General features: G+C 44.7%; 2 pseudogenes across 1 annotated transcript; one reads left to right on the top strand and one right to left on the bottom strand.

Moving 5' to 3' along the window:
* Positions 1–4,743: 4,743 nt before the first annotated feature.
* LOC143729389 (leukocyte elastase inhibitor-like) lies at positions 4,744–12,626 on the bottom strand (annotated as a pseudogene). The gene is made up of 4 exons (XR_013199992.1): positions 12,462–12,626; positions 12,183–12,219; positions 5,361–5,441; positions 4,744–5,178 (listed from the first exon to the last, which is right to left on the bottom strand). The product of XR_013199992.1 is annotated as a leukocyte elastase inhibitor-like (transcript).
* Positions 12,627–34,690: 22,064 nt separating this feature from the next.
* Positions 34,691–36,332, top strand: LOC143728998 (uncharacterized; annotated as a pseudogene).
* The last annotated feature ends 35,757 nt before the right edge of the window (positions 36,333–72,089 follow it).

Raw genomic sequence — 72,089 nt, forward strand, 5'->3', positions numbered from 1 at the left:
CAGTGAAACACTGCTATTATGAGGTATCACCATATGTCATCATTCTGTTTTCTTTAGATGATAAGATTATATGATATCAAGGGGAATGTCTATACTTAAAACGTGTGGGTGTTGTGACACTGTTTTTGCTTTTAGATCAACAAATAATAAACCCAAAATGATTGTCTTGTATGCAAAATACTTTTTTTCTCCTTCCTGGACTCTGTCTTGACTCGAACCTTTTTGGACTCTGTCTTGTCTTGGACTCGAACCTCTTTTGACTTGGTCTTGACTTGGACTTGACTAGTCCTGGTCTTGGACTCGACAAAGGTGGTCTTGACTACAGCCCTACCTCACCCCACCTCTGCTGGCTCCCTTCAGGCCCTCGGCTCCTCCTTTGGTGGTTCCGGCCAGCTCCTCGGATCCGCCTTGGGCTTTCCAGTCTCCAGCTCCACCTTGGTGTGTTGATTCCCTGGCTCCACCTCTGCCAGTCGACCAGTCAGCTCCTTGGTCCCTCTGCTCCACCTTGGACCGTCATCTGCCTCAGTCCTCCAGCACCTTGGCTCCACCACGGCTGCTCGTCACCATGGCTCTTTGTTTCCTTGCTTTTGCCTGGGTCTCATTTTTCCCGACACCATCTCTGTCGGTCGGGTTTCTGGCTCAATCCTGGTGGCCCTTTGCTGGGTTGCTCTCTGGCTCCTCCCTCGCTCCTCCTTCCATTGGCTCCACTTATGTGTTTCCCTCTGCCGGCTCCTCCAGGGTCGGTTCTGTCTCTGGTTCCTTGACCACCTCCATTGCCCCATCCATTCTCTGTTAGACATTTACGGAGCGAGGACACGTCTTTTGCGAGGGGTGAGTTGTGTAACTAAAAATAAGCTTCATGTTCTTTCTCCAAAATAAAAACACTTTTATTTGCTGTAAAATATAACCGTAACGTTCAGTTCTTTTTGGATTCTGTTTCAATTTCATGGACTTTTAGTTCATAACTCTTAGTTTCCTGTTTCCTTTTTGTTTCATTGGTTTGTGACTCGTTGATGATTTGATTCACCTGTTCTTTGTTTACCCCTTTAGTTACTCTATGTATTTATAGCCCTTAGTTTGAGCCATTCTTTGGCCATTCTCATCTATTTATTTTGCTGTTATTTTCCTGCGTCTATAACCTAGTCTTGTTCCTTACAGTTTTTCTGAGATTCACTTTTACTGTTTGCTTACACATAGTTATCTCTGCACATTAAACCTGTATCTTTGCACACTTTACCTGGTGATGTTACTGCATGTGTTGTTCACACCACAAGTTCAAATTTTGTTTGCTTACCTAGCAGACAGCTAATCTGGTGAAAAAACTAAAAATTGAAAATATTTTAAACAACATATAATGGCTAATATTTTATTGTACACGAACTATAGACTTAAAATGTAAAATTGACTCGTTCTTCCTTTTCTGCTTGACCTCACCTTGACATCAGCCGGTTAGTGTTGTCATTTTCTTGGATCTTCAGAGTGATTAGTCATATGACATTTACAGTTTAGGTGATTGGCTCAAATAAACGTATGTGTTAAATGAGTAAAAATGTCTGATCACATACTCCCAGAGCTGTTTGCGATAGCCAATTAAGTGCCTTTAAGATGAATGTGAATGGTAACAGACAGCTCTCTAGGTATCATTGACCTCATTAGTTCACATTGATTCACAAACTGTTAAACTATAAATTTCAATTCATCATATATTTAACTCCGGGAATATCTCTTAGCATGAAAAAATGATTGCGAGTCGTGTTTCTCCTATGGTAGAAAAGACACACAAATAGAATTGATCTTACTTAACACTTTGCTAAAGCAAATAGCAACAGATAAACATTTCAACCCATGCTATAACAGTATCATTCCGCTGTCCCGTTGTCTATTTTATCTCAGAATACCATAAGCACACCTGCATCAAAACAAGTCCCTTTCACATAAATACATTCACATCCACAGCCAGTCACAAGGTAAACAAATACAACCTGAGAAAACAAAAAAATTCTTACTGACCCCAAAACTTTGAACGATATACAGCCTACCAGTCAAAACTTTGGGATAATTACGATTCAATGTTTTTGAATTAAGTCTAAGTAACATTTTGAAATATTATTACAATTTAAAATGTGTTTTCTATTAGAATATATTGTAAAATTTATTCCTGTGATCAAAGCTGAATTTCAGCATCATTACTCCAGTCTTCAGTGTCACAGGATCCTTCATAAATCATAATACGCAGATTTAATGCTCAAGAAACATTTCTGATTATCAGTGTTGAAAACAGTTGTGCTGATTCATATTTTTGTTTAATCTGCAATACACTATAATATTAAAATAGATTTTATTAAAAGTGAAAAATCTATCTGTCTGTCTGTCTGAATAATTCAGGAAGCATTCTTAAGTATCTATCTATCTGAATAATTCAGGAAGTATTCTTAAGTATCTATCCATCTATCTTAATGAATAATTCAGGGAGTATTCTTAAGGATTTCCACTCATTTCCCATAAGCGAATCCAGCATTGCTACTCCCCATTCCCACTGTGTTTCCCAAAGGAATAAACGTCAAATTATTTCACATTACATAAAGTTTTACTTTAGCTCATTGTAACTCTAAACGGAAATGTATTAATCCACAGAGGCAGCGCGTGGGGGTGATGAAAGAGGAGTTCAACACTTCCTCCCCAGCGGCTCAGAGGAAATGAATGATTCAATGGCCTGTTTATCCTCTTACAGTTTTTCTCAGTCGCTTTGTTGCATTTCTCACATCACTATTTACATTTACACAACAGTTAGTTCAACCTCCACAACATTTAATCATTTGTGCACATCATAGTAGCAGTTTCCCATTCCTTCCAACAAATTGCAAATGCTTTTGTACATGCATCAATTGCTTTCATACAACTCTCTGCTGTTTTATAACATTATAGTTTGCTTATGTCATGTCAGTCAAAATGAACTATACTTGTGAATGCTGAATAGTCATTCCATATAAAATTATAGTCCTCATTTCATTGCTTGAGTCATCACTTACAAAAATGTTGAACTAGTTGTAAAAATCTGTCAAGCAAATTGTACAAATTTTTTTATCTTTTTTTTTTCCTGAAAATGTCTCCATTGTCTAAATTGAACAATTTCTCTCAGGTTAACCTATTTGGTCAGACAGAGAGGAATGTCTAGATGTGTATGAATGATTTACAGTACTATGTATGTTGTATGTTCAGTTCCAATATGTACTGCAATACAGTTGTGCACAGCTCTACACAAAGGGAGTTTATGTTTGTTGTAAATAAGGGTGTATTTTTTCCTTTGCTCAATGCTGTGAACGAATTAGAATTTCAAAGAGCATATGCAGTAAAAATGTGAAACATACATATTCAGTGTCTTGTATTCAGTTACCTCGCTAAATACAGTAATGTGTAACTTTACTGTAGTTTTCAAATGGCTGTGCAAATAGTATATAGTGCTCTCTTGAGCATTTTCAGGTAGTGTCACCAAGATCTGACTTTTTTGCATTGGAAAACATTTACAGAGTAAACTGTCATAATGAAAACATGACAAAGCTATTTGACTATCTTGTTCATAAACAATGGTGTCAGGACTTTTCCTCTTGATGACGCTGACACTTTCATTGACATGAATACTTGCTTTTGAGGAATGAGCTATCCATTGTGAGCAAGTGACACGCTTTTCCAGGTTATCAACTAGGTTTTGCAGTTTGTACTAATTGTTTTGAGAACTGCATTAACTGTTGTGCAAATATAAATAGTGATGTGAGAAATGCACCAAAGCGACTGTGAAAAACTGTAGTTCAGACTTTATTTGCTAACAGAGTCATCCTGAATGGATTTAGGTTCCCACTAGGTGGCAGACATGGCTAAGCAATGCTAGACATGGTTACCTTGAAGCATCCAGACTTGAAGAAGCCTCATATGGTAGGCTACCCTCATGTTGTTCCAAAGCTGTATGAGTTTCTTTCTTCTGTTGAACACACAATAGATACTTTAAAGACGGTGACCAGACAGGTGATCAGACGTCCCAGTTTAAAAGAAGCAGACTTAAAAGCTCATCTCCAAAACTGGACCAATCAGCTGTGTGCAAAATGACAAATGTAATAAAGCCACTCCCACTTAGTTATTCACTTGCATTGAAATAGTCAGATATTTTCTTTCAGCTGCCTTCTCAAAGTTTTGCTGCTGCAGCAGTGTTTATTCCTGCTCTAAAAATGCGCTTAAATTCATGACATTTTTCATTTCTCATCTTCAGAAGTGAAGTGATGCTCTGGATCACACCATGAGTTGACAGGGAACGTTTTGAGCAATGTGAGCCGGCTAAACCTGATCTAAACTAAACCAGGTTAGAGTTGTCAACTTTTTTTTGTCAACTCTAAACCTACCCTCTTCATTCTATAAACTGAATTTATACTTTGAGCTGCTGAGCTTAATTATTTAAATAGTTCATCCAGTCATAATTTACTCATCGTCACGTTATCCTCACGATTAAATTCAAATCATTCAAATATCAGTTCATTTCCAACCGTTAACTGACACTTTACACAACAAGTTATGTCTAAGAAAAAAAGGACACAAGATTCTGCCTGATTTCCTTTATTTATAGTGTTTTAGTTGAAGTACTCGACCATTTTGAGTATTCTGAGTTTTGTTTAAAGCCGACATTGCAAGCAAATACATTTTAAATGAAGATACATGCAATATTGTACCGCGTGTACTGTATTTTAATATGATAGCTCACACTGTTGTACAGTCTACAGGTATTGGGGAGATGAAGCGGCTCCAGAAGATAATGCTCTTGGTGGGGTCGTGTCGGATGAAGAAAAGGTAGGGGTGGTCTGCCACGAAACTCTCTTCCCTTTCGTTTTTCTGACAGAGAGAAAGACCCTGGACAACTGCACCAGTGCCTCCATCCGCCTCTGTGCCTTCCTCTTTCACCTCCACAGAAGACTTATGCACCACTTTGGACAGCTTCACCTTTACAGATGCCATGCCAAATAAGTCACACTTATCATTAAACAGATCAGTTATGCCCAGAGTCTTCAGGACATTCTTTAGGTTATAATTCTCCTGCAGCTTAAAGAAGGGTATTTTATAGGCCACATCTGTATACATCATATTGTCCGGCTCCGTCCACTCCTGAAGCTTCTCATAAGTGATCAAGTCTACCAACTTAGAGGAAGGGGAGAAAATAAGAGACAGACAGGGAGAGACTTTTAATTGTTTCCCATTCCATGTAACACCAAACCTACACAACAATCCAAATTTTTATGTATCCTTTATCTTAATTATGCAGTTCCAAGAGAAGTATGTGAGGGAGGTTCAGTTGCTGTTCATGTGACTGTCTGTTTTACCTGCGGTAGCCCATCGCTCTGGTTTTGGAGTAATGATCATGCTCAGTTCATTATTCACATCAGGGATCTCCAGAATCTGAGCTATAGGGGGAAGTTGGTTTTGTCTGTGTGGGATGTTACCAGGGGCGTCATGCAAGCCAAAATTCTGGGGGGGCACAATCTGAGGCAATTGTTTTCTGAAGGTTAGACTAGGCTAGCTATCGATAACGTTACACTGACACAACTGAAGTTAATGCTCTGAATTCGCAGCTAATAGAGCTGGTAAGTCCCGCCCATCCGTAAAACTCCAAGTGGACCTCTAGGTTGAAAAAGCGTCAATGCAAGTGATTGAGAGAAAATAAATATTTTCTGATCCCGTTTGAATTGTGCCATGAATGTGAACATATGTTGTCTGTGAATTTTTTATATAATTTCTCATGTAACGAGTTTGACAGTATATTGTATGATTCTTTGGCTAGCAGTTGTGGAATAGACATAACGAGAAAGACTACACGTCGCATATGTGACGTCACCGCATAACACATTTTCCCTCCACAAATCACGGTGCGATAATCTAAGGAATTAGATCGAGATGCCTGTGTGTTTCTCTCCCTGAAAGAAGGCGGTGAAGTGCACCAAAGACACAGGCATGTTTAGCGGGATCCGTGTGCTAGTGGTGGTGACGTATATCAAACGCGTCGAAAGCAGCGAAGAGTTGTAGTCCACAAAGTGCTCTCACACAAAGTCTAACCGTATGAAAATTCTACCCGCTAAATTGTAGCACTCTTTACACGAAAAATTATCTAAAAAATTCACAGACAACATATGTTCACATTCATTGCAAAATTCAAACGGGATTAGAAAATAATTATTTTCTCTCATTCACTTGCATTGACGATTTTTCAACCTAGAGGTCCAGCGGGGTTAGCGGAAGGGGCGGGACTTACCAGCTCTATATCCAATCCATAACTTTTTGATCAAGTTCAAATTTCCAGGTCAACCACAAATAATCCCACTACCTTTTAATATCATCCGATAACTAATTCAATGCCGATTTGTTGCTTTGCCCACTTACCACTTCAAGACCATCTGTAAAACATTGCCAGCTCAACGTGCAAGACGAGTGAGTTGTTTGAACATACACAGCAAAGATTCTAGAGCGCTGATTTGATATACACAGACACCATATTAGGAAAAAGGGGCTGGCTGATGCTGACCGATTTATTACACATCCAGAAGATTCAGGCATGTGATTGGCTAAGGACAAAAAAGCAGGAAAATATACCGAATTTGTTGTTTTATTAACATTAAATAGATAGTTCTCCCAAAAACTTTAATTGTCATCATTTACTCTCTCAAGTTGTTTTAAACCTGAATAAGTTTCTTTCTTCTGTTGAAGTTATTTGGAAGAATGTGGGTAACCAAACAGTTGATGTACCCCAGTGATTTCCATAGTATATTTTTCGCTATGGAAGTCAATGGGGACCAGCAACTGTCTGGTTACTCACGTTCTTCAAAATATCTTCTTTTGTGTTCAGCACAAGAAATAAATTAATATAGGTTTGGAACAACATTACAGTGAATAAATAATGACAGAATTTTTATTTTTGGGTGAACTATCCCTTTAAGGACAAGCGGCTGCATGTTTATTATTAGGACTACTGTCTCTTTAAAAGACCTGTACGCGACGCGTCTAATATACACGCATTTGACAAGCAGATTTCTCTCAATTTTCTCGGTTTGCTTTCAGTTTAGACATAACCAATTCATGTATTTTAATCCAATTAATCCGGAAAAATCACATCCCTGAGAATACATTTGAGTCTTTATAGGCTCTGGTAATTATGGAGCATAATAGGAATAAAGTTGTGACAAAAAAAATTAGCAGGGAGGAAAAATCTGAGGGGGCACGTGCCCCCTCACTTTGAATGGGCATGACGCCACTGGATGTTACCCAGAGGTAATTTGCCCGTCCGACTCATCATTGGCCAACTTTCTCCTTTGTCCTGACATTTAAAACACAGACAGATTGGACATTAGTGATGCTGATGTGTTATCTGTGCTGAAGTCTCACTTCCTTTACACAAAATAAGTGTACTTTAAGTTCATTTTTAAGTATACTTAAGTAAAGTTCAAGTATATTTTTAAGTATACTAATATCAATGTAATAGTAGTAAACTAGTAAGTGCACTATTTCAATACTACTTGGGATTAAAGTGGCTCTCTTTTTAGTGTATAAAAGTGTACTTTTAAGTACACTTTAATTGTAACAGTAGTAACTTAGGAACACAACTAGAGTACATCTAGGTTTTATGTTTGTACTGCAGTTATACTACAAGGAAACTTAGCTGTATTGTAGTTTACTAGTCAAATACTTGTAGCAATTTTTTTAGTTTATTAAAGCATAAAAGTATCCATAAACTAGTTTAGTAGTTTTATTCTACAAGTATATATGTATGTTTTCTTTAAATGAAGTTAACATCATACTAATAGTGTAGAAAAGGCTCCAAAGTTATGTTAGTGTTGCTATTATTTAGTATAGTTGACCATATTAGGCTTTATGTTTCACGTTTACTTCCATTTATTCAGTGCTTGTAACGGTAGCTAAAGCGCGCGCTGGTTTGTATACTATCTGACGTCACACAGTTAGTATGCAGTACGACAGAGATAGTCAGTCAGTCGGTCAGATTGTAGATGTGAGCTGCACCTTTCTTGAGAGTGTGCGTAAATGAGAAGAGTAAGTACATCTGTGATATTGTATTATTTGTCAAACTAGTTATTTCTGTTATTTGATGTGGATAATAGTTAGTAGTTTAAGGAGTCACTATGCAACCGTGGTGCTAATTATATCCGCGTTCGTACATTTCACGTTCGAGCTTCGGCTCATCTGATTCAGTACATCGGGTTAAAGATATGTAATATCGTGTTTAGATGTGTTTATACTTTCATATTTGTTGTTAGGATTGCTCAGTACTTTTGTAGTTGAGTAAAATAAGAAGCTATAAAGTGTATCATAGATGACAGTAAGTGCTGTCTATGTTAGTGGGGATTTAACTTATGATAGAAAATCTGAGGATCCTAAGTTTTGAATCTTTTCATTATCCTTACAGCATTAAAGTTTAAGAGATATCCTGTACAGTTATATTCTGACTTTTGTTTATTTTATGTTTAGTAATGTATATTAGTGCTTGGAGAGGAATGAGTGTATGCATACGTTTCATTTATTAATTTGTATTTGTTTCTCTCTTTATAGAAACCACACTCTCACATACTCTCACACACACAATCAGAACTACATAAGAAAGAGGAATAAACAAACAGCAGAAGAACTATCTCTCCGTTCTTTATTTCATACTCTGGAATGGCCTTAAGTGGTGTTCTGGCCGACACACCTGAGTGAACTTGGTGATAAACCCAGAACTAGCACATAGACTGAGCGTCTACCTATTATCTTCACTTCAAATAGTTTACTATTTATATATTATTTTTGCACTTTAAGTTTACTACTATGTTCCTATTTAGGTATTATTTTTGTATGCTTGAAATATAAAAATGCAAAACAGTTCTGCACTAAACTTTTATGCTGCCAACCAGCACCAGCATTTTTGATAATTTTCACAAAGCTTTCATGGCCCCAGAATATTCCAACTTAATGCTTTTTTTTTTTTTTTACCAACACTTGAATGTGGGAAAGTTTAATAAAAAAACAACAAAAAGCTGAGAAAAACGCGTTTTTGTCAAAGACTACGTCTGGATCGGATTCAGAACGATGATCAAAAAATAGATGGAGATCGAGTCCATCGACAGTTAAATTTTGAAGTACATTCCTATGTAGGCTACTTTTCACTACCAGTGGACTAACTTACATAAAAATTCACATGTTTTTTTCTTTACAAATCAATATTTTCTAACAATGTAAGTTTATAAGACACTGCCATACAAAAGTTTGGGATCGGTAAGACTTTTAAAAGTCTCTTGCTCACCAAGGAGGCATTTATTGTCAGGGTTCTTCCCTGGCAGCCTTCTCTGTTTTGTTTCAGTGTTTGTCTTGTGTTTGAGCACATGTGTTTGCCATGTGCTCCTCATGTCCCGCCTCCTTGTTTCCCGTTACCACGCCCCCTTGTTTAGTCCAGGTCTTGTCCTTGTTTCATTAATTGTGCTCACCTGATCCTCATGTGCTCTGGTCTCTTCATATTGTGCCTCTTTCCCTCATGTCTTTGCTGTTTCGTTGTGTGTATGCACATTGCAGTGTTTTCTGGTTTGAGATCTTGAAATTATCCTAGTGCTTATACTGGTTTGTTTCATTGTTACTATTTTGTTTTGCTTGAGCTTCAGCACTTGTGCTTGATAATCTAGTTAGAGTTCTCTTTTGTTTTAGAAATGTATTAGTTTGCTTTTTATATATTTATTTCGCTACTTTTTGTTTCTCTTGTCATTGGTCTTATCAGTTTAGTTTTTGCTTATCTTAATTGTTGCCTTATCTTGTATGTCTTGTGAGTCTTGTCTTGCAACATGACATCATGACTTTGCGTAAACATACACGCCACTTTCAAGTCAAGTGGCGTGTTATCTATACGCATTTTGAGCTATCCGCGTGTATGTCCACGCCGAAATCTTTTGCGTGTATGTCTATGCCATTAAATGTCCGAGTGATTCCGCGTGTATGTGTACGCCGTTAAATGTCCGAGCGAAACGAAGCAAAATCTATATCTACATCTGTGGAGCGATCTTTTTTTTCCCTAGGATGGTAGGAGAACACTCATAAATGGTATTAACCCCAGTGACGGGTAGGTTTAGGGACGGGGTTGGGGTAGGTCATATATCTATATATACATAATACAGTAATATAACGTTAAGTCAAAGGCGTTGATAAACACGCTGAAAAGCGATTATGCGTGTTGATAGCACGCCAAAAATGGAAATACGAATTGGCGTGTCATACATACGCCATTTCATGAGATCAGTCTGTGTCTTGAGTGTTTCTGTCCTGTATCCTGAGTTCCCTGGCCTCTGTCTCGAGCCTCTGTTTCTGTGAGCCTCTACCTGGTGGCATGACTGGAGCTACATCTGAGATCTACATTGAGCTGCATGTTCCTTGTGTTCCTGCCTGGTCTTTCCTTCAGAGCTGCCTCTATTGCATTCACGTCATCGCCATCTTACTGACGGTCTCAGCGGTCATCCATCCTGCCTGTCGTTGTCGTCTGCCTTGCCCTACTGGGATTCACGCTTCACTCCCTGCTGTCTTCAGTCCTTTAATAAAAACCTTGTCTGCTCATTTGCGTCTGGGTCCTATATCTTGCAGAGCCGTGACCTTTATTTAATTAAATAGAAAAAACAGCAATATTATTACAACCTAAAATAACTGTTTTCTGTTTGAATATATTTTAAAATATGATTTATTCTTGTGATGGTAAAGATGAATTTCACCATCATTACTCCAGTCTTCAGTGTCACATGATCCTCGAGGAATCATTCTTATATGATAATTTGATGCTCAATATACATTTATTATTATGAAAGTTGAAAACAGTTGTGGACATTTTTTTTTCAGGATTCTTTGATAAAATCGAAAGTTAAAAAGAACAGCATTTATCTAAAATGGAAAACTTTTGTAACATTGTACACTACCGTTAAGTTTGGGGTCAGTAAGAATTTTTTTGGGGGAAAAAAATTAATATTTTTATTTGGCAAGGATGCATTAAATTGATCGGAAGTAACAATATTTCACAATATTACGGTTTGTTTTGTATTTTTAATCAAATAAATGCAACCTTGGTAAGCATAAGAGATTTCTGTTAAAACATTAAAAAAAACGAACTGATCCCAAACTTTTAAAAGGGGCATTCGGCAACTATTTCAACTTAATAAAACCGTTTAGAAATCATTTGGATGGTTAAATAACCTGTTCTGGTGAGAATGGTGACTTTCCCCGCTCCCCCCAGCATTCCCAGGCGGAAAACCAACCTTGCAACATGGGGACTAACGTCCCAGTAAGTTGGAAATAGGAAGTCTCGTGAGAAGCGAGAACGAGCGAGAAACACAAACTGCTTTACGGCAATTCGACATAAACACACACGCCACCTTCAATGTGTATGATGTATTACCCACCTCGGTAGACATAGCTCCACACGATAAAGTTGTCCGGCTCCGATAACAACAAATGCACATGAGCAGCGGCAGAAAGGGGGAGGAGGGGCCGCAAGTGAGTTTTTTTGCGAGATTGTTGTGAAATATATGCCTCACAGCTGTGAGGGGAGCTCGTTGAGAAAACATGCGACAACAAAAGTGAAAATCAGCTGAAGAAATAGCTAGAGTTGCCGAATGCCCCTTTAAACAGCAGTGTATACTTTCTTATTTTTAGTTTAAAAGAAGTATACTAATAGCACATTTTTTGTAAGGGTTACAGGAGAGAGGCCAGATGAGCTGATAAAAACACCGGCACTAAAGCAACAGGCTTCTGTTGTTCCCTCCTTTGTAGAGCTCCTCATACAGATCGTGGTAGATAATTCTCTCATGGTTAAAGTGGAGGGCCTTAGGGGAAACATAACAGGATATTGTTTAATATCAAGTGAAATGTATTCAGAGAATTTGAGACTGTTAGAAGTGTTTGAAGAAAGCATCGTAAAAATTAACATTTCACAATGTAGATCCCAGCAATCAATGCATTAAAGGGGACCTATTATGCAAAATTCACTTTTGAACATAAATGTGTTCACAGTGTTACACAACCACCCAAAAAAGGATAAAAATCCCCCCAACCCTTAGTTATATTTCCCATGAAATCATAAACAGTCTCTCAAAGTAAGTCGTTGGCATTTTATACATTGTGACAATGTAGCAGACCCAGTTTACGACTGGTGACAGACTCTGCCGTTAGATCCTTGAGGAAACACAAGAATGTCTCAGCTATGTGATCAACAATCTTAATGTTCGTTTGTTGGCTGTATCAATAAACACAGTGTTTTTCCGATCCACTGTGCTGCTTTTACAACTATTAAAAAAAGTGTCTTGACAGCTGGCGTTTTCAACTGCCTATGCATTTTTAGAGCAACAGTAAAGCATTCATAAACAGAAGATGACAGTTTATACTATAAACTTTATAGTTTGGAGACTTGAGCTCACCGTATACATCTGTTCAGCAGTTTCACCACTGGCACCCAGAAGGACCAGACCAAATGCAGAGGAGATGCTCAGGGGTGAGAATAACACATTTCCTGGGTTGACCTCACAGAGCGCTTTTAACAGGTCAATGGAGAATTTTGAGTTTGCCACAATCAGAGGTTCCATCGTTTAAAGCCTAGAATGAAGGAAATTCACTTTTAGCCACTGTAGCAGAACAGAAAACCGTAGAAGTAGAAGAATGAAAAGATCAGAAAACAAAGTGTACATCCTGTTGAAGCCATGGTTCACCTGATGTCCTCTCCTAATGTGTGAAAAGTCAAATGTGGAATTTTTATATAAAATTAAAACAACAGAACAGCCCAAATCTCTTTAGCTTTAAAAAAGCACTGAAAGGAAACATCTTTCCCTCTTAATGAAAAGGGTTTTCAGATTTTATTCTGGTCTAATATTCATGTGCTTTTTATATCCAAACTCTTTAAAAGTTATAGTCACCTGATGGAAAAAATGCTGTACAGTGACAATGTTTTCAATAATACTGCCTTGAATAGTTTTTTTTTTAATCAGTTAACCTCAAACTTAGTGCAGTAACCAAAAAAAAGAAGAAGAATCAAATCAATATTTGTGGGTTCTAACACCCTTTGCCTTCAGAAAATGTCAGTGTACTATGTTTTTCTCAGTGTACAAAAATCTCACTGGGTTATTACACTGTTTGCAAAATGAATGTTAAAATGAATGAGGTGAATCTGAAATTAATATTTCTTACTAGCACAGTAAAGCAGAAGATATAAACTTAATATCTGAAGTCATATGTTGTTTTTTTGTGAAACATTTTGCACCGTATGTGTAGCCTATATTATGTTATTTCAACTGCTGTTGTAGTTAAAATACTATATACTATATAGAAAGCGATGATTTGATCTCTTCTTGATATGAGGTTCATCTTCAGAACTGTCACAAGTCTCATTGCTTCCAGTTATACACACACACACACACACACACACACACACACACACACACACACACACACACACACACACACACACACACACACACACACACACACACACACACACACACACACACACACACACACACACACACACACACACACACACACACACACACACACACACACACACACACACACACACACACACACACACACACACACACACACACACACACACACACACACACACGCCTCCAGAAGGCGCCTCCTGACCCTAACCCTACCCAGACCTAAACCTACCCATATTCTGTGCGTGTTATATTTACGCTAAAGGGTGCCATGTGCGTAGGATATGTACGCTTTGGCAAAAGCGTCGTATATGACGCATTGGGATGAGAACGCGTTGCAATACCTGTGTAACAATACATCACACTTTCCAGATAACCTGAAAGATAATCTTAAGCTGGCTTAGACTCAAGAACAAGATTTCAATTACATCTGTTCCTTTCAGTAAGCTTTTTTTTTTTACTTTGAGCTGTTCTGTTGTTTTGATTGTGTATAAAAATTCAGCATTTGTCTTTACACATATTAGGAGAGCACATTCATGTTGCTTTTCCGTGGCTGGAACAGGATGGGGTGTGTTTCCCGTACAAAACACACCTCACTGCACTGCTGGTCATTCTTGTATACTTTACTGTTTTCTGTGCTGGCCTGTTTTCTAGGCTGTAAACGATGAAACCTCTGATTGTGACAAACAAAATTCTCCATTGACCTGTTCAAAGTGCTCTATAAGGTCAACACAGGCAATGTGACCCTGATGAAAGCCTGCTTGAGCCGATACGTGTTGATGTTTTTTAATATGTAGATGTTGAACTTGATCTCTTATATGCAATAGGATCCACCTACAATTGTTTGCGTTTTGTTCATCATCTGAACTTTTTTTTAGTACAGCCAATGTGTTATTCTCACCCCTGAGCATCTTCTCTGCATTGGGCCTGCTCCTCCTGATTTTACATTGCAAAATGCATGTTTGTGTTTGCAATGCTTTCTTCAAAACACTTCACAATCTCAAAGAGAGAGAACAGAACCTGAAGCTGGGTAATTGCATGTTTGGATAAAGGACATGAGTTGTTTGAGAGAGCACAGCAAATTAACTTCAATTTAAACACAGTTAATTTACCTCCATGAAAAGGACAGTATATTGAAGCGTCATCTATGAAGAACACTCTTTTTCAATGTGCATGCTAATAATTGTAAAGACACCTCGTCGGCCCAACAATGGAATCCAACAGTGTGGGTGAAGGTAAAATGCGTGTATGTCTTTTCAGCGTTCTGTGAAGTTCACTTAATTTTTAGAATTTAGTTTCAATTTTACTTTAGCTCGGCGCTTAATCTGACTCCAATTTCAAATGATTAATATCAAATTAAGATTGTGTTTCTAGAAAATAATCATAAATATTGATTATGATTTAATTTAGATCTTTGATTGTTCTGGGTATCCCATACTTTCAATTATATTTCATTAAGGGATGCAGTGTCGCTTTGAGACTGCATGTCGCGAATCATGAGCTCACGGATACAAACTAGTCAGTTTTGACATTAGTACAAGACTCAGGAAGACTCTAGCCGCATCTCCATTAGCCTATCCTTCAAATTGTGCTGAAATTGCGAATTGAAAATACGCCCAATGGAAACACGTCAATTTCGTAAAAACTCCCAAATATAGCCAAAAAGTTTTTACGCTCTCATGAGGTGGTTTTTCAGTCAATTCGAAAAAGGAATATTTTGCGAAACTGAAATGGTGTTTGAGCATTTACAGGTAATCTGACAAAGATAGTGCCTTTGGACAGAAGACGAGACAGAGCTCTTTATTAAACTCATAAAAGACAAAAGTATTAGGCCTACGGGAATACTCCGTGTTGGGCAGTAGCGTCGCTACAAGCTACATTTCTCAGTAGTGTGGTGGTAGCGTCGCTGTTTTCTGAATCAAATAGCTTTTCAGTAGCGAAGCTCTTTTTTGATGAAGTAGTGCTGTAGCGTCCACACAAGCTAACGTTACATTTTCCCAAGCATTTCTAAAGCTCAAGCTCAAATTGGAAATACAACTGCTAAGTATCACTGATGCTGGATCAGTTAGTGACGGTGACTTCTTCTTCTTCTTGTTTTACGGTGGTTGGCAACCATAGGGCCATATGATTTCATTAAGTTACCGCAATACGGAAAACATGGACTGAATTGCGAGATCCATGCATAAAAACAAAATTTCACGGAATTTGTCAGATCTTGGATGCAAAGAAGGTAAGTAGCCTAAACTTAAATAAAATCGCGATATAGACTAGTGTCTGTGAATATTAAACCGCTTAAAGACTATATAAAAAGGAATCGTGCATGTTCTGCATGTCTCTGTGAATGAATGGCTCAGACGCGCGGATTCATTTACCACACACTGAAGCACCCATGACCCTTGCGATGTTTTCAGTAATGGATCGATGAACTTCATCTACACAGCCGCTCTGAGAGTCACTTTAGCAGCATTTTAGCTCGATTTGAGAAAAACTATCATCATATCAAAAAAACTGAACAAAACAGAGACTCAAAGGTCTAGCTACATGGCAACCTGTCAAAATAAAAGGTTGGTTTTAACCTTTGAAGAAAGTTTTGCTTAAATCATTAGGCCTACATTTTAAATAATTGGTCATTACAATTTAAACCATTAAAAAAATCTATTTTATAGAGCCCTTAAAATGTAATTTATTTAAAAATGTTAATAAATTATTGTTAAATTATATACGTTTCATGATTTCAATTAATTAGACGTTTTTGATTACTAAAATGTTATTTAACCATTAAAATGGGAGTCCAGAAAAATGAAAACAAAATAAAACTGAATTTGGAATGTGGGAAAAAAATAAAACGGATTTCATAGGGCCCTACAAACCAGCTTTTTGGTGCATTACCACCACCTTCTGCTCCGTATGGTGTGACATCACGTACCAATATCAATCCTTGGGCTGAGACGTGAGAAATGGAAAAAGATGCACACACTCTTGACACTTGGTTTTGTTATAGTTTTATATAGTTATATGGTTATGTTTTTTTTTTTTTTTTTTGCCAAATTGGTTTGGAACAGTTGTTGAATAAACAATGGAACTGACAAGTTATACCTGCCTATATGTTTGATTGACAATTTTATTGATCGCTGAGATAGCACTGACTTGGAATTAAGTTGGTTCAATATAAAAAATAAATTTGAAAAAGTAGCTTTAGATGTAGTAAACTACTTTTGCCATATTACTGTAGCTTAGCTTGCCACATTTCCCAGGGTGGTAGCTTCAGTGTAGTGAAGCTACATTTAATGTAGAGTAACTGCTAGCTTAGCTCACTACATTTTCTAAGTAGCTTGCCCAACACTGGGAATACTGGATTCTAAACTACAAAGAAATGCCACAATTTATCAAGACCTTGAAGCAGATAGTAGGGAGAAACTTCTTATACTGGCTGCCGCTGCTCCCAAGTGTAAGGGTCTTTCCTTGCCATTAATGCTAGGGTAACAAAAATCTCCTTCGATTCAGAATAATGGCTATATAGCCTATATAAACGTAAACCTACCAACATCCACTGCCATGATTTTTGAAATTACTTATCGCGAGGAAGTTTTTGTCGCATAACATCGGTTAACGAAAACGGTGTCATTTCACAACAGTTTTTTATCGATATTTAGAAAATATTTCTGCAAATCTGAAATGGAAACGTGGCTACTGACACAGAACTGCATGAGGTGTGATTACAGATTCCCAAAGACTGCTCTGCCACTTTCCCTTAAAGGTGCCCTAGAATTTTAAATTTAATTTATCTTGGCATAGTTAAATAACAAGAGTTCAGTACATTGAAATGACATACAGTGAGTCTCACACACCATTGTTTTCTCCTTCTTATTTAAATCAAGTTTTTGAAAAACACCCCTGAAAAATAGGCGACTCTCCACATAACACTGACTGTGACGCAACAGTCGAGATCATTAATATTTACGCCTCCAAAAATGTGCATATGCCAGCCCATGTTCAATGCCAGGCGGAACTGCGCAGACGAATCATCGGTAGTTCTGCAGGTGAAGAAACGTCTCGGTTACGTATGTAACCCTCGTTCCCTGAGTAGGGAACGGAGACGTTACGTCGGATGACGACGAATGGGGTTTCGCTTAGAACACCTATCGACTTCGAGTATTACAAAACGAGCCAATGGCAAGGAAATGCCATGGGTCTGCGGAATTTGCATGGCGTAACTCCGCCCCACCTCGTGGGTATAAAAGGAGGACGCCGGCAACAGGCAGATATGTTTCTTCGCTGAGGAGCCAAGACTGAGCTCAGGCGATCCCCGCGGTACAGCGGAAAGTGGCAGGCAGACGTAACGTCTCCGTTCCCTACTCAGGGAACGAGGGTTACATACGTAACCGAGACGTTCCCTTTCGTTGTCACTCCGAGTTACGTCGGATGACGACGAATGGGGTTACCAGTCTAATCACGCCACCTTCTCAGCTGTCTTCCAGTGCCCTGCGTAAATCTGAGATCCCTGTCGTGAGACTGGCATGGACGAAGGACTCCTATTTAGCACAGGAATACCAAGGTACACTGGGGAGCATATCCCAAGTTCAGGGAAAATATGCAATTACTGCCAACCCAGAGGGGGGGACTTAGAGAATACACATGTGACCCGAAGGAGACATGGAGAACACTGGGGTGTCCAGCCGCAGGTGGAATATTTCAACCCCAGGGGTGGCAAGGTGGCTTGCCAAGGGAAAGACACATGCTCGGGAGGCTTACAGTGGAAATACACATGTGGGGGTCGCTCAGAGGAGGGACCATGCACACGGGAGGCACCTGGCCGACGCACAGGCAATAGACACTGGCGCCAACGTCAGGAGTGCTGGAGGAACTCAGGGCTTTTCGGGGAAGCTCACCTGAGGAGAATATCGCACGTATCCAGTCCGTGGAGTGGAATGGCGAGCAAGCGAAGACACCTGAGCGGGTCCAGTACTAGCTGGTTGAAGCGAGTACATGAGAGGACACTGGCTCCACTCGGAGATTGTAGAATCTGGCGAATGTGTTAGGTGTCGCCCAGCCTGCAGCTCTGCAGATGTCTGTTAGCGAGGCGCCATGCGCTAGAGCCCAAGAGGATGCCACACTCCGGGTGGAGTGGGCAGTCACACCAAGGGGGCACGGTCGACCTTGCTGCTGGTATGCCAAGGCAATGGCGTCCACTATCCAGTGAGACAACCTTTGCTTGGAGAGAGCTTTTCCCTTCAGCTTCCCACCATAACAGACAAAGAGCTGGTCTGAGGTCCTGAGACACTGCGTCCTGTCTACATAGGCGCGGAGGGCGCGTACTGGACAGAGCAGTGCCAAGGCCGGGTCTGCCTCCTCCGGGGGCAGCGCTTGCAGGTTCACCACCTGGTCCCGGAAGGGAGTGGTAGGAACCTTGGGCACATATCCAGGCCGGGGTCTCAGGATCACGTGAGAGTAAGCCGGCCCAAATTCCAGGCACGCTTCGTCAACGGAGAATGGATGCAAGTCCCCCACCCTCTTGATGGAGGCCAATGCAACCAGGAGCGCTGTCTTCATAGACAGGAACTTAAGCTCCACTGATTGCAAAGGCTCAAAGGGAGCACTCCGCAGGGCAGTTAGAACCACTGAGAGGTCCCAAGAGGGAACGAGAGGAGGGCGAGGAGGATTCAGTCTCCTCGCTCCTCTCAGGAACCTGATGATCAGGTCGTGCCTTCCAACAGACTTACCTTCGACTGGGTCATGGTGTGCGGCAATAGCGGCAACATAGACTTTCAGGGTGGAGGGAGACAGCCTTCGCTCCAGCCTATCTTGAAGGAAGGAAAGCACGACACTAATCGAACATCTCCGGGGGTCTTCTGAAGAGAAGAGCACCAGTTGACGAAGAGGTTCCACTTCAACGCGTAGACGTGTCTCGTGGACGACGCTCTAGCGGAAGTGATGGTAGCCGCCACCGTAGGTGGAAGGGTACTCAAACCTGCTTCGTCCCGTCCAGGAGCCACACGTGGAGGTTCCAAAGATCGGGACGAGGGTGCCATAGGGTGCCCCGTCCCTGAGAAAGGAGGTCCTTCCTCAGGGGAATCGGCCAGGGAGGTGGTGTCGCGAGGAGTACTAGTTCGGAGAACCAGGTCCGGGCGGGCCAGTATGGCGCGTCCAGAATGACCTGCTCCTCGTCCTCCCTGACCTTGCGCAGGGTCTGCGCAAGAAGGCTCACTGGGGGAAACGCATATTTGCGGCCCCACGGCCAGCTGTGCGCCAGTGCATCCGTGCCGAGCGTGCCCTCGGTCAGGGAATAATACAGGGCGCAATGGGTCGAGTCGTGAGAGGCAAACAGATCTATCTGTGCGTCCCCGAACTGGTCCCAAATCAGCTGAACCGACTGGGGATGGAGTCGCCAATCTCCCGGGAGGGGCTGAAGCCGTGCGCTGCACAGTTCAGGGCTCCGGGGATGTAAATGGCATGAAGCGACCTCAGATGCTTCTGACTCCATATGAGGAGGTGGCGGGCGAGTTGCGACATACGGCGGGAGCGTAGACCACCTTGATGGTTGATGTACGCTACAGTGGCGGTATTGTCTGAACGGACTAGTACGTGTTGGTTCTTGAGCACGGCCCGGAAGCGGCGCAGAGCAAGACGTACGGCCAGCAACTCGAGGCAATTGATGTGCCAGAGGCGGCGGGGTCCTGTCCAGGAGCCCGCGGCAGCACGTCCATTGCACATGGCACCCCAGCCCGTGGAGGAGGCATCTGTCGTTACAACAACATGCCGCGAAGCTCGTTCCAGGGGCACTCCGGCCCGTAGAAAACTGAGGTTCGACCACGGGGTGAAGGTCTGACTGCAGGTCGGAGTAACTGTTACTCGGAGGGTGCCGTGTTGCCATGCCCACCTCGGGACTCGGTCGCGAAGCCAAAGCTGAAGCGGTCTCATATGAAGCAATCCGAGCGGCGTTGCCGCGGCTGCAGAAGCCATATGCCCAGGAGCCTCTGAAAAAGTTTCAGTGGAACCGCACTCTTGCCCTCGAACTGTCTCAGGCAAGTCAGCAGTGACTGCGCGCGCGCTAGCTCGTAAGCTGCGCGGACATGGCGACCGAGTCGATATCCATACCGAGAAAAGAGATCCTCTGCACGGGGCAAAGTTTGCTCTTCTCCCAGTTGACCCGAAGGCCCAGACGAGCTAGGTGCCGAAGCACTAGGTCCCTGTGTTCGCAACCTGAACTCGAGAGTGAGCTATGATCAGCCAGTCGTTGATATAACTCAGGATGCGAACCCCGTGTTCCCGAAGGGGAACAAGGGCAGCCTCGACGACCTTCGTGAAGATGCGAGGAGACAGGGCTAGCCCGAAAGGGAAAACCGCGTACTGGATGCCTGCCCCTGAAAGAAAACCGAAGGAATGGTCTGTGTCAAGGAGAATAGAGACATGAAGTAGGCGTCCTTCAGGTCGATCGCTGCAAACCAATCCTGGGCCGTATGCATTCGAAAACGCGTTTGAGCATCTTGAACGGCATCCTGTGAAGGGAGCGGTCCAGCACGCGCAAGTCCAGGATTGGCCGTAACCCACCGGTTTTATTGGGGACAATGAAGTAGGGGCTGAGAAGCCGGCTGGACCTCATCTCGGCTGGACGGACAGTCTCGATTGCGCCCTTCGCCAGCAGGGTGGCAATCTCTGCTCTCCTGATGGGGGCATAGCCACCGACAAAAGTGGAGCGGACTCCCCAAGTGGGGAGGAGACCGTGCGAACTGAATCGCATAGCCGAGCCTGATGGTCCGCGCGACCCAGCGGGCCAGACGGGGAAGCTCTAACCAGGCTCCCAGGAACTGAACCAGCGGGATCATGCGACCACAGGCGTCCCCCGGAGGGGCAGCGAAGCGGAGTAACTGGCCCAGACGTGGACGGCATAGCGGCCCGATGTGGGGGCACAGTTAGCAACCGCGCCCTGGCAGAGGGGCCAGGGGAGGACCAGGCTGGTCGTCCCGCGGGGGCCTGCTCTGCCAGGGGTCTGGCGACAGAGGGGGACAGGGGCGAAGCGGTCCGTGGACGGCACGCCATGTCAACCACCTCTGGGACAGAGGGGGACGAGGAGAGCACGGCTTGTGGGCGGCGCTCTGTGACGTCCGAGAACTCTGTGCTCAGAGACGGGAGAATCAGCTCTTTGGAGAATAAGGATTCTTCCCCGGCCCTCCCCGGGGAAAGGAGTGGTCCTGCTACCAACTCCTGGAAAGAACTGAGTCCCATCTCTGAGGAGCCCAACTCAAGAGCGCCGCTTAACCCGGCGTGTAGCGGGGTGCGGGGCTGGAGAGGACTGTGGCGTCCGACCGGGGGGGCGGGGGGGCGCCCTCGGCAGTGGGCAGACCGAGGGATCTGAGCGGACGGCGGGGCCGTCGGGACAGAATCAACCTCAGTCTGCTCCATTGCCGAGGTGCCCGTCTCACGAGCGCCGCTTAACCCGGCGTGTAGCGGGGGGCGGGGCTGGAGAGGGCTGTGGCGTCCGCCCGCGGCCCCCAGAGCCGGCCCGTGAACGGGCGGGGTGGGAGCCGCGGGAGGGCGCCTTCGGCGGTGGGCAGACGAGGGATCTGAGCGGACGGCGGGGCCGTCGGGACAGAATCAACCTCACTCTGCTCATGGGCGGCTGAGAGCTGTTGGGCAAGCCCTCAACCGCACCGCCGAAGAGGCCGACCTGGGATATGGGAATGTCGGACAGACGGGTCTGCGCGACATCCAGCACATCAGACAGGTTCAGCCACAGACTGGTGAGCATCACCTGACCCAGGGAGCGTACGGCCACTTTCGTCGCTCAGAGAGCAAGGTCAGTGGGGGCGCGCAGCTCAGTGAAGAGCCCTGGGTCAGTCCCGCCCTCGTGCAGGTCCATGAGCATCTGGGTCAGGTGGACCAGCAGAATGACCATGGCATGCAGTGAGGCGGCTGCCAGTCCCGTGGCGCTATAGGATCTCGCCACAAGCGTAGACGAAAAACTACAGGCCACGGGCGGGTGCTTAGGATTGCGCCGAGAAGAAGCACTCTGAGGACACATAGCATCGCAACAGAGCGTTCAGCCGGGGGAACCCCAGTGTACCCAAGGGCAGCGGCCCCATCGAGGGGAGGAAAGGCGGATGAGATCAGCGAGCGGTCCTGAGAAGACAAGGGGGTCTTCTAGGACTTCGAGATCTCATCATGCACGTCCGGGAAGAGAGGTATTGGGGTTTGCCACGGACGAGGGTCGGCGGCCTTACCCAAAACCAATCGTCCCAGGAAAGCATGGCCGTCATCTCCGGATCAGACTCAGGCACAGCCGTATGCACACCGGAAGGTGGCAGCTGTGACGAGCCCTCACTTCCAGAAGACTCAAGCCCACCTAGTGATGCTGCAACAGACATGGCATCTTCCTCTGTAGCTTCAACTGAAACACGCGGGCCACCAGAGGGTAGACTCGCGGGAATCAGCAGTTCACTAGCGGGCACCGTCATTGAAGAGGGGGGCTGGGGTCACGGACACATAGTCGGCGCCTTGTTCCAGACCGTAACCCTCAGGTCACCCTGGCCACCCGCCGAAGATCGGGGGGGTGGATGAGGGGACTCTCACTCTTGCGAGTTCACCGAGTCTCGACCTATTTATGACGCGATGATCACGTTCCCTTGCGAGAACATGAGTCACCCACGAGCGCTGTTCAAGCATGATCAAACACACTAGACAGCGCTCGTGCCCATCAGAGTCCGATACCAGTCCGCTGCAACCAGAAATGCACGGGCGAGCCGTCTTTAAAAAGACGTGCCGCGTGCAAGCTCTTTTATGAGAGGAGAGAAAAAAACTCTGCGATGTTGAAGCGCACAGGGAGACACACACACACTGGCAGATTACTGCACAGATCAGCAGGCACTGTGAGCTCGCTGCAGATCGCCGTCACACCAACACCGGAGAGAGAAGCTCGTCTCGTAGAGCGAAGTCAGAGATGACTGTGGAGTGAAGAAATGCTCTTGGCTCCGAAGCGAAAACATATCTGCCTGTTGCCGGCGTCCTCCTTTTATACCCACGAGGTGGGGCAGAGTTACGCCATGCGAGTTCCGCAGACCCATGGCATTTCCTTGCCATTGGCTCGTTTTGTAATACTCAAAGTCGATAGGTGTTCTAAGCGAAACCCCATTCGTCGTCATCCGACGTAACTCGGAGTGACAACGAAAGGGAACAAGCGAGGATCATAGGGAAAATGGCAGATCATGGAAATAAATTCTATGTTCCAGGCTGTGCAGGGTCTAAAAATTTCAATCGGTGTAAACCGAGCTTTGGCTATCTTTCTCTGCCTTTGATAAAATAAAAGTTCAAACGGACTGATCTCGAATCTTCCCCGCATGACATCATACGCCATAAATTAGCTACGAGAGTTTTTTCCTCGGGAGAAATCATGGCTTACAAACGAGCAAAGCATGGCAGTTGCCCAGTGTTTGGATGTACAAATTAACACAAAAGTATTTTTTTAGTTCTTTTATCCGAGCCTCTGAAGAACCAATGGGTTATGTGAATTTCTGATGTGTAATTGTTCAAGTTCAGACAGATTATCTTTCTCTCAAAATCGTTCAATACTGATTATGAATCAGTAAATCAAGCCAGTGACTAAAATGTCAACTTCACATCGTTTCTCTTAGTAGGATGAAAATAATCTTATTTAAACTGTGATTAAAATATATACAGAAAGTCTCAACAGAACAATCCCTTTCCAATCGCCCAAGCAGTCAATCGCACAACGCGAGTTTATCTGGATACTTGCCAAAACTCGTTATGAAATCAATGACGCTGTTACTCTGCACAACGAAGCTCTTACTGTATTTACATCATGTTTGCATTGGTCAAAGCATTAGTGAGAGTGCAGAAACTGCATTGTAATGACAAGATCTTTATTCACGCGATCATCAGTGTGTCATCTGCTCAATCATCACTGCAACCTTTTATGTGATGGGAATAGGTCTAAATACTTTAAAAACTTCTCACGATTCGTTAATCCCGATAGCTGTCCTAGTAAAAATGTATAGAGGGGTTTCACCAACGTCACATTCTGGGCGGTAACCCGGATGCGCGGCCATTATGGAGGGACTCGGATATAAACAACAGCATGGATTGCACTGTGTACTACTGAACACATTGTTACACTAATAAACCATGGAAAAACCTATGGGAAAAACACATGGAAGCTGTGAAATCATGTAGAGAATGACTTAGTATGCAGGAAAGAGCGCGAAATTGACAAACTAAAGTTAAAATGTGGTATCCGAACGAGCTAGCTTCTCTAGCCCTCACTGCAATTCTTCCTTCTATTTCTTAGGATACGTTCAGATTGTCAGTCCAAAAAAGCAAATTAAATCCGTTTCAAGCTACATCCATATGTGGTTTGAAATCCTATTCAAATCACATATCAGGACATCAGCTTAAGTCTGAAGGCTCTGATCGGATTTCGCGTGGTAGCCTTGTGACTTTCTCACGCCACGTAAAATGTAAACGTCAGACGTTGTTATAGGGAACATGCTGAAAGTCGCTGCCGAAACAAGGCTGTGTTGTTGCAAAGTGCCGGACGAGCAGAAAATTATTATTTTTGTAACCGGCGCAGACAAGAGCGCGGAAAAAAACTTCATTGCAACATCTTTATTGCAAATGCAAACCTCTCCATCAACACAACGTCATTGCCATATTGCCAAAGAGCTGCATGATCACACAAATCAGATCTGAACAGTTGCGATTGACAGTGTGGACATCATTTTAGATCAGATTCAAATCGGATACAAAGATAATCAGATTTGGACTGACAGTGTGAATGTAGCCATAATTAACTATGTCAACATTTTGGCCATAGTCAACGCTTCATTTAAGTTAGACATGGCTGATGCTGTACCTCTTTCAACCACAAACGCCTTCTTTCATCAGTTTTTTGCACTCTTTTCTTTAACTTTTGGCAGTCTATAGAATTCAAAATGTTTTTCCCCGGTGCGACCGATTAGTACAGACCAAAACTTGACTACTTTTCAGCAGCAATAATCAGCCAAATTTGCTAGTCCGTTCAGTTCAGTGGCATTGTTTACGTTCAGTACCTCCAAAATGGCCGACTTCCGGATTGATGACGCATCGTGAAACCCCTCTATAATAACTGTAATAGTACGTTTACCAGAGAGTTCCACATGTAATGCTAGCCATTTCATATGCACGCATGTCAGCCAATCACATCAGTGGGCGTTTACATTGAAGTCTCACAGTAGACACGCCCCTTAAAACAGAGTGTTCAAATCAGAGGCTAAAAATGCCTTTTATTATTTGTTATTTCGGAAACTTTTTGCCTCATGCACACAACAGGTCATGTAGACATTTGCAACAGTTAATTTTTTTACACAAAGTTTGATTTTACGCAATTCATCTGTTTGCAGTTCCTGCCTCTGTTGTTTTCGGTTGCAAATTGCTATTCACAGGCTTGCAGAGCTTTTGGCCGCATTTGTGCGCAAAAACCATGCCAAAAGTATAAGCGCGGAAAAATTAAAGTTTGAAGAATACAGATCCTATTTATTTTGCATTAGCATGAAGCTGCAGCTTCGAAATACATGAATTACACTTACGAATAACAGTTAAATGCTGCAAATATTTTTTCTTACACTTGAAGGGCGATTTACACCTTTACAAATCTTCTTTTGAGCATGCAAATTTAATTTACTCTTGCAATCTTATGTACACTTTCACAATTCTTTATGTCATCATATGCCCGAGGGAGAAGGGACAAGGGCCTCGCATTGATCAGTACTTCTTACGAAGTCAGTCAAGTCAGTCGAATGAAATCCAGCGACAGGACGCAAACCACAGTTCGCAGGATATCAGCACCCCTTTCATAGAGGAGAGGAGGGTTTGCACAGTTAGTGATGAACACATGGACACTTGTGAACCCGGTCAGACTAACCAGCATAAGAGAGAAAAGAACCTCAACGGGCATAGGCCTGGAGTTAGATGGCCAAGAGCTTGTGAGAAAACTGCATGGGACACAGTAAACACAGATCTATGCTTTGCATTGGAAAGATTAACTGGTACAGTTGAAAAGAAGCTGGATAAATTTGGGGACATCATTTACGGATATGGAAGTGAGTGGTTTGGTGTGGAAAAAAGGAAGGAAAAAGTACAGACTGCTCCTGGAATGTCTAGACGGCAGCAGAAAATTGAAGCGTTAGTTAGAGAAAGGAGACAGCTGATGAAGCAATGGAAAATAGCAGAACAAAGTCAGAAGGAGGGACTCAATCTCTTACGAAGGGCCATAAAAGATAAGCTTGCAACATTACGCAGAGCTGAGCGCCTACGGACACGCTACAAAAAGAAGGAGCGTGCAAGGGCTAATTTCTATAAAGACCCGTTCAAATTCGTAAAGAAGTTATTCACCAGTGAGAAGAATGGCACTTTAAAAGCATCTAGGGTTGGGCTAGAGAAATATTTGGAGGAAACGCATACAGATGCAAAAAGGCATAAGCCTATGTCAATTCCATCAGACATCCCACCTATAAATCCACAAGAATACCAAATGGAGGTCTGTGCAATTGACACAGTAATTGACTAATAACAATTTGGCGAGAGCCAGCCAGGAGAGACTGACAAGAAGAGAACTCACCAACTGCAACAAGGAGTAAACCAAGAACTCACCAGCTGCAACAAGAAGTAAACGGAATAGTTTTCGAGTATCTGAAGATCAAAAGACTGCATCTGTGGACACAATTTATTTTAATCAACTGGATCCAATCTCGAATATCCTAATTTGGTGAGTGAAACTTATCAGCTCTCTAAAAGAACATCTTCTGAAAAGAATAATAGTAGACCAGTAAAGATTTGTAGTGTAGTCACACATACTGTGTATTGATGAGAATTTTAGGCTTGGGCCTTTTTCATGAGTCTGTAGGAACCTTTTAAATGATTTAGTTAATTCTCCTGAAACTGTAGGAGCTATAGAAATAAGTTGTATAGCTTGGCCCTGTTCTCTTGAGTCTCTAAGAATCATTTAAGAAAGAGGTTTGGTCCATTCTCATGGGATTGTAGGAGCTATTGAAATAAAGGATAAGTTTGGTCCTTTCTCTGGAGTCTGTTCGTCCAGAGATTGCAGAAACTGTATAGGGTTTGGTCTTTTCTTTGGGCCTTTCTCATGAATCTGTAGGAGCCTTTTACATGATATAGTTAATTCTTGTGAAACTGTAGGTGCTATATAAATAAGTTCCCTTTCGTCCTGGGAACTCCGACGTGTCGTCGGGGGAGTTTTGTGGGAGTTTTTGGGGAGTTACGAATTGGGATCACGCTAGGGAGACCAATTGCCTTCGAGTGAATTAAAACGAGCCAATGAAAATTGGCATGCAAGATTTGCATTCCGCGACCCGCCTACCAGCGCGGGTATAAAAGGCGGAAGTAAACATTGCGCAATGCTTTTAGCTTCGGAGCCGACCGATTGTGTCCTCTCTGAGTGAGTGAGCTTTAAGATTGTATTTTTCTTACGGCTACGAGTCTGCTGTTTCGGGAGGGGATCTCTCTGTGTTGGTGAGATGGCGTTTCAGCGACCGCGCGGTTTCCTGTCTGCCGGCTGCGTCTATATGCTGTTGATTCAAAAGCTGTTTTCACAGCTGGTAAACGGTTGAGTGCGCACAGCGGGCTTGCAGTTTCCCCGCTGTGTTGCCGCGTTGGGTCCCTGTGTGCTTCAGCACGATAGAGAGAGTACTTTCTTCCTGAAAGAGCAACACGAGTGAAGATCGCGTCCTTTTCAGGATGACGTTTCACTCGTGTGTTTCTGGATGCGATCGTTTCCTGTCCTTATTTGACGGCCACGTTCATTGTTTCACATGCCTAATTAGTTTGTGAGACTACGTTCGTGGGTGGTTCATGTTCTCTCAGGAGTGCATGACCACGTCGGCACGTTGTTCGTCTCCCCTTTCTCGTAAAGGCTTGAGCCGCTCAGCGTGCCGTGTGCCGTCGAGCGCCGGCTGACAGCGCGGGTTGTCACGGCAACCCAGCGCGCGTCATTCGGCGCTCAAGATGCGTGGTCAAGATCAAGACTCGCGTGCCTCTATGAGGTGAGTCCCTTTGCTTATTTCCCGATCTAGTTTCTCTTCTGGTGCACCAGAGGAGGTCTACTTTGGTGAATAACATTGGTGATCTGAGGGTTTCAGTGAGCACGAACCACTCACTCCTCTAGCGCATCGCAAACATGCTGAGACTGTGTTCGTGGGTGGTTTATGCTTTCTTATGAGAGCATGACCACGTCGGCACGTTGTTCGCCCTGCCTGAAGGCTTGAGCGCCCAGCGTGCCGTGTGTCATCGAAGCGATGGCCACGTTCACTATCTTGCATGCCTGGTTGACGGCCACGATCACGGTTTCACATGCCTAATCAGTGTGTTGAGACTGCGTTCGTGGGTGGTTCATGTTCTCTCAGGAGTGCATGACCACGTCGGCACGTTGTTCGTCTCCCCTTTCTCGTAAAGGTTGAGCCGCTCAGCGTGCCGTGTGCCGTCGAAGCTTTCGGATGAGAATCTGGTCCTTCTCATGAGGGACCAAGCATTTCATTCGGGGCCCCAGGGAGGACAGATGTCGATCGCTACATCGGAGAGAGGGCTGTTATACTCTGAAATGATGCTGAGTTCCTACTATAATGGTGTGTTCTCATGCTGAAGATTCAGACTTAACAGCCACACTTTCCTGGGCTGTTCTAAAGTGCCTGGATGTGTGTGAAGAATTTTGGCAGCATGCAAGCATTTTTGGTGCCAATATGGCAAGCCAAACATGCCTAAATCTGCAGAAGTTTTTCCTCTCTCACTACCACTGCACGTGCGTAGTTCTAACTCGGGGTTGAGCTGTGCTTAGTGACTGACCGTGATTAGTCACAGCGCTGGCCCTCGGTTAGACGATGTCCACACTGGTGGTCCAGAAGCACCTCAAAACCAGCCCGCTCAGAGTTTGTTTCCCCCAGCGAAGGGAAGCAACCCTGAGATGAGCGACCCAGAGTGTGTGACGATCTGCTCTCTGGGAGTGCGTGTCATCACCACTCCTTCCCCCGGGGGAAGGCCGGGTGGAGAATTTTTCTTTTCTGTTCCGCCGCTGTATCAGCGGTACCCAAAGTTTGAGCAGTCCACTTCCTCTGAGTCGTTCACGGGCCCCAGCGCTCAGATGGCAGTGAGGGCTACGGCCTTGTCACTCTCGTCTCTCGCTGGATGAGGGGAAACCAGGACTCGATGCCCCCGGGCCTCGTCGCTCGTTCCCCTCACGGTCGAGACTGGCAGGATAATAAGACCAGTTTCCTCCGTCCGAGAGGGTCAGAATGGCAGTGCGTGCCACCCCCGAGCTGCACCACTCCCGTTCCCCTCTCCCCAGCTTGCAGATAGCAGTGACGCAGCCTCGGCTGCGTCGCTCCGGTCTGCAGCTGGGCCCGGAGGCGCAGAGACCAGCATACGAGGAGTCAGGGCCTCGTTCCTCGTCTCTCCCCCTCCCCTCGCCACCGGGCAGTCCGCAGCAGAACACCCACGAGCCTTCTCTGCCGTCTGCCCCTCGGTGGAAGCAGGTTGGTGTCAGGCGCACCCAGACCCCCGCTCTCGGTCGCTACAACGCCACCAGAGCCGGGTCCCTGTCTTCCACCTCGCTGCCCCTCCGCGGGTACGCCGGTGGTTCTGGTGGGTTCATTGCGATGCTATCTGGAAGCCTGGCTAGAGCGCTTCCGGGTCCGTCCCGATGGCTCATCCGCACAGTCCGGTTCGGCTATGCAATTTAGTTTGCACGCCGGCCTCCCAGGTTCAGGGGCGTCCACTTCACCCGTGTGCGGTCACTGGATGCCCCTGTCTTGAGGAAAGAGATCGATGTCCTGCTGGCGAAGGACGCGATCGAGCCGGTCCCTCCTGCCGAGATGAGGTCTGGGTTTTACAGCCCTTACTTCATTGTACCAAGAAAGGCGGTGGGTTACGGCCAATCCTGGACCTGCGTATTTTGAATCGGGCCCTGCACAAACTCCCGTTCAAAATGCTTACGCAGAAGCGCATTTTCGAATGCATCCGTCCCCAGGATTGGTTTGCAGCGATCGACCTGAAGAATGCGTACTTTCACGTCTCGATTCTCCCTCGACACAGACCTTTTCTTCGGTTTGCTTTCGACGGTCGAGCGTATCAGTACAAGGTCCTACCCTTCGGGCTGGCCCTGTCACCCCGCGTCTTCACGAAAGTCGCGGAGGCGGCCATTGTTCCCATGAGTGAACAAGGCGTTCGCATCCTCAACTACCTCGACGACTGGCTCATTTTAGCTCACTCGCGAGATGTATTGTACGATCACAGGGACATGGTGCTTCAGCACCTCAGCCGGTTGGGGCTTCAGGTCAACTGGGACAAGAGCAAACTTTGCCCTGTGCAGAGGATCTCTTATCTCGGTATGGAGCTGGACTCGGTCGCCCGGACTGCGCACCTTACAGAGGAACGCGTCCAGTCAGTGCTCACCTGCCTCAGGTCTTTTCGAGGCAGAACAGCGGTTCCACTGAAGCAATTTCAGAGGCTCCTGGGGCATATGGCAGCCGCAGTAACGCCGCTCGGCCTGTTACATATGAGACCGGTTCAGCGCTGGCTTCATGATCGAGTCCCGAGGTGGGCGTGGCACAGCGGCACGTTCCGGGTCAAAGTTACCCCGCACTGCCGCCAAACCTTTTCCCCGTGGTCGGATCCTGTGGTTCTACGGGCCGGAGTGCCCTTAGTCCAGGTTTCCAGGCATGCTGTGGTTTTCACAGATGCCTCTGCCACCGGGTGGGGGGCCACGTACAACAGGCATGCAGTTTCAGGTCTGTGGACGGGGCCTCAACTGCATTGGCATATCAACTGCCTAGAGTTGCAATCAGTATGCTTAGCCTTGCGTCGCCTCAGAGGGGTTCTCAGACACAAGCACGTACTGGTCCGTACGGACAGCACTGCGACCGTTGCGTACATCAACCATCAAGGTGGTCTACGCTCCCGTCGTTTGTCGCGACTCGCCTCCCACCTCCTCCTATGGAGTCAGAAGCATCTGAGGTCGCTTCGTGCCCTTCACATTCCAGGGGACCTCAACCGTGTGGCAGACGAGCTTTCACGGCTGCCTCCCCTGCCAGGAGAGTGGCGACTCCATCCCCAGTCGGTCCAGCTGATTTGGAGTGTCTTCGGAGTCGCACAGGTAGACCTGTTTGCCTCTCCGGACACGACCCATTGCCAGTGGTTTTACTCCCTGTCCGAGGGGACCCTCGGCACGGACGCCCTGGCTCACAGCTGGCCCCGCGACCTGCGCAAGTATGCGTTTCCCCCAGTGAGCCTTCTTGCACAGACTCTGTGCAAGGTCTGGGAGGACGAGGAGCAGGTCCTTCTTGTGGCGCCATATTGGCCCACCAGGACTTGGTTCACCCAACTCATGCTCCTCGCGACAGCCCCTCCCTGGCCGATTCCTTTGAGGAAGGACCTTCTTCCTCAGAGACGGGGCACTCTATGGCACCCGCGTCCAGACCTCTGGAAACTCCATGTCTGGTCCCTGGACGGGACGCGGAGGTTCTAGGTGGTCTACCACAGGCAGTCGTAGACACCATCACTTCCGCTAGAGCCCCCTCTACGTGGCGCCTCTATGCGTTGAAGTGGAACCTGTTCGTCGATTGGTGTTCCTCCCGTCAGGAGGACCCCCGGACTTGCCCGATCGTTGTCGTGCTTTCCTTCCTGCAGGATGGGTTGGAGCGGAGGCTGTCCCCCTCCACCCTCAAAGTGTATGTCGCAGCAATAGCTGCGCATCACGATGCAGTGGAAGGTAAGTCCCTAGGGAAGCACGACCTGGTCATCAGATTCCTTAAGGGTGCCAGGAGGTTAAATCCACCTCGTGTTTCGCACTCTGTACCCTCTTGGGACCTTGCTCTGGTACTTAGAGCTCTTCAAAGTCCTCCCTTTGAGCCTTTGCTGATGGTAGAGATAATATCCTGTCCATTAAGACAGCGCTCCTGTTGGCATTGGCCTCTTTCAAGAGGGTCGGGGATCTGCAGGCTTTTTCGGTCGACGAATCGTGCCTAGAGTTTGGGCCGGGCCTTTCTCACGTTGTGTTGAGACCCCGGCTCGGATATGTGCCCAAGGTTCCTACCCCTCCCTTCGTGGACCAGGTAGTGAACCTGCAAGCGCTGCCCGAGGAGGAGGCAGACCCAGCCCTGGGTTTTCTCTGTCCCGTCCGTGCCCTGCGGGTTTATATTGACAGAACGCAAAGCTTCAGAACCTCAGATCAGCTCTTTGTCTGTTACGGAGGCCAGCAGAAGGGGAAGGCCGTCTCCAAGCAGAGGTTAGCCCACTGGTTGGTGGATGCTATCACCCGACCATATGAGTCTCTGGGTGAGCCTTGTCCTCCCAGGTTGCGCGCTCACTCCACTAGAGGTGTTGCCGCTTCCTGGGCTTTGGCTCAAGGCGCCTCGCTGACAGACATCTGTAGAGCTGCGGGCTGGGCGACACCTAACACGTTCGCTAGGTTCTATAGCCTTCGTGTGGAACCTGTTTCCTCCCGAGTTCTGGCTACGGCCAGTGGGTCGAGGGAATAGGTTGTGTCGGCTTGCTGCGCCACTCCGCCTCAAACAGCGGATACGTGCGTTCTTTGCTCCATATGGCGCCCTACGTTGGTGAGCCTCGTGAGTTCCTCCTTCACCCCTCCGGTGCTGGGCGTGGCGGACCCCGCCCGGCACCAGGTCTGCTACCTCTAGTAAGGAGCTGCTAGTAGACTGGGTGCTCCAGTGGTTTCTATTTGTGACCCATGAGGCCACGTGCAGTTCAGCCGTGTCTTCCCCTTGACGGACTCGTTCATCGTCCCTGTTGAGTACGCTCCCACTTCCCTTGGATTGGGGCTATCTCAGGGACTGCCATATGTTTCACTATTCCTTCGGGCTAGTACATATGTGTATTCCTGGCCTTCCTCCGTCAGGCTGGGGCTTCCGCAGCGTTCCCTCCTCTCTTGAGGGAACGCTTTCCCAGTGTTATCCAATATCCACTGTGCGGGTCTCGCAGAACAGCAGTGTGTTTCCCGTGCTAGCTCCCGCAACTTATTTCAAGAAACTGCTGCAGGGAAGCTTTGCCGGGCGCTGGAAGGGGCCAGCACCATGGCGTTTTATTAGGGATCCCAATTCGTCAGGGAACTCCCCCGACGACACGTCGGAGTTCCCAGGACGAAAGGGAACGTCTCGGTTACGTATGTAACCCTCGTTCCCTGAGTACAGGGAACGGAGACGTGTCGTCCCTTCGCCATGTTGCTGTACCTTCGCGGAGGACTGGACACCGTTCGGCTCCTCAGCGAAAAGCATTGCGCAATGTTTACTTCCGCCTTTTATACCCGCGCTGGTAGGCGGGTCGCGGAATGCAAATCTTGCATGCCAATTTTCATTGGCTCGTTTTAATTCACTCGAAGGCAATTGGTCTCCCTAGCGTGATCCCAATTCGTCAGGGAACTCCCCCGACGACACGTCTCCGTTCCCTGTACTCAGGGAACGAGGGTTACATACGTAACCGAGACGTTTTATAGCTTGGCCATGTTTTCTTAAGTCTGTAATAATCATTTAAGAAAGAGGTTTGGTCCGTTCTCATGGGATTGTAGGAGCTATTGAAATAAAGTATAAGTTTGGTCCTTTCTCTGGAGTCTGTAGGAATTGTTAAAGAAACAATTTAGTCCGTTCATCCAGAAATTGTAGAAACTGTATAAGGTTTGGGACTGATGTTGCTGCAAGAATTGGATTGGGAATTCTTGACTGGATGCTAATTCAGTAGCCAATATAAGATTAAAATGTTTGGGACTGATGTTGCTGCAAGAATTGGTAATTCTTGACTGGATGCTAATTCAGAAACCAATATTTTAGTTTTGAATTAAACATTCTAATTCTGTTAGAAATTAGAAGTTTATTTGCCTTCTGATGAAAGATGCAGAAAGATTAAAAGTCTAATGTCTAAAGGACAAATTTAAACCAATTCAGGTTAGAACTCAGAAAGAACTGAACAAGTCTTATCAATCAGAGTTTTCTTTTCTAGAAATGAAACAAAGAAACTTAGCCTAAACGTGACTGTTTTGTTTTGAAGTTAGTATTGAAAACTAAGCTGAGTAAGTAAACTAATGACTTGTCTGTGTAACTGAAATGGTCAGTCTAAAGACTGTTGAGAATTTAAATAAGCACCTTTAACGGCTCTAACACTTTTTGTTTTGTTTCCACACCTCGGAGGGCACTTCTCCTGTACTTGCCATGGCTGAGTCTGCACTAAAAAATGGTAATGGCCGTGCACTGAGGCCAACAACAGAAAGACATGGAACAGAACCTCCAAATGTGACCATTTATCAGATGATGGACAATCTGAATGCATTTTTGGGCAAAAGGCTGGGACTAAGGAAGTGCCATGATGACATGTGCCAGAAGTATGGCATCAAGCACTCAGAGAGTGGAATATGGGCCTTGCCGGACATTAAAAGGGCTTATGGAAAGATGCAGCGCTTAAGGACAAACACCAACAGAGATGGCTTGTCTGTGATTTTGGTAAAACAAATTCTACAGCATCGACAGAAGTGTGAGACTGACAAATCACAGCGTGAGTACAAAGCAGAGAAAGCAAAGGTTCGAGCACTGGCTGAACAATTGCAGAATGAAAAGAAGGACAAAGAAAGACTCTTAAATGATAATGACAAGCTGTTAAAGTTGCTTTCCACACAGCTGGAATTAAAAGACTGTTCTGGACAAAAAACTCCCATAAAATCTAGCAGCAAGATAGAGAAAGGGTCACTCTACCCATTTAAAGACCTCAAGAATATTGAGGATCAACAACGTCATTATCTGCTAGGAGAAAGTGACAGCAGCTCGACTGGGAACCCTGATGACAGTGATGTTGAACCTGAGACACATGCTCATGTCACCAAGAAGAACAAAAAGGTTAGACTCGCTCCTGTAATTGTCAAGAACAGAAAGACTGAAATTGAAGTTGACAATGAGGAGGAGTATGAGGATGAAGGCGAAAGACGAACCCGCATCTTAAAAAAAAACTATTAAGAAATATGTTCCATATAGAACATACCAACCTGCTACTCCAGATCAAATTGACAAATGGTCAAAAGAATTGCCAGACGTGTACAAGAAACCACGGAAAGCTTGGCAATTTCTTCAACGCTTACAGAAAATCTACAATTTACATCCACTAGATGGAGTAATGATTGTTAATGTGAACTTAAGGGATAATGACCAAAAGAGACTAACAGAAAGTGTCGAAAGAAGGATTGGTGAGTTTCAAGAAAACATCGAGGCTGGATGGGAAGCTGTACGAACATTCTTGTTTGAACTGAAACCTTCAGAGGTTAATTGGGCTAGAATTACCTCATGTATGCAGAAGACTGGAGAAAGTGTTGCAGAGTTCAATGAACGCTTCAGACAAATTTGGTTGGAACATGCTGGTTTAAATGACAGCGAGGATCTTGATAAGGACACTAGCATGCCTCTGAAAACTGCTTTTGTAAATGGACTGAAACCTGAAGTTTCAAAAGCCCTCAAAATTAAATATGACGACTGGGACAGCATTGGAACATCTTTTAATCAGATTGTTGAGTGGTCAGCAAAGATTGAAAGAACACATGAAGTCAAACTCCGAGCATTGCGATCAAAGACAATGTCATACAACAACAGGACAATGTGGAATGAGCATAAAGAAAATGAAGATAATAGACAGTCAAAAACTCAAGGAAGATGCAGGTACTGCAACGAAGAAGGACACTGGGTTCGTGATGGCAAGCTGAGTTTAAAACATCAAAGTGATGATGAGGACAACCTTTTGAGAAGGTTTCAGCAGTTGACAGCCAAACAAAAACTGACTCTGCTAAAAGCTGTAGAGCCGCAGGGAAACTGAAGAGCCTCTCTCTGCAGCACCAACTAGTGACATCTCATCCGACAACTAAAGAAACTCCATGTGTATGCAAAAATGACAAATGAAGACACCACCCCAAAGGTAAAAGCATACACAGAAGTCTCAACAATTGAAGCCAAAGGTGATGTCCTAGTCGAAGGTGCTGCTATACAAGCCGTAAAGGAGAGAGGTGCACATACAGCGGCATTAAGACAACTTCAGCAAGTTTTGCCATGTAAACTTATTCAAGATGAAGCATACAGAAAACAAATGCCATCAGTGATGGTAACTAAAACAAACCTGCATAATGACAAGCAATGCAGTAAGGATGACCACAAGAAAATTGGACTATGCCCTTTTGAACATGTCACAGGCCTGCCCATGTCCAATGAAAATCTAACATCTGACAGCCTTGCCCAAACTGATGAAAGACTCAGCCTGGTAGAACACAATGCCAAGAATCAATTTTCACCATTCAAATCCAAGAGGGAAAGCCTTCAGGATCTCATGGTAACTGATGAAACAGTTAAGGTGCAGAGAAAAGATTAGTGGGCAGACGTGAGCCATTGGGATTTGAAACATCTGCCTACAGACGAGGGATAGATGGCAGTAGTGTTTATCAGAGTCCAGATATGGCGGGACTAGGGTTTTTAGGCTCTAGCTTGTCGCCTGAGGACGAAGACATAAACATACAACCACTGATAAACACAGTAGTGTCCTGCCAATATTTAATAGGGACAGTTTTTCAGGCAGTTAGGAACAATGTGTTTAAAATATTTTCCTTGGCAAAGATACGTTCCCCGTTTCTCTTTTGTGTGATTGCAGGTGTTCCAGCGTTCCAGAGGATGAGCAAAGACATCCAAAGTTTAGAGTGCACTGGCCACCTAGATGAAAACTTCTGAACACTCACAGAACACAACACTATCCGCCACTTCTAAAAGATCACAACTCCAAAATAAAAGCTTCCAGAGGACTCAAGCATTCAAGAGAATGCAAAGTTTCACCATGAACTCTTATCCTGTCATTTTAAGTAATGGAGCCTGTATGCAGCATGCTGTATATATGATTAATGAAGTTTGTTTTGTGATCAAAAATGATCAGATGAGGGATTGTAAGATTATGTGTATTTTCAGTTAACTATAGTCAGATGCAATTACATTGTTACTGTGCCTCAGATGTAATCAACTCTATCTGTGTCTGTAAAGGTGTGAACCAAATGGCCCATACAGATGTATGGCCTAGAGAAACTGAATGGCCCATAGGTGTATGGTCCACAGAAACTGATTGGTTTGAATGACAAAGAAACAGCATTGCTCAGAGTAGATTGCAGGGTAGATTGATCTCCTGTGGGAGGCCCTAACAGTTTTTTATTGTTTGTAGCCCATTTGTCTTCATGTATAAAGTTCTGTCTTACAAACAGAGCTTTGGGTTAAGATTGTTGAAGGGTGACATGCGAACATCACTGCTGAAGGACTGCTACACTACAAACCTTCAATAAATTCTTCTCCCCACAAGAACTCTGGTCAAGCTTACTTATTTTATGTATTGGAGACATCTAATACATTGGCGAGCCACCCAAACCACTGCTCGGCCAAATACAGCAAAATCTAACAATACCTAAAGGAAAAGATGCTACAAGCATCAGTCAGTTTCATCCTATTTCACTATTAAACGTCGAAGGTAAGATTTTCTTCAGCGTTATTGCTCAGAGATTGTCAACCTTCCTATTAAAGAATGGCTTCATTGACACTTCAGTTCAAAAAGCGGGCATTCCAGGGTTCTCAGGATGCTTAGAACACATCAATGTTATCTGGCAACGAATTCAATCAGCTAAAAAGGAGAAGAAGGAGCTCCATGTGACATTCCTGGATTTGGCCAATGCATATGGGTCAGTGCCACATGAGCTTCTTTGGGCAGCATTTGATTTTTTCAGGATACCGATGTCGATAACAAATTTAGTGAAAGCCTATTTTGGAGATTTGCAATTTAGTTTCTCAACTCCAGAATTCAGCACTACATGGCAATGCTTAGAGGTTGGAATAATGCAGGATGCACCATTTCTCCACTTGCTTTTACCATGGCAATGGAAGTAATCATTAGGGCATCAATATGGGTAGTAGGAGGAGAGCGCTTGGCTTCTGGGATGCGACTACCACCAATCAGAGCATACATGGATGACATGACAACCATGACTACAACAGTAGCCTGCACTAATCGGTTATTGGGTAAGTTAACCGATAACATTGATTGGGCACGAATGCAATTTAAGCCCTCCAAATCAAGGAGCATCTTGATAATTAAAGGCAAGGTAGTAGATAAAACATTCTTCATTAATGGTGAAGCAATACCAACAGTTTCTGAGAAGCCAGTGAAGAGTCTTGGGAGATGGTACGATGGGGATCTAAAGGACACAGTTCGAGTGGGAGAAGTTAGACGACAAGCAGCATAAACAGCTGTGCTCTACCAGGCTAACTAAAACTCTGGTGCTTTCAGTTTCGTCTAGCTTCAGTTTGGTTACTGTGGCCACTGACTGTGTACGAGGTTTCTTTGACAACGGTGGATAAGCTGGAAGCTTTAATAAGTTCATATATCAGGAAATGGTGGGGAGTTCCACGATGCCTCAGCAGGGTGGGACTTTATTGTAAAGGAATATTGCAGCTGCCAGTCTTTGATTTAACCGAGGAGTTTAAGTGCGCCAAGGTCAGACTGGAAATGACCTTAGTAGAGTCATGCGACAAATGTGTAAGGGAGGAAGCACCTGTGTTAAAAACTGGTAGAAAGTGGTGAGCAAAGAAATCTGTGGAAGAGGCAAATGCTGCCCTTCAAATTGGTGATATCATTGGACAGGTACAGCATGGTAGAGGGGGTTTTGGGCTCAGTTTAGCTCCTCCTAAATGGCACAAGGCACCCCCAGCTCAAAGGAGGAAGCTGGTAGTAAACGAGATGCGAAAGTTGGAGGAGAGGATGAGGTGTATAAAGGCCATTTGCCAGGCCAAGCAGGGAAAGTGTATGAGATGGGAGAGTGTCGAACAACGCAAGATAGGCTGGCAAGACCTTTGGTCAATGGAAGAGAGTAGGATCAGTTTCCTTATCAGGTCAACATATGATGTTCTCTCATCACCCCAGAACCTACACCTCTGGGTAGGAGAGGATCCCTCTTGTCCTTTGTGTTCATCACCTGCCACATTAAGGCACATTTTGACAGGATGTAAGATGGCTCTTAGCCAGGGTGGGTTTACTTGGCGCCATGACCAAGTACTCCGATGTTTGGCTTTAGCATTGGAAGACAAGCGTAACATGACCAATAAGTTGCCACCTGTTCTAGCAAAACATTACACACAGAAGACAATATTCCTCCGCCCAGATGGCAACCACCAAGAAAATGTGTTAAAACCAATTCGTGCTCAGGACAACTGGAAGCTGCTAGGGACTGGAAAATGCTGGCTGATCTTGATCAACGGCTTATTTTTCCACCTGAGATTGCCACCACTAACCTCCGACCAGATATTGTTTTGTGGTCTGGATCAGAACACATTGTTCAACTGATAGAGCTAACAGTGCCATGGGAGGATGCTGTAGATGAGGCATATGAGAGGAAGAAACTGCGGAATGCTCAGCTGGCCACTGAAGCAGAACAGCGAGGATGGAGAGTCCGGGTTTATCTAGTGGAAGTGGGTTGTCGAGGATTTGTGGCACACTCCACAACCCGGTTCCTCAGAGACGTCGGATTCAGTGGCCAAGAGTTGCGTCGCACAGTAAAGAACTTATCTGAAGCAGCTGAAAGGAGCAGCAACTGGCTGTGGTTGAGACGGAAAGATTCTAGCTGGCTGTGTACAGGCCGCCATGCTACGGTTTCGAAGAATTCTTGAAAAACTTGAGTCAGTTGGTTTATTTGTATAGCTTGCATAGTAATTACAGTTACGTTCCTGTGTATTTTGCGTGAATGAGGATTGGTGTTTGGACAGATATTGTGTTTTGCGGTAGTATGCCATACGGAACCGTAGCCACTGACCTGCTTTAACGATGGCAGTGGGGCTCGACAGCCTCAGTCAAACGGGTTGGCGCGTATGGTCGGGTTGCGGAGAGAGAGACTGTGGTTTGGCCTATGAGGAAGGAGCAACCTCAGCTGCAGGAAGGATGTAAAGTTAGTAAGCTGGGCTGAGTTGAGTGGGGGACGGAGGGGGGTGACTCTGGGACGCCAGAGTCACTGTCGAGCCCTCTTGAGGTGTCGTGGGCTAGTCGACGAAACACTGAGGACGGAAGGTGCCCACTGAAGACCCTAGAGATGTCCCCTACTCAGCTTAATCCAGACGGTGGTCATGGGGAGACCGCACTGTGGTTGCAGCCGTTGTGTGTGCTGACGTGCAAAATACACTGCAGCTATTAACACCAGACAGAAGGTGATTCACATCACCATATGGAAAGAAGCGTAAATGGATGGAGAAGTATAGATTACTGTAAAGCTACGTCTTAGTTGGTGCTTATCTTGGCGAAAGCCGAGTACAAATCAGCATGAAGTTTTAACATCTACTCTCGTGTAATGGAAATCATTTACCTTCATACCTTCAGTTAGTTGCCTTTAGTTGTTGCTTCGGTCATGACAACAACATACAGACAGGTATCAAACGCTAGTTGGGCTCTCATGTCAGAATTTGAGGAAGTTGGGGTGGTGGGGGAAGTGACGTATGCCGTAAAGCAGTCGAATTTTGTATTTTTTTTTGTGCTCGGGTTACTACCCGAAACCCGAAATTACATAGTGCCAGTAAAAGCGATACAGACACTGTCAGGCTACGGCAGACGTGTCATTCAACCTATTGTAAGTCGATGTACCATCTCAAGGGTCTTGGAAATATATAATGAAGGTTGAAAAACGACATAGTGTTGCTTTAATGAGTCTTTATAAATAAATGTATTGAATAATACTTATAAGTATAAATGGAGCTATAATTCATTATAAGCATGGGCTTCATAGAAAGTGTTACCAAATGTCAAGTTAAAAAGTTATTTTTTTTATGATCCATTTTTTGTGTGTCATACTGTCTAAACTGTTTGCATGAGGCATTGTGAAGTTATATAATTTTAATAAGCGTTTTCTTAGCTTCTAAAAGCAATAGCTAGCATGTGTCAAAGCTAATGTGTCAAGCTAACATAGCAAGTTTTATCATGGCTGTCAGTGTAGGGACAGTTGCTACATGCTGTTTTAATAAATGTTGCAACTGCCCTGTGGACTGTTGCAGACGTCCCCTGTCATTGTCAGGGACGAGAGAGAGGACCAAAGAGCGAATTGCAGAAATCAAAGTGTTTAATGAAAACAAGGAGAGAGCCACCAATGAGGGCAAAAATGTAGAATAACAAACTCTTTCTTGAATAGTCACCGAACAGAAACAGCCGACAGTCCAGGCAATACAACAGAAATCCTCTCCTTGAATTATCACCGAACCGAAACAGCAGGTTGATCCGGGACCAGGTGGCGACTGGCTGCGGGTCTCTCAGAGAAGTACAGGTAGACAGACAGCAGGATGCGGAGCAGACAAGCCTTCAACAGCAGGGTAACTGGGCAGAGTACAGGTTGAACGTTTTCTCAATAATTGTGAATTAATAGGCCCTACCTGTACCAGACGACACCCAGACAAGACTCAGACAAGAACGAGACAGACAGAGAGAACTTGTTGCATGAGAGCATTAAATAATCTGGCAAAGAGGTGAGAAAAGGGGATGCATAAAATAGCAAATCTAATCAGCGGGATAGAGAAACAGGTGAGTAGAAAATGAACGTGATTGCTGGTAGTAACAAGGGACAGCTGAGAGAGAGAGAGAGAGAGAGAGAGAGAGAGAGAGAGAGAGGCTGCGTTCGGAATCACATACTCAATGAGTAGGTACTTAATTTCAATGAGTGCTTACTTAATGAGCGCAAAAAGAGTAGGTACTTTATAGCCAAATCTTGTTGAGTATGAATGCGATCCGGACATCATACGCCATGTTGACTTTATCATGTGACCTACGACGAGTTATCACACTTAAAAGATATTACAACACATTTAATTTATCTATCTGTAAATATCTTGATATTGATGAAACTTGCTCATTTTGTGGTAGCCTACTGTTGAAGAAACAGCTGTCCATTATTTTGTGAATACATTTAGGGTTGATTTAGGTTGTTATATTTTAAACCCTACTAATGTGACCCACAGTTTTATCCTTATAGGGCCTAACGATATAACTTTTTATTAAGTTTATTTTATTATAAACATCATGATCATGCGTAATAAATCATAACTCATGATGATGTGCTCATCTTAGTTAATGTTTTAATTAAGGTGTTGTTCATCCATGAAGTCATGAATGAAAAATGTTGAACTTGTGTTAGTTCCTGATGATTCATGAGATATTAATGCATGAATGAATGCAGAATTCATGCGTGAATTTATGATAATTCATGTACCCTTACCTTAAAGTGTTACCAAAGTTCTTCGTGTGGTGGGTCTCATCGCAGATTCAATTAACTTTGTTCAGGCATAGCTGTGGTAATCTGTGAATCAGCAAAGCGCAACGACCTCTATGAGTCCATGTTTGGCTTCAAAGAGATAGTTACCTTACTGGCCACATGTCCAACAAGATGGTGCATACAAACAATAGATATCAAACGTGTGTGTAGTGCCAACCCGATCTCACGGCAATTCGTACGAATTTTACAAGGTGGCTAATTCGTATGAATTCGTACAAATGACTTACCCCTGACCCCGCCCCTAAACCTACCCATCACATGGGTTTAGACAACCCATGAGGTCGTATGAATTCGTACGAATTAACCACCTTTTAATCACCTTTTAATCAAATTCTTGTACAAATTCGTACGAACTGGTCGTGAGACAGCGTTGCTAGTGCCTACAGAGAAATCATCAAAGCACTGGAGCAGCGTAAGGATGACAGAAGTGTGAGAGAAGGGAGAAGATTTAAGTTCGGAGGCCACTCAAGCAAACAATGAAAGCTAAAAGATGCTGAAATTTTTAAATAAATATTTTAAATGAATATTTAAATAAAAAACAGTAATTTTAAATTGTAACAATATTTCACAATATTACGGTTTGTTTCACAATATTACGGTCAGGGTAACAAACCCTGAGTTGACAAGGAATGTTTATATCAGGCATTGTGAAAACCTACTCTGAAATTCAGCAGGTGTTTAATTCTCCCTCTTCAATCTATACATTGAATTTATACTTTGAGCTGAGCTTAATTATTTAGTTCATCGAGTCATCATTTACATTAGTTCATTTCCAACCATTAACTGACACTTTACACAAGTTATGTCTAAGAAAAAAAGGACACAAGATTCTGCCTGATTTCCTTTATTGATAGTTTTTCAGTTGAAGTACTCGGCCATTTTGAGTATTCAGAGTTTTGTTTAAAGCCGACATTGCAAGCAAATACATTTTAAATGAAGATACATGCAATATTGTACCGTGTACTGTATTTTAATATGATAGATCACACTGTTGTACAGTCTACAGGTATTGGGGAGATGAAGCGGCTCCAGAAGATAATGCTCTTGGTGGGGTCGTGTCGGATGAAGAAAAGGAAGGGGTGGTCTGCCACGAAACTCTCTTCCCTTTCGTTTTTCTTACAGAGAGAAAGACCCTGGACAACTGCACCAGTGCCTCCATCCGCCTCTGTGCCTTCCTCTTTCACCTCCACAGAAGACTTATGCACCACTTTGGACAGCTTCACCTTTACAGATGCCATGCCAAATAAGTCACACTTATCATTAAACAGATCAGTTATGCCCAGAGTCTTCAGGACATTCTTTAGGTTATAATTGTCCTGCAGCTTAAAGAAGCTCATCATATTGTCCGGCTCAGTCCACTCCAGAAGGTTCTCATAAGTGATCAAGTCTACCAACTTAGAGGAAGGGAGAAAATAAGAGACAGACAGGGAGAGACTTTTAATGTTTCCTATTTCATGTAATACCAAACCTACACAACAATCCAAATTTTCAAGTAGACTTTATCTTAAAGGTGCAATGTGTAAAAATTTTGAGTATCTATTAACAGAAATGCAATATGACATCCATAACTATGTTTTCAGTGGTGTATAAAGAACTTACTTAATAAACCGTAATGTTTTTATTACCTTAGAATGAGACATTTATATCTATATAACCCTGGGCACCCCCTTCTATGAAGGTCGACATATTGTGACGTCATGTTTCTACCGTAGCCGAACGCGAACAAACAGCGCTACAGAACGCGTTTCGTCACTACCTTGAAAGAGAAGCAGCAGAAAGCTAGAAGCTAGCCATAAACACTGTGAGTAGTGACTTTTCCCTGGTCAGTGGTGTAAAATATGTAGTTGGATTGTTTCATGTAACTTAGTTCTTCTCTCTCGCTGTGTTATGGCTGTGCTATGTGGGGATTAATGTGCTGGTTACGTTCGTGAGACAGCTGATTAGTACTCTTGTCATTGACCGTAAAACAGTAGCGTTACAGGAATCACCAACCCGTCGATTACGGTCGACAAGTCGATCTTGGAAGCATTTTAAGTCGATCGCGAAGAGTTTTCAAAATCAGAGAAAAAAAGCCTATTGTGTGTAGTAAATGGTGTCTAGGGGATGCGGAGGCCGAACTTTACACATAAGAGGATGCGGAGGCGCGGGCGCTGTTACAATCATGCCATTTTTGCCGCGCGCACCTTTGGGCTCACACGGACGCGTCGAGTTTAAACAAGGCTTTACGCTTTAACCAGCTCAGCCACAGTAACAGCTCATATTTAGCCCGCTAAACTTTTACTACCCTGTTAGAAAAAATATATAGTTGCATAGTTTCATGTGGTTCTTCTCCCTCGCTGTATCATGGGTTTGCTATGTGGGGGGAAATGTGCTGGTTACGTTTGTGAGACAATCAGCTGGTTACTATTATTATATTATATATAAAGACCCTTGATCCTCACTTGACTATGGCTTTGTAAACTTTATCCATGGTGTGGTTTATAATGGACTGTGGTACAGAAACAGTGACAATGTTACACACTCTTGGCTTACTCTGGCTATTCTCTGCTGTCTCAGACGACGATACGTTTGTCCCATGTTAGACACCGTAGCTTCTTCAAAATGGAGGGGTGAACAGTGGGCTGAGCCCTTAGTACAACTCGCAGCCGAACCACTAGATGTCGCTAAACACCACACACTGCACCTTTAATTATGCAGTTTCAAGTGAAGTAAAAGCAGTGAGGGAGGTTCAGTTGCTGTTCATGTGACTGTCTGTTTTACCTGCGGTAGCCCATCGCTATGGTTTGGGAGTTTAATGATCATGCTCAGATCATTATTCACATCAGGGATCTCCAGAATCTGAGCTTTAGGAAGTTGGTGTTGGTTTTGTCTGTGTGGGATGTTACCCAGAGGTAATTTACCCGTCCGACTCATCATTGGTCATTTTACTCCTTTGTCCTGACATTTAAAACAGAGACAGATTGGACATTAGTGATGCTGATGTGTTATCTGTGCTGTAGTCTCACTTCCTTTAGACAAAATAAGTGTACTTCAAGTTAATTTTTATAAAGTATACTTAAGTAAAGTTCAAGTATATTTTAAGTACACTATATGTAGTAAGTATACTAATATCAATGTAATAGTAGTAAACTTGCAAGTATACTATTTCAATACAACTTGGGACTAAATTGGCTCACTTTTTAGTGTATAGAAATATACTTTTAAGTACACTTTTATACTTTTAAGCTTTTATGTTTGTACTGCATGCAAACTTAGAGGTCGCCTATACTGATAAAAAAAATGAAAAAGCCTCTTATCATCGTGAACACTTCAAAAGCATAGTAAATGTTATTAATATTCTTAAGTAATACGTTGAACTGTTGAAGTAGTAGTTAAAATGTCCAGTTCAAGGTTATCTGTCCTACATAACACCCCTTACTTTCTACGTAACGGTGCGCGCTGAGGCGCGAAATGGCGAAAGATAAACACACAATGACAGGAGGACTGGGAAGTACACAACGAAACGCGAAAATGAAACGAAGTTACCCAAGCGGCTCAAATAAAAGAAAAAGACGCCGATATGTATTTGGCAACGCTGCCAAAAATGACAAACTCTTTTACGCCTTCTGTTAGGGATACATGCCGCTACAGCAGCAGTTATGTGAAGTGATGCAAGGTGAGGATAACGTGTAAGTTATAACGTTACATCCTACAGAAAGGGCAAAAGTAAATATGACATTTATTATGGGTTTATTTGATGATTGTTTGAAGTTCGCGGAAATAAAAAGTTGTTTATTTTTTGAAGCCTAATAAATGTTAATTTTTCGGCTTTCAATTACACTGTCATGTTGGATGGCCATAATTAATGTTTAAAATTAGGGGGAAAAAATAATTTTTATCCAGACATCAATAGCTGTATTAGTATCCGCCATAGGTCTACTGTGTGTGCTGTGTAGTGCTACACTTTGTGTGTTCTCTCCTTTCCATCTTCATTTTGGAGTAAAGAAATGTATGCAGGGTTTAAAGGGGAAGGGTTTTTTTTCTCCTCTCCAACCATTACTTCCCCGTAGATTAGCTTTCAGTCGGTACATTTTCTTTTCGTTCTCTTTTAAAGAAGGGTTGGGGGGGCCCCATACCTACCTTCGCTTTGGGCTCCCAATTTGCTAAATCCGCCACTGTATTTAGGTTCCCCTCAGTTCTGTGTTCTTTGTCGGTTATTGTTTGTGTATTGCGCACACTGTTTCGTGTTGTTGGTTTCTTTCAGTTATTTAAAATAAACTTTGTTGACCTCATCCTCGTCTTCAGTGGATCTCTGCGTGGCCTTAACTTCTGCAGAGTATAGATGTAAATTGCACTTATGGAAAATACAGTAGTGGTAGACTGGGATGAAAAGTAAAATCCCTTTTCATTGAGAAGAAAAGATGGTTCCATTCAGTGCTTTATTTAATTATTTATTTTTAGCTAAAGGGCTGTGGGCTGTTCTGTTGTTTTGATTGTGTATAAAAATCCAAAAATTCCAATCTGGCCATTCTTGTATTTCTTTACAGTTTTCTGGTCTGTTTTCTAGACTGTAAATGATGGAACCTCGGATTGTAAAAAAAAACACACAAACTTCTCCATTGACCTGTTCAAAGTGCTCTGTAAGGTCAACACAGGGAATGTGACCCTTATGAAAGACCGCTTGATCGATACGTGTTGGTGTTTTTTAATAGTCCTGTTCTGAATATAAAGGCTTTTTAAAATATTAAAAATCTATGTGAGTGCCACAACAGTTTTTATAGAATAGGGGTATGGCAAAATGATGTGAAATATTACATAATTTCCCCACAATTTGATTGGTTCTTCATAGACAAGCTCTTGTTACTAAGTAACCAAAAGGTTTCAAGTTAAGACATCTGTCTGGTTTTATTTCCCATATTTGTTATTTTTACATTAACACAACCAAAGTCATGAGTTTTCGCTAGTTTCGAACAGTAAATTTTGTTCAAATATTAGGATGCCTAAAAGAGAAGTAAGGGTTAGTCATAATATTAGACCCAAAGGGTAAAAGTTTATCATAAGGTTCACTGTAAACCCGAATAAGTTCCCAGAACTCAAAAAATTTGAGGCAATCGATTGCCTCAAATTTTTTAAGTTGATTAACTTAAGTCACAATTTTCTAGAACTTAAAAGGTTGGATTACCTGCTACTTGTACCTTTTGATAACAGTTAAATTAAAGTGCTCATTTAGCTCAACTCAAATATTTGCAGTTAATATGACTTACAGTTTTCTGTTAAGGCTACTCAATTATTTTCAGTTATTAGAACAAAGTTTTGAATTTTCACAGAACTTTAAAAAATAAGTACACAACCACACAATTTTGTGTTAACAAAACTCAATTTTTATTGGTTTGTGTTGTCATTGTTTTAAGTACACATTATTTAAATATGTTGAGTTTGTTTACTTAAAAACGTGACTCAAAACTTACAATTTTAAGGCAATAGATTGCCTCAATTACATTGAGTTTATCTAACTTATTATCTCTAAAAGTAACATCTGCTATTGAACAGTATTTTCTTGCCCACTCACTTTTAGCACACTGCAATGTTTAAATGAAATTTAAAAATAAATAAAAACATTTATAAATTAAAATAAATAAAACAAAAAAAAATACAAAAAGAAGATTACCTGATTATTTGCAAAGTAATTGTATAAAAAAATTATGAATTTAGAGATTTTTAAGAAAAAGTCAAAATTCTCAGATTCTAACCCATTCTAGCCTTCCAAATGTGTTCCTGGTCACTTAAGGCACTACAAAATAGATATTTATCACGAATGTCTGATATTGACTAGACAACTAATCGGATAGTCAGGAAAATAAATTTAGAGTAATCGAAAAATAATAATAAATATTACCAAAATGAAATTCTTTCATTACAGCTATATATACGTATATATATAGAAAAAGTATGCTTTTGGCTTCCTGGCTAAAGCCTGGGTAAGGCAACAGGGCAGCAATTTGCATGAAATTACAAACATTCTACATTCTACAGACTGTTTAAAGGAACACTCCGACTTTTTGGGACTTTAGCCTATTCACCTTATCCCCCAGAGTTAAATAAGTCCATACATACCTTTTTCATCTCCGTGCGTGCTATAAGTCTGTTTGACGCACCCACCGCTAGCCTAGCTTAGCACAAAGACTGGATGTAAATGGTTGCAGCTAGCATACTAATCCAAATAAGTGACAAAATAACGCAAACATTTTCCTATTTACATGTTGTGATTTGTATAGTCACAGAGTGTACAAAAAACAAAGTCACATGAGACACAGACATATTTTAACAGTATAAATACTGGGAACTATATTCTCTGAAGGCGAAGCACTGCTACTTGGGCGGAGTGATAACCGCAGCACCTGAGACGCGCTCTCTGCTCCTCACGACGGCACGTCTCAGGTGCTGCGGTTATCACTCCGCCCAAGTAGCAGTGCTTCGCCTTCAGAGAATATAGTTAAAATATGTCTGTGTCTCATGTGACTGTTTTTTGTACACTCTGTGACTATACAAATCACAACATGTAAATAGGAAAATGTTTGCGTTATTTTGTCACTTATTTGGATTAGTATGCTAGCTGCAACCATTTACATCCAGTCTTTGTGCTAAGCTAGGCTAGCGGTGGGTGCGTCAAACAGACTTATAGCACGCACGGAGATGAAAAAGGTATGTATGAACTTATCTAACTCTGGGGGATAAGGTGAATAGGCTAAAGTCCCAAAAAGTCGGAGTGTTCCTTTAAAAACAATTTCACTTAAAACTCTAAAATTAAATTGTTTTACATTGAACAACAGTATCAAATGCACAGTGAAATGTGGGTCCACTTGTGCAGGCCACAATGGTTGAGGAAAACATTAAAACATTAGCGTTACTTTTGCATTATGAGAACAAAGGCATATTGTGTAGTTTGGGCCTATTGGCTGAACATGCAGTAACTTTTTTAGGCATTATTTAGACAAAAGGAGATAACTTTGAAATAGTCTGTTATAATGCTTTCCCCTGCAGCCTTCCTTCAGATGGGTTTCTACATCGTCAAGTCATTCTTGAGGGTCTGCAACCTGGGAGACAGTTTACCACTTTCCAGACAAAGCAAAATCTTTTGAGTGAATTCAAAAGTGTTAGTCAGTGCTTTGGGATAGTTTAGGTGTAGTGCATAGATAAGTCCAAAGATTACCAAGAAGGCATCGCCAATTCTGGGGAGGCTGACCACGGCCTCATTTTCAAGGATGACAGAGATTCTCAAAGGGTTGTAGTGAACTGGACTTGTTGTGTCATGGTCACTGATGACAGTAAGGAGGCCTACTGCAACACCATCAAGCTCTGGCTCAGACTCATCCTGAATGGATGGAAAAGAGACACTAATCACAAACTAACACATGGAAAAGCACAGCTGACATAATATATCTTTCTTTAACCAAGTCCCATTGAAATCCAATACCTCTTTTACAAGGGAGACCTGGGTCTCATTCTTAGAGGTGAAAAACATAAGATCCATGTTCTGCACACTAGGGGTTGAACGACTTCAGATTTTTTCAAGTCGACTGTTATGACATCAAAGTCGAGTCGATGTTGACTAGTCACCAAATTACCGGAGAATCTAACTGGTGTTAGATATACTGAAACCAAGCTAAAGTAAATGTCTTACATAAAATGCCAATACAGTTCCTTTTTAGTGAGGAGAAAGAAGACCATACACAAAAACTGTATGGGTAAACTAAACAAAGGCAAGTCCTAAAGCATGTTAGTATTTTGATGTACTGTTTACATAATGCACAGTAGAATATGTTAGTGACTTAAGGAGACTCACTGTGCAGGTTCTGAAAAATCCAGAAACGTCCTCGCGCAGATACACAGGAAGGGCGTGGAGAACAGTAGTGCGCATGGTGTGGATGTCATGGATTTCCTATTTAGATAAAAACAGAATTATATACTGAAGAGTTTACTGAACAAAGCTGATTTTAAACAGTCCAATCAGAACAGATGTCCACAAATAACCTGTTCACATATTTAATGCAATCAGGCAAATGGCAAACACAAATTGGACTAATTGCAAAATTCACAAAGCTCGTTTGAATCATTGAACCTGTTCAATGTTCCACTGGTTCAACCTATGAAATGTGTAATAATGTATTTACCTGTTCATCGTGGATTTTAAAAATTTCAGCCAGAGCATCTGATATCTTCCCAGTTTTTGATGCCTTTTGTCTGAATAAGGTCATCAGTCGAGGAAGATGGCGGTCAAGCTCAGCATAGAATGTGTTGGGAAGGTTCTGATTAGTAATCCGCTGGAACTCTGCATACAACTACATTGAAATAACAGCAGGAGGAGAATCATTGCTTAAAAAAAAATAGTTCCAATTTGAAGAATCTAGCACATTTATAAAGCAGAAAATAGCAGCCAAATGAGTAAGAATCACAATTTTAACTTTAAAAGAGAGAGCTGAACCATATTACCTCAGACTCTATTTTGAGAGCAGGCCAGAGGTCCATGAGCTCGTTCACTGGTGGGCAGGACATAAATATGGTCTGTCGGCGTAGGGGAAATGTGGTCTCCATCATCTTTCTAATGAGGGGCAGGTTCTTCTCAGTCTTCTTGACTTCCTCAACAATGGTCTGCCTCAACTGCTCAAGGCTTGAAGGATCCTTTCCTTCGGAAAAGTGTATAAGCATGGAAGAGGGCTGATTCTGGAATAGTGGCTGTGCTGCAGCCTGTAGTGTCTAAATAACTGTATTCTGGAGGTGTAAGAAGCTGCGCACAACTTACACTTCCAGGTCATTTTGGAACCAGCAACCTAAAAGGTGAAGAAAAAAATGACAAAGTTTAGACCACCAACTAAAATTAAAACAGAATTGCTTCTACTTAATAAATATAACTACAATACTATTATCTTACCAAAACATGATATATGGAATACAGCTAACACTGCTTTAAAATGACAACATGTTTTCAAACAATTTGTTTTATATAATGTCTATAGATGTAAAACAGCTTAAGTAAACTTATTAGTTTTTTACATGTTTTTAAGACAAATCTTGAATTAATTTTTGGACTCATTTTTAGACCAATCATTTCTTTTTTGCAAGCAAATTATACAAAGTTAAGTAAAATATGATCTAAACAGGGTCAAAGGTTAAATATCAATTAGGAAGATGGTATTTATGAACAAAACACTTTCATGAATTGTTGACTTAAATACAGCAAAAAGCTTTATTTTGTTCAAACAGGCAAGTCGAATATGTGGGAGTGCGTCTTATTTAAGGTAACCACACTAAAACATTGTCTGAGAAAAAAAATAATTTAAGTTATTGGTATTTAGAGGGGTAAGGGGGGAGGAGGGTGAGAGGGGTGATTGATAGAATAATTCACATTCATTGGATTACCTGGTATCTTTATCACGTCTCCAGTTTTCTTAACACTGTATTAACTTCCTGAAACTGGAACAGAGATGCATGAACTGATCTGAAACTGGACAATTAAAAGCATTCAAAGAGTATCACATTATAAATACTTCAATTTTTATATTTTCCCTGTTAATGATCTTTTCATTTGATCACCAAAGTGTCTAGCTACTAAAAGGCATCAAGCTAAATTAACATTAAAGTAGCAGCACTGGAAATGTACTGCATGGTTAATTAACAATAATGCAATTTCTACAAACTAAAGCCTTACTGGTAAGAGTTTTTAGTTTATTAATATTTGTTATGAAAAGCAGCTTGTCTCCTGCAAGGTCGTTTGTTTTAAAACCGACGCAGCACAAGATGGCGGCCCTGGGCAGTTGACTGGTGTTCTGTTAACGTCCCTAGAAGCTACAGAGAACTCGGACTTGCTGAGTCAGTGTAGTAACTGTAGTTTGAGCTTAAATACGCCCTATAATGCACGTTCATGCTCTTTTATTATGATAATGGACCTTAGCGGTGCACTATTGAAAGTTTCCATCAACAAAAAAAATCTAAATATCGCATACGAGGTGTTTGCAGTGGTTCAACTAACGTCTAATTCTCACACCGAACGCGAATTTAATTATTTGCGCGAGTAAATTACATACAAAGTCAATGCAAAGACGCGAATAGACGCATCATTCGCGCCCAATTCGCTCGAGTTCAAATTTTTCAACTTGCGCGGGTGATAGTCTTCCGCGCAAGTTGAAAAATTTGAACTCGAGCGAATGTTCAAGCGTCTAACTAGACGCGATAGACGCGTATTTGACGCTCTATTCGCGTTCGGTGATGCCGCATTCCTAGATCTATCCGTCTAGATAAGACTACCGTGATGACCCAGTGAATACGCTCTCTGAGACAAACACATCAACAAATGCATAAAAAAAGTCAAACTGAATAAATATTAACACTAAAAACTTACAGTAAGTCCAATGATGCTGCCGCGTAGGTAGTAACTTTCTGCAGGCCTTCTGTCGTTGGTTGCTTCCCGCCACCCGCGTGCAAAATGTTCTTCCGTTTTTTTTGGGGGGTGGGGGGTTTGCACAGAGCGGTTAGGATAGCAATCAGCGTAGTATGTGCAATGCATTAGCGCCGCCTTCTGCTTCGGATGTTGAATCAGATTAACTCGGAATGAAAAATGATCCCTGGAGCTGCTCAACACTTAAATAAAAAATATATAGGCTACATTAAACTGATGACAATAAAAATACAATAAATAAATACATTTTGTCTTCCACTAATATCTAATGCATTTCAGTTTGCCCCAATCAAATTTTTTAATAGTATATGGTTGTTATTTATTTGTTATGATCGATTTTACTTATTTGGTTAAGCACTTTGAGATTTTATTGTATTTTATATAAATATTGTATTTTATTATTGTATTTTATATAAATTAAGTTTATTTTTAAAACCTCCCTATTTAAAACAATAAAAATAACAGGACTTTATCATTTGTAGCATGTAATTACTTAATTGTATTAAGTTGTATTTAATTTATGTTTTTAAGTTTTGCTTACTTATTCACAAAAAAGTTCAATTTAATAAAAAAATATTAGTTAAATTTACTCAAAATGGAAGACCGTGTTACACCAACTTAAAATAATTAAGTTAGTAGAGCTTTTTCTAAAACTTTGAGTATACGCTACTTAATCTATTTATTTAATTTGAACGTTCGGGTTTACAGTGTTAGATAAACTAAAGATCAGATTTTTAGAGTCAGAAACATGATTAGTTCCAAAAGACAGTTTGACAGTTGATTGTCTCTATCGATGAATATAGTGTAAGGTTTGGCAGCAGTTTTGGGGATGCTTTACAAACTGGTGGAAAGCCACAGAAAAATTCAACGAGCTTGAACGAGCATGAAAAGTCTAAACCAGTTATACTGCCCTTTTATTTGACGCCGCCCGCCAAACTCTAAGACACTAAGGGCTGTTTTGGAGCTAATGTTCAGGTCAGGGGAAAGAAGGGGTGGCTTTTCTAGGTGACAGCATCTAGGATGGCATTTTGAACTGATGCTTGATGGTACCTACAACCTCCAAAGAGAGAAACAGTGGATTCAGAGGAGAGATAACTGGCTCTCAGACACAATCCAGAATGAAGTCATTTAACTGCATTTTGTAAACAAGTGATTGTTAACTATAGGCTACTTTATTGCAGTTATGTTATCAACCAATTTGCATTTTTGGACCATTTTGCAAAAGACAAACAAGGGAGCATATGCCCCGGCCGGGACCCTGTCAAACAGTTCACACTTCAACCCACCAATGTTCAAACCAAAACTACCGAGAGAGACAACCTATTCCTCCGCAACCCCCACCCCCCCCCCCCTCCATCCAAGCTCCGCCCCCTTTGGTGAGTCCCGCCACATTATTTTTTCCACTTCAAGCACTGGCTATAGACCCGTTTTCAGTTGGTAAACATGATGACGTTTTTATGTGGGCGGAGCTTAGGTGGAGGCACAACGATCCCTCTGGCCGCTTCACTAACGCTAGTTTGCAAGTTTTGTTAGCCTGTTTTTTAACAATGAGGGGAGAAAAACAGATTTTGTCTTAATGTGCAAGGTCACTCACTGTCTAGGACCGCGATTGTTATTTGCAAAAGTTAATTTTAACGGACGGCACCAGATTGGCCGACCCATACATGCTCAGTCATGCATGGATGGACGATCTGACAGGAATAACGTTACCTCGGTTGAGTGGCCTGCCTTCTACACCGACCTGATAGAGAAACCGAGCGAAAAGACAAACTGAGGGCATATAAATCTTTAGATGCCTTTAACTATGTGATGAATGGTCTTGACTGGTGGCAATGTTACATTACGCGGTCCTGCCCAGCGCCAAGGCCAGAAGACGACAATGTAAAGAGTGACATCACAGTGCAATTTTAATGATGTGAATATTTTCTAGAAATAAAAATATTTTTTATTTATTAAAATTATATTAATTATGTATTTGATTATTCTTTCTTGCCAGGTTCTTCAAAAGGCCTATCACAATCAATCACAACAATGTATACAATCATAGATGATTCAGAAATAATCACAATAATTTAGAAAACAGAATGCAATAAAATTTCAAATTGGATCCTGTTGGTGATTCTTGCACTCAGAAACACAACAAGATGACATTTAATAAAAATAATAATAATTTAAGATCCTTATTATGTAGCCGAATATGTGGTGGTTTGTATTGGCCGCCTCCAGTTTTTACTTTGTTTTGCCTCCAGCTAATGCTGTGACGTAATTTTGACGTCAGCGCAAAAGGGGTCTATATGGCATTATTTGTTGCTATTACACGGCTCTGTGAAATACTTGATTCTGATTGGTCAATCGCACCATCGAGTGGTATATTATTCCCATATAACAACCCCTGAAAACAGATAACGAAGGCTCATCCGGGTTACTGAAGTCAGCAGCGCTATACGCTTGCTAGGAACGTTTTTTTCTTCGTGGAAGTTTTGCATTTGGTGAGGTAATGAATTATTAAAATTCAGACAAAACAAATATTTTGTGTACAGTTTTTTAATTATGCCATCCAATATCGTGGACTCTAGTTTCATACAAACGCATCTGCTGCCGTTTTGTACACTGTTGGATTATAAAATACAAACAGGTACGATTTTTAAAGGAGCTGTATGTAAGAAATGTATTTAAATTAATCATAAAATGGCCCTGATATGTCACTAGACATTAAGAATAAAAACAAAAACAATAGTCCGGCCAGGATATTGTCACTTAAAAAGTGAAGTTGCAGCCCTCAACTGATGTTGATGTCGTCATGTTGTGTTTTGGTCTGATGCGCCACCCTCCACCTATCTACCAATCACGAAGTCAGTAGTGTTACGCCATCCGGATTGCCAGCTCTGCTCTTACCACAGCTGCAGCTACAAACGTGTCGGAATCGGATAAAAAAAAAAAAGTCTAACGTTGCGAATCAGATAAACTGATAAACTCATAAACTCGTTATGAATCCGAAATACTTTGTTACAAAGTCCGAAATAAAACAAGGATCTGCATAGGAGATGCCTTTGAAAGATGGAGACGTCTGAAAACGGAGAAGAATTTCTGGACAGATAAGATTCATCTATGTTTGGCTAACTTGTACTTGATGTAAATGGACATTTCAAATATTCATGACAGTCGAACAAAGTTATGCATGTTCGTGCAAAGTAACGTTACGTTAGCTCATATGGAGGAGGTGGGTCATCGAATTGGAAGCACTATAGGCGCAATTCCACAGTAAAATAACTTTTTCTAACGTCCATAGCACTAATGAAAAGCACATTGTAGCCTATGATGTGAATAATGTGTCCCACTTGGAACGTTTTGTAGCCTACTTGTTTATCATGCAAGTTCTACAGCCAAAAATATGAAATGTAATCTTTCACATCACATATTTTAGCGTTATGGACGTGTACTGCAGAGTAAGTAAAAAAATACAGCTGGTCGCTTTCACTTATAGTGTCAGCTAAATGAATAGCTGTATCTTTGATATCGATTACACACAGTGACAGAGGCTTGTGCTTGTACTTACGTTAATGACAGATACCTACCGTTAGTATACTAACAGCTACTGTTCTAACAATGTACTGTCACATACGAGCGTACATCTTTACTATTTAGTTAATCGCCATTAGTACATTTTTGCGATATATAATTGTAGTGTTGGTTCAGTGTGGGTGTGATGGAAGAAGACAAGGGTCGGCGTAACTGGGACTCGTACACGATTTTATTAACAGAGGGTTTTGAACAGGAAATGTGCGTGAGGTGCGCCTTCACCATAGAACACTCTATAGCAACGTTCAAACACTCTTTCCACTATTAAATTATCTCAGTCCATTTATTTCTCGGTCCTTTTTCCATGCACGAGCTCCCAGTCCTTCTCTCTCTTCCCGTTCTCTCACTCCAGCCGGCTTTTATGTGATCTCCCCACGCCAATTACTGCAATCAGAAACAGGTGATCATCATTTTGCACTTGACCTACTTACCCACCGCTCGGCTCCCCCCTCTCTCTCCGCTACAGACTCCGCTAAACCACGCCCCCCTCGCCACATACCCCCACCGCCCGACTCAGGCCGGGGAGCCATCCGGCCTGCAGCCTCCCCCCCCCCTCTCCTCCTGGAGAGGAAGTCAGCCACAGCCATCCGTGCACCCGGCCTGTGGATCACATGGAATTTGAAAGGTTGTAAAGCCAGATACCAACGGGTGATCCGCGAGTTTGTATCCTTCATGCGATGGAACCATTGCAGGGGAGCATGGTCTGAACAGAGGGTGAACTCCCGCACCAAGAGATAATAGTGGAGGGTGAGAATGGCCCACCTGATGGCGAGACATTCTTTCTCAATGGTGCTGTACTTAGTCTATCTCTTAGAGAGCTTACGACTAATGTACAGCACCGGCCGCTCCTCACCCTCTATCTCCTGGGACAGGACAGCGCCCAGCCCCCTGTCCGAGGGGTCAGTCTGTAGGGTAAAAGGGAGAGAAAAGTTAGGAGCCTGTAGGAGCGGTCCGCAACATAGAGCAGCCTTTATCTGGGTAAAGGCCTGCTGACACCGCTCCGTCCACTGGACGGTATCTGGTGCTTCTTTTTTAGTTAGGTCAGTCAGCGGGCTAGCGAGGTCCGAATAACCAGGCACAAACCTTCTGTAATATCCCACTAGCCCCAGGAACTGCCTAACCTCCTTTTTGGTCTTAGGTCTCGGACAGGTCGCAACTGCTACCGTCTTATCAATTTGGGGACGCACCTGTCCGTGACCCAAGTGGAAACCCAGATACCTAACTTCCACACGCCCAACTGCACACTTCTTTGGGTTGGCCTTGAGCCCCGCTTCCCGCAACGTCCTGAGGACAGCTCGCAAATGCTGCATATGCCGCTGCCAATCATTACTATAGATGATAGTATCATCCAAGTAAGCAGCGGCATATGCAGTATGCGGCCGGAGAATTCTGTCCATCAGGCGTTGGAAGGTCGCTGGAGCCCCGAACAAGCCGAAAGGAAGAGTGACAAATTGGTGTAATCCAAACGGCGTTGTGAAAGCGGTATTTTCTTTGGATATTGGAGTTAAGGGGATCTGCCAATATCCCTTCGTCAAATCCAGAGTCGAATAAAAACGAGCGGTACCAAGCCGATAAAGTAATTCGTCAACCCGCGGCATTGGATACGCGTCGAATTTCGACACAGAATTCACCTTGCAATAATCCACACAGAATCGGACCGAGCCGTCGGTTTTAGGCACTAAAACTATCGGGCTTGCCGAATCACTGTTGGATTCTTCTATTACCCCCATGTCCAGCATAGCTTCTAAATCATCCTGAACTATTTTCTTTTTATGTTCAGGTAAGCGATATGGCCGGCTACGCACTACTACGCCCGGTTCGGTCTCAACCTGGTGCTGAATGAGATTTGTCCGACCAGGCGGGGGCGAGAACACATCCACAAATTCTGCTTGTAAATTACGTATATCAGTGAGCTGGGATGGCGAGAGGTGATCTCCTCCAACTGCCAGAGCGAGAGATTGAGACTTTGAGCTCGCCTCTGGACCGAGATCCTCCTCCCCGCTCACCACCGTCGCCAACATCACTGACTCCGCCTCATTCCACTTTTTAAGGAGATTGAGGTGGTAAATTTGATGTGCCCCTTCCCTATCTGTTCGGATAACCTCATAGTCGAGATCTCCAACTCGCCATGTGACCTCAAAGGGTCCTTGCAACTTTGCGAGTCATTTTGAACTGGACGTGGGAAGTAATACAAGTACTTTCTCTCCCGTTGCAAATTCACGTAGTCTAGCCCCCCTGTTGTACAGCCCGACTTTGTTTGTCCTGGGCCTGTAACAAATTCTCCATAGAGAGCCGCCCCAAAGTGTGGAGTTTTGTTCTCAGGTCCATGACATATTGAATTTCATTTTTGCTATTCGAAGGTCCGTCCTCCCAAGTTTCTCTAAGCACGTCCAGCACCCCGCGGGGCTGACGCCCATAGAGAAGCTCAAAGGGGGAAAACCCCCAGGAGGCTTGGAGGACCTCGCGTACAGCGAACAAGAGGGGTTCTAGCCACTTATCCCGATTTTTGGCGTCTTCCCGCACGAACTTACGAATCATGGATTTCAACGTGCGATTAAATCGTTCCACCAGTACGTCCGTTTGTGGGTGGTAGACGCTGGTGCGAATTGATTTAATGCCCAACAATTCGTAAAGTTTATGAATGGTACGTGACATAAACGCCGTGCCCTGGTCGGTGAGAATCTCTTTAGGGATTCCCAACCGGGAGATTAACTGAAACAGTGCGCTCGCCACGCTCTTCGCGGAAATACTGCGAAGCGGCACTGCTTCTGGGTATCGTGTTGCATAATCCACTAAGACTAATGCAAAACGATGCCTGCGTGCAGATCGTTCCAATGGCCCGATGAGGTCCATGCCAATTCTTTCGAAGGGGAACTCTATTAAAGGAAGGGGGCACAACGGTGCTTTTGGGGTGGCCGGTGGATTCACCAACTGAAATTCACGACAAGACGCGCACCGCTTGCGCACGTCCTCGTGAATGCCCTGCCAAAAAAATCGGGTCATTAGACGATTCAGTGTAGCTGCCTGCCCTAAATGCCCAGCCATCGGATTGCAGTGAGCTGCCTGGAAATCCGTTTCCCGGCGGCTCTTTGGTACTAATAACTGAGTTGTATCTTGCTTTGATTGGGCGTCCTGGGTCACCCGATACAACTTATCTTTGTCGCACAACTTAACCTGAGCGACCGCTCTCTTCCCCCGCTTCCTTTTTTTCCCAGAAGCACCCGCACACAAATGTGCCAATAACACTTTAAACTCCGGCCAATTAGTCCCCAAGATTAGCGGGTGTCGGAGGTGCGGGCTAACGCTTTTGGCCCCGAAATTGAATAGTGACTGGCATTAACAGGTAATCCGGAGGTGCGGGCTAATGCTTTTGGCCCCGAAATTGAATAGTGACTGGCATTAACAGGTAATCCACCACCTCCCCGTGCACACACCGAACCTTAACCATGCGGCTCTTATCCAATGCCTCTGGTTGTATCAGGCTTTGATGAATAGAGGTTTGGTTACAGCCTGAATCCACCAAGGCCTGATAAGTACCCCCCTTTATACTCACTGGTATCTGGTACAGTCCAGCTTGATCGGGGGCGGCCTGCGGTGTGTCTGGGACCCTGACCAGCGTCCCCACCTCCATCACTGGACACTGATCGACAAAGTGCCCAGGGTCCCCGCAACGCCAACAGGCCGGCCCAGACCTTCCCGCCGCCCCAATGGCGGGAAGTGGGTCAAGGAGTTGGCGCGGGAAGAGCGTGTGCGACCGGGGTGGAGCGTTGCCGGGGCCAGAGGATGCCCCCTTAAACGGTGGTCAGGTAACGGGAACAGGCTCTGCCGCAGGTCCTGTCCTCCAACGGGGCGCCGGTCTGGGTGGGAAAGTCCTGGACCTGGGAACAGGGACAGGAGGAGAAGGAGAGAGAGAAGAGGGAAGAGAGAGAGAGAGAGAGAGAAGCTGCGGAAAGGGGTTCGCCGACCCCTGGGCATGCCACCATCTGGTCCTCCGCCAATTGTATGGCCTGGGTCAGCGACGCCGGGCGGTGGCACTGGACCCACTGCGTGGTCTTCCGAGGAAGCCGCGCCACAAACTGCTCCAGTACCACTTGATCTATGACTTCCTCGACGTCGTGTCCGTCGGCCATCAGCCACTTGCGGCACGCGTCCCGGAGCTGCTGCGCAAAAACGAAGGGTCGGCCCGCTGCAGGATGGCGCGCTTGAGGTCTTTGTAGACCAGGAGTTTCCGGACTGGCAGCTGTTGTGCGGCGAACTGCGCTTCTCCGGATAGCAACGGGATCAACCACATTGGCCAGTCCGCGGGCGGCCAGCCCCAGGCCTCGGCCGACCTCTCGAAGAGGTCTAGGAAAGCCTCTGGGTCATCCTGTTGACCCATTTTGTTGAGAGGCATGGGCCGTCGCTGGTGATGGTGGGGTGGCCAGAACCTCCCGGTCCATCCAGCTCCGGAACAGCTCGTGGTCCTGCTGCTGGGCCCAAAGGAGCGTCTCAAAACAGCGCTACTGTTGTTCTTCCATGGCCAGCAGCGCCTGATGTTGTTGTTGGTGGAGACCTGCGAGCGCGTGGATGACATCCGCAAGTGGTGTCGGGGACTGTCTGGCGGCGGCTTCTTCTTCCATCCCGGGTTTCGGCACCAGTGTAGTGTTGGTTCAGTGTGGGTGTGATGGAAGAAGACAAGGGTTGGCGTAACTGGGAACAGGAAATGTGCGCGAGGTGCGCCTTCACCATAGAACATTCTATAGCAACGTTCAAACACTCTTTCCACTATTAAATTATCTCAGTCAATTTATTTCTCAGTCCTTTTTCCGTGCACGAGCTCCCAGTTCTTCTCTCTCTTCCCGTTCTCTCACTCCAGCCGGCTTTTATGCATCTCCCCACGCCAATTACTGCAATCAGAAACGTCTCGGTTACGTATGTAACCCTCGTTCCCTGAGTAGGGAACGGAGACGTTACGTCGGATGACGACGAATGGGGTTTCGCTTAGAAAGCCTATCAACTTCGAGTATTACAAAACGGGGCCAATGGCAAAGAAATGCCATGGGTCTGCGGAATTTGCATGACGTAACTCCGCCCCACCTCGTGGGTATAAAAGGAGGACGCCGGCAACAGGCACATATGTTTCTTCGCTGAGGAGCCAAGACTGAGCTCAGGCGATCCCCGCGGTACAGCGGAAAGTGGAAGGCAGACGTAACGTCTCCGTTCCCTACTCAGGGAACGAGGGTTACATTCGTAACCGAGACGTTCCCTTTCGTTGTCACTCCGAGTTACGTTGGATGACGACGAATGGGGTTACCAGTCTAATCACGCCACCTTCTCAGCTGTCTTCCAGTGCCCTGCGTAAATCTGAGATCCCTGTTGTGAGACTGGCACGGACGAAGGACTCCTATTTAGCACAGGAATACCAAGGTACACTGGGCAGCATATCCCAAAGTTCAGGGAAAATATGCAATTACTGCCAACCCAGAGGGGGGGACTTAGAGAATACACATGTGACCCGAAGGAGACATGGAGAACACTGGGGTGTCCAGCCGCAGGTGGAATATTTCAACCCCAGGGGTGGCAAGGTGGCTTGCCAAGGGAAAGACACATGCTCAAGAGGCTTACAGTGGAAATACACATGTGGGGGTCGCTCAGGGGAGGGACCATGCACACGGGAGGCACCTAGCCGACGCACAGGCAATAGACACTGGGGCCAACGTCAGGAGTGCTGGAGGAACTCAGGGCTTTCGGGGAAGCTCACCTGAGGAGAATATCGCACGTATCCAGTCCGTGGAGTGGAATGGCGAGCAAGCGAAGACACCTGAGCGGGTCCAGTACTAGCTGGTTGAAGCGAGTACATGAGAGGACACTGGCTCCACTCGGAGATTGTAGAATCTGGCGAATGTGTTAGGTGTCGCCCAGCCTGCAGCTCCCTTAGCGAGGAGCCATGCGCTAGAGCCCAAGAGGATGCCACACTCCGGGTGGAGTGGGCAGTCACACCAAGGGGGCACGGTCGACCTTGCTGCTGGTATGCCAAAGCAATGGCGTCCACTATCCAGTGAGACAACCTTTGCTTGGAGAGAGCCTTTCCCTTCAGCTTCCCACCATAACAGACAAAGAGCTGGTCTGAGGTCCTGAAACACTGCGTCCTGTCTACATAGGCGCGGAGGGCGCGTACTGGACAGAGCAGTGCCAAGGCTGGGTCTGCCTCCTCCGGGGGCAGCGCTTGCAGGTTCACCACCTGGTCCCGGAAGGGAGTGGTAGGAACCTTGGGCACATATCCAGGCCGGGGTCTCATGATCAAGTGAGAGTAAGCCGGCCTAAATTGCAGGCACGCTTCGTCAACGGAGAATGCGTGCAGGTCCCCCACCCTCTTGATGGAGGCCAATGCAACCAGGAGCGCTGTCTTCATAGACAGGAACTTAAGCTCCACTGATTGCAACGGCTCAAAGGGAGCACTCTGCAGGGCAGTTAGAACCACTGAGAGGTCCCAAGAGGGAACGAGAGGAGGGCGAGGAGGATTCAGTCTCCTCGCTCCTCTCAGGAACCTGATGATCAGGTCGTGCCTTCCAAAAGACTTACCTTCGACCGGGTCATGGTGTGCGGCAATAGTGGCAACATAGACTTTCAGGGTGGAGGGAGACAGCCTTCGCTCCAGCCTATCTTGAAGGAAGGAAAGCACGACACTAATCGAACATCTCCGGGGGTCTTCTCGGTGAGAAGAGCACCAGTTGACGAAGAGGTTCCACTTCAACGCATAGACGTGTCTCGTGGACGACGCTCTAGCGGAAGTGATGGTAGCCGCCACCGCTGGTGGTAGGGTACTCAAACCTGCCTCGTCCCGTCCAGGAGCCACACGTGGAGGTTCCAAAGATCGGGACGAGGGTGCGATAGGGTGCCCCGTCCCTGAGAAAGGAGGTCCTTCCTCAGGGGAATCGGCCAAGGAGGTGCTGTCGCGAGGAGTACTAGTTCGGAGAACCAGGTCCAGGCGGGCCAGTATGGCGCGACCAGAATGACCTGCTCCTTGTCCTCCCTGACCTTGCGCAGGGTCTGCGCAAGAAGGCTCACTGGGGGAAACGCATATTTGCGGCCCCTCGGCCAGCTGTGCGCCAGTGCATCCGTGCCGAGCGTGCCCTCGGTCAGGGAATAATACAGGTCGCAATGGGTCGAGTCGTGAGAGGCAAACAGATCTATCTGTGCGTCCCCGAACTGGTCCCAAATCAGCTGAACCGACTGGGGATGGAGTCGCCAATCTCCCGGGAGGGGCTGAAGCCGTGAGAGCTCGTCGGCTGCACAGTTCAGGGCTCCGGGGATATAAATGGCATTAAGCGACCTCAGATGCTTCTGACTCCATATGAGGAGGTGGCGGGCGAGTTGCGACATACGGCGGGAGCGTAGACCACCTTGATGGTTGATGTACGCTACAGTGGCAGTATTGTCTGAACGGACTAGTACGTGTTGGTTCTTGAGCACGGCCCGGAAGCGGCGCAAAGCAAGATGTACGGCCAGCAACTCGAGGCAATTGACGTGCCAGAGGCAGCGGGGTCCTGTCCAGGAGCCCGCGGCAGCACGTCCATTGCACATGGCACCCCAGCCCGTGGAGGAGGCATCTGTCGTTACAACGACGTGCCGCGAAGCTCGTTCCAGGGGCACTCCGGCCCGTAGAAAACTGAGGTCCGACCACGGGGTGAAGGTCTGACGGCAGGACGGAGTAACTGTTACTCGGAAGGTGCCGTGTTGCCATGCCCACCTCGGGACTCGGTCGCGAAGCCAAAGCTGAAGCGGTCTCATATGAAGCAATGCGAGCGGCGTTGCCGCGGCTGCAGATGCCATATGCCCCAGGACCCTCTGAAAGACTTTCAGTGGAACCGTACTCTTGCCCTCGAACTGTCTCAGGCAAGTCAGCAGTGACTGCGCGCGCTCGCTCGTTAGCTGCGCGGACATGGCGACTGAGTCGATATCCATACCGAGAAAAGAGATCCTCTGCACGGGGCAAAGTTTGCTCTTTTCCCAGTTGACCCGAAGGCCCAGACGAGCTAGGTGCCGGAGCACTAGGTCCGTGTGTTCGCATACCTGGTCTCGAGAGTGAGCTAGGATCAGCCAGTCGTCGATGTAGTTCAGGATGCGAACCCCGTGTTCCCGAAGGGGAACAAGGGCTGCCTCGACGACCTTCGTGAAGACGCGAGGAGACAGGGCTAGCCCGAAAGGGGGAACCGCGTACTGGTATGCCTGCCCCTCGAAGGCAAACCGAAGGGACGGTCTGTGTCGAGGGAGAATGGAGACATGAAATTAGGCGTCCTTCAGGTCGATTGCTGCAAACCAATCCTGGGACCGCACACATTCGAAAATGCATTTGGCAGTGAGCATCTTGAATGGCAGCCTGTGAAGGGAACGGTTCAGCACACGCAGGTCCAGGATTGGCCGTAACCCACCGGTTTTCTTGGGGACAATGAAGTACGGGCTGTAGAAGCCGGTCCTCATCTCGGCCGGAGGGACGGTCTCGATCGCACCCTTCGCCAGCAGGGTGGTGATCTCTGCTCTCATGATAGGGGCGTTGCCACCGACCAAAGTGGAGCGGACTCCCCTGAAGCGGGGAGGAGACCGCGCGAACTGAATCGCGTAGCCGAGCCTGATCGTCCGTGCGACCCATCGGGACAGGAGGGGAAGCTCTAACCAGGCTCCCAAGAACTGTACCAGCGGGGTCATACGGACCACAGACTTCCCACCGATGGTGCAGCAGGGCGGAATGACTGGCCCGGACGTGGGCGGCATAGCGGCCCGGTGTGGGGGCACAGTCATTAACCGCGCCCTGACAGAGGAGACCAGGGAAGGAAGAACGTTCCACGGGGGTCTGCTCTGCCAGGGGGCTGGCGACAGAGGCGGAAGAGAGCGGCACGGTCCGGGGACGGCGCGCACTGTCAACCGGCTCTGGGACAGAGGGGGACGAGGGGTGCACGGCTCTGGGGCGGCGCACCGTGTCGTCCGAGAACTCTGTGTGCTCAGGGATGGAAATGTTACTTCTTTCTTTAACCACATTAGGGTGCTGCCCACCCGTGGGTGAGCAGCGGGGAGTGGAGAACAAAAGATTCTCCCCCGGCCCTCCACCGGGGGAAGGAGTGGTCCTGCTACCATCTCCTGAGAAGTAACCTTCAACGTCGCTCAGGAGCGCCGCTTGGCCCGGCGTTTAGCGGGGGGCGGGGCTGGAGAGGGCTGGGGCACCTTCTTACGGCTTCCTCCTCGACCGGGCCCGGGTGGAGGCTGCTGCTTGGGCTGGGCGGGAGGGGCGGGAGCCGCAGGAGGGCGCCCTCGGCGGCGAACAGACTGAGGGATCTGCCCGGTCGGCTGGGTGGAGGCAGCAGCGGGCCGTCAGGGCAGAATGTGCTTGATGGCCTCAGTCTGTTTCTGGGCGGTGGAGAACTGTTGGGCAAAGTCCTCCACCGCACCGCCGAATAGGCCGGCCCGGGACATGGGGGAGTCGAGCAGGCGAGAGCTCTCAGCATCCCGCATGTCAGCCAGGTTCAGCCATAAGTGTCTCTTCTGGACCACAGCTGTGGACATCACCAGACCCAGGGAGCGTGCGGTCACCTTCGTCGCCCGGAGGGCGAGGTCGGTGGCGGCGCGCAGCTCATCGAAGAGCCCTGGGTCCGTCCTACCCTCGTGCATGTCCCTTAGCATCTGGGCCTGATAGACCTGCAGAGTGGCCATGGCATGCAAAGAGACAGCCGCCTGTCCAGCCGCTCTGCAGGACTTCGCCACTAGGGTAGACGAGAACCTACAGGCCTTAGATGGGTGCTTAGGCTCGCCGCGAGAAGAAGCACTCCGAGGACACAGCTGCATCGCAACAGAGCGCTCAACCGGGGGGAGCCCAGTGTAGCCACGGGCGGCTGCCCCATCGAGGGGAGGAAAGGCGGATGAAATCAACGAGCGGTCGCGGGAAGACATGGGAGTCTTCCAGGACTTCGAGATTTCATCATGCACGTCCGGGAAGAAAGGTATTGGGGCAGGCTGAGGACGGGAAGCCACAGCTGCACCCAAAAACCAATCGTCCAGCTGCGAGCGCTCAGGACAGGGTGGAGGGTTCCACTCCAAACAAATGCTCGCGGCCGCCCGGGAAAGCATGGCCGTCATCTCTGGATCGGACTGAGCCACAGCCGTATTCACACCCGAGGGTGGCAGCTGTGACGAGTCGTCACTTCCATACGAATCAGACCCACCTTGTGATGCTGCGATTGACATCGCATCTTCCTCTGGAGCGCCAAAGGACACCCGTGGGACCTCAAAGGACGGTCCCGCGGGGATCCCCTGAACGCTCGCGGGTTGCAACACTGGAGAAGGTGCTGCGGGGCACGGACGAATAGTCGGCGCTTTGTTCCACACAGTCACCCTCAGATCACCCTGGCCACCAGCCGAAGTAGAGCCTCTCGAGGAGGCGCTAGATCGGGGTGTGGATGAGGGGACTCACACTCTTGCGAGATCATTGAGTCTCGATCTAAGTGTTGCGATGGTCATGTTCCCACAGAAAGAACATGACTCATCCACGAGCGCTGCTTTAGCGTGATTAAAGCCCAAACACACCAAGCAGCGCACGTGCCCATCAGAGTCAGACACCAGCCAACCGCAACCAGAAGTGCACGGGCGAGGCATCTTTGAAAAGACGTGCCGCGTGCTAGCTCTTTTTGTGAGAGAAACTCAGTGCTGAAGCGCCCGCGGAGAACACACTCGCTGGCAAACCACGCTCAGATAAGCAGGAAGTGTGCACTCGCCGGGAGATCGCCGTCACACCAACACTGGAGAGTTGCTCGTCTCGTAAGAAGCTGACAATCAGAGATAGCTTAAGGAGTGAAGAATTACACTTGGCTCCGAAGCGAAAACATATCTGCCTGTTGCCGGCGTCCTCCTTTTATACCCACGAGGTGGGGCGGAGTTACGTCATGCAAATTCCGCAGACCCATGGCATTTCTTTGCCATTGGCTCGTTTTGTAATACTCGAAGTTGATAGGCTTTCTAAGCGAAACCCCATTCGTCGTCATCCGACGTAACTCGGAGTGACAACGAAAGGGAACAGGTGATCGTCATTTTGCACTTGAACTACTTACCCACCGCTCGGCTCCGCCCTCTCTCTCCGCTACAGACTCCGCTAAACCACAACCCCTTCCCCACAATAATTACTTTGCAAAACATCTCTCATTTGAAGCGTAAACATAATTAACAGAAAAAAAAAACTTAGCCTACCGTGTAGGACTCGTCACTTGCCATTGGAAGCTTCTGTAGCAGCCTACATTCCTGCTGTATCCTGCAGCCAATCTGGCAACCTCGAGTCAGGGAGGAGGGGAAGGGGATACACCGCTCTACAGTGATTTGAAGGTGATTGCAGTACCAGTTTTGGCCACAATCCTACATACTGCTCCTTTAAAACTGTTTAATCTGAAATCAGTATCTCTTATCTCCATAATTATTTATGTGGCGAAATAGTGATTGTATACCGTATCTTTTAAATGTCGTCTAGTTTGAACTTGCCGCGCTAGCAACTGCTCTCTCCACGGAAGCTTTGCGTTTAAAGACCTAATAAAATATTTCAACTTTGATCAATATTTCGTGTCTAATTATTTACATATGTGGTTTTATTTTGAGAGAACAATCGGCTGGATGTACATTGTCCCTTACTTATTCAAGTCTGGATTCCAGTCTCAGATTCTTCTCTCAGTGAAAAACAATGAGATTTTTTTCCCACACTTTATGCTCTAGTTTTTATTGTCTGCCTAATGAAAATCTTATAAAATTGAAAGCACACTTTTCTTCAACAAGCCACAACATTTGAAGAATGATTTGTTAAATCAACTTTTAAATCTTAAACATAAGATATAAAGAAAATTAGATGTAGACATGACCTGTCTGAGTGTGTTAATGAAGTAGACTTTATGACTGAAACAGAGTAAGAGAATCTGTAATGATGTCAGCAGGACACAGCGTGTTTAACTCATTATTGTTCTAGAGTTATCTGTGAGTGTCATGGAAGATTCCCACTGCCAACTAAGTGAGTAAAACCTGATTCCCTAATATGATATCTAACACTTACAGACATTTGAATGAATCTATCGCCCCCTGGATGACTAATGTTGTTACTGGCACGCAAGCACACTTCTTAATGCACACTTTGGTCTTATTGTGCAAGATATTTTAGTGCATGTAAACGTGTTTGTAATCTTTTATCTTTTTTATTTATAGTGCAACATGCTCTACCTCTTAAACAACTCTGCTTTTTCACTGACACCACCAATCCCTTTTACTATGAAACACCCACTTAAAATGATCCAATCAACAAATCAAGCATTTTTTTTCATGATAATGTCCTTAGAAATACATCATATTACCCAAGTTCTTGTTCATGCATGTACAACGGGATCACGCGCATGCAATTGTGTTGGCCAAACATTCGCATCTGTGTTTGCATTTTTTCTGACCTCAGCCATAGACAGGAGGTGATTTGTATAGTTTTGTGTAGTTGCTTAGAGCTGCTTGCTTTTGTTTTCCTACTGTTTTTTTCTGCAATTATTGAAGACAATATTGGATTTATGGATGTGGAATTCTGAACTGGATGGATCGTTATTGATGGGAATTATTAACTGCTTTAATGGTCCATAACTATTGCTACCAATGCTTTGTTGTTTTCCCGTTTCAGTAATTTGCTATGAAATCTTACATTAAGCCAGTGAGACCATGAGCCAATGAAGGGTCGCAGGTTCTGTGTTATGTTTCAGCCGGAATATATTAACAAGTTATCACAAATCTTGCACGAACATTTTCATAGCTTACATTCATTATCGAGTACAAATTAGATTAGTCATCATAGCTTGGGCGATATGGAGATATGGCAGCATCACAGAAATGATGTCATAGAGACATCAGAGTAGCCAGAAGGAAAGTTCTCATTTGTTTCAGACAAACAAGCAAACATAACCTTGCACTGGCCCGCTGTGATGATGTGTTCTTCTGGCAAAGACAGCACACCCTCTCATGGGGAGTCATGGAAAAACCGTCTGGTGTTGTCATCCCACCCAGAGATTTTATTTAAACAAGAACGCCCGCGCATACCTCCGTCTGGGGGTCCAAAAAACTGAGAGTATCGTGAATGACCCACATTGCGACTCTCTCTCTCACAGCTGCTGCTGCTGCTTCTGCACTGGAAATTGTGAACAAAGCATGGCAATACATCATTCTTTGTTGTAAAGCTGCTGCTATGATAATGTTTATTTTAATATGATGATAAAAATATTTATATCTCAATCGGGGCCCACTATGTCCCATAAATACCACTGATGTCAAAATAGCTCGGCATGTATGTCACTCCTAAACTTTTAAATGCCCCATCACATCTGTATGATGCCCTATTTTTCACGCTGTAACAATCCACCATGGCATGCTTGAAATAAGCCAGAGCATCAATGTTCTTGCAAACAACAAGAACACTGTAGCGAACGCATAGCAACTTGTTAAAAAATCAGCCAGAACACCCTAGCAACACTCTAAAAAATCCATTATAGCACTCTGGCCATGAGCCAGAACACCTAGCAACGTTCTAGCAATTAAACATAACATCACCGCATAGCAACTAGGGATGTAAATTTCCCATAATCGAGCGTTGCTTAAATTAATGATTGATTAATCATGACTCTTAACCTCTTAAATCCAAAGCGGGGGCGCTACTAAGTTTTCGGGCCCTATCATACAGCCAGGGCAATGCAGCGCCGGGTGCGATGCAAGTGTTTTTTGCTAGTTTCAGCCCAACGCAGTTATCATTGTCCTGCGCCACGTTGTTTAAATAGCAAATGCATTAGCAACCATCTGTTCTGTAAGGAACCTGGGTCAGGTTTGGGGATATGTATTAAAAAATTTGAAATTTACAATTAATAATTATTCATATGGGTTTGACCCAGATAATCATACATGTTAAATCTCCCAAAAAGGGACAATATGTTCCCCAGCATTTATGATTAATTGCATATGTAGACTATATTTTACAGACAGGTTAAAATTAGCTCAATTGTATATCAATACCTAATCAAAACGGATTATAATTAAATATTTTAAATATCAATTATGTCTATCATAGATCGATCGTCAGGATAATCTTTAAGGGGATTCATTTATAATCGAATCATCTGCTTGTCCAGCAAACCTGATCATTCGAACTCATCAAACCTCACAAAATTATTATAATTATTAAAATCCTACTTTATAGACTTTCAAGAGAAGCTATTCCTCTGGCCACAAGGAATAACTTGTTCTATAACGAAACCTCTTTAAGTACCAATAAATTTGTAAAGCACGTAGCTTTGGATCGTACATTAAAGGGACTTGTATATGAGCAAGAGACAGAATCAATAAATTAATATAATGAATCTAATAAAGGAAAACTACGTATACGGTTACTAACGTTACAAGGAATAAAATGTATTTACAACAAAATACAACAACAATGAAAGAGAATGCATCAATAAAGAGAGAGAGAGAGAGAGAGAGAGAGAGAGAATCTAGAAGGATCAGTGGTAAATTACAGACCTTAAAACCTTTGAGAGACAACACGGAGAAACACATCTTAATGCTCTGAAAGCTCGATACGAATATCTACTTGCTCAGTTGCTCGTTGTGTGGCTGCTTCGAAGGCATGTGGATGTGTTCTGTGGGAGAGTCACGTGGCCTGCGGATGGGTCCGGAGCGTGCACTTTCAAACGAAGGTTTAACGGTCTCGGACGTAAATTACCAAAGAAACAATTCAGTCTAAGTTCACTTAGTCATCTGAGGAAATGAACAAAGTAGAAAGGAAAAATAAAACTTAAATAAACAAATGAAAAGATCCCCGGAGGGGGATCACGCAGGAGTTACATGGTGATGCGAGGAAGAGGAGAGAGGTAAGAGAGAGAAGGCAGGGGGGTCAGTTCTCTTAAAGAAACTGAAGTCCACACCTCTGTGGGGAGCCCTGGCCAATGACATTCAACGAAACTGTGGCGGGCAGAATTTCTTTTGTCTTGTCAGGATGGTCATTTAGATGTTTTATGGCCGTGGCTGAATTCGGTCAGAATCATTCCAAAATATGGTACAGCATAGTAAAATACCTTTTACGGTATGTTCATATACATACATAGGCGCCGATACCGTGGGTGCTCCGGGGCTCGAGCACCCACGGAAAATATCGAGCACCCACGTGTGCCAGACTACCAGTAGGCTACATTCATTTAAAATTAAACATTGCAGTTGGTGCTATGTG

The sequence above is a fragment of the Siphateles boraxobius genome, unplaced genomic scaffold (genome assembly GCF_051911475.1).
Source record: "Siphateles boraxobius isolate OS27281-9 unplaced genomic scaffold, OSU_SipBor_1 8, whole genome shotgun sequence".
Classification (NCBI taxonomy): Eukaryota; Metazoa; Chordata; class Actinopteri; order Cypriniformes; family Leuciscidae; genus Siphateles; species Siphateles boraxobius.